The 72,089-nt window shown below is 44.1% G+C and overlaps 1 protein-coding gene, 1 long non-coding RNA gene and 1 pseudogene across 2 annotated transcripts; 2 read left to right on the top strand and 1 right to left on the bottom strand.

Moving 5' to 3' along the window:
* Positions 1 to 39,127: 39,127 nt before the first annotated feature.
* LOC127339738 (MEIOTIC F-BOX protein MOF-like) lies at positions 39,128 to 40,093 on the bottom strand. Its single transcript, XM_051365555.2, has one exon. The coding sequence runs from the start codon at positions 40,091 to 40,093 to the stop codon at positions 39,128 to 39,130; it is 966 nt and encodes a 321-aa protein (XP_051221515.2).
* Positions 40,094 to 49,793: 9,700 nt separating this feature from the next.
* Positions 49,794 to 52,486, top strand: LOC139838074 (uncharacterized; annotated as a pseudogene).
* A 393-nt stretch (positions 52,487 to 52,879) lies between these two features.
* LOC127338475 (uncharacterized) lies at positions 52,880 to 53,393 on the top strand. The gene is made up of 3 exons (XR_011754175.1): positions 52,880 to 52,933; positions 53,027 to 53,074; positions 53,163 to 53,393. It is a non-coding gene; the product is annotated as an uncharacterized lncRNA (long non-coding RNA).
* Positions 53,394 to 72,089: the final 18,696 nt, after the last annotated feature.

Raw genomic sequence — 72,089 nt, 5'->3', positions numbered from 1 at the left:
CTGTAAGGAGTTTGAGCCGCGCCGGGCCCAGCTGCTTGCCCGTGGTCGTGTTCCGCTCTCTGAGGTCCTTGCTGAGCTTCGTGCTGAGGAGACTCGTCTTCATGGTGCTGGTCTTCTTGATGTTCCCTCTGTTCTTGCTGCTCGTGGCCCTTCTGTGCCGTCTGCTCGTGGACCTCCTATGCCGCCGGCTTCGTTGCGGCCTCCGGCACAGCCGATACTTCCTACTCCTCCATTCCAGGGTCAGCGTCAGCCCCAGCAGCCTCGTGGTTCGACATCACCTCCTTGCACCTACTGCGGCAGGACTGGCCACACTATCTCTACTTGTCGGCAGAGGGATCCCAGCTTATGCCCGCCGCAGCATACTCGTCATCAGGCTGGGTCTTCAGGATCTTCTGCTTTTGCGCTCTCTGATCAGGACATTATCCGTGGTCTTCGTGGTCTGCTCGCTGGTATAGGCTCTTCCTCGACGGGTACTGCTGGTTCCGTGCCTAGCTCTTCTGGCACCGCGCGACCACCACCTTCCACACAGTCAGGTACGTCATCCCCGTGGTATCTGGATTCTGGAGCTTCTTTTCATATGACTTCTGCGTCTTCTATTCTTTTTGCTCTTCGCTCTCTTGTTTCTCCTATTCGTGTTATCACGGCTGATGGTACCTCTCTCCCTGTTTTCAGTCGAGGCACCCTTTCTACTACCTCCCTCTCTGTTCCTGATGTTTTTCATGTTCCTAGTCTTAAGATGAACCTGTTTTCCGCTAGTCAGCTTACTGATTCTGATTGTCGCGTCATTCTTGACGCTGATTCTTGTGCTGTTCAGGACCGCCGTACACAGGCCCTGGTTGGAGCTGGCCCTCACAGCCTTGAGTCCCTGGGGCTTTGGGAGTTAGACTGGCTTCGCGTTCCTTCTACTGCCACTTCATCTTCTAGTTCCTCATGCGGTTGTTGCTTCTGTCACTGGATCTTTTCAGCAGTGCCATCATCGGCTGGGTCACCTCTATGGCTCCCGTTTATCGTCATTAGTTCGTCGTGGTCTTCTGGGGTCTGTCTTAGGAGATGTGTCTTTGCATTCGTGTCAGGGTTGTAGGCTAGGCAAACAGATTCAGCTTCCCTATCCTACTAGTGCGTCTGTATCTCAGCGACCTTTTGATTTAGTTCATTCGGATGTTTGGGGTCCGGCTCCCTTTCCTTCGAAAGGGGGTCATCGATACTATATTTTGTTTATTGATGATTTTTCGAGATACACCTGGTTGTTTGTTATGCACTCTCGTAGTGAGGTGCTTCCTATTTATCAGCGTTTTGCAGCCATGGTTCGTACTCAGTATTCCATGCCTATTCGTGTGTTTCGTGCTGACTCTGCAGGAGAGTATATCTCCCAGCACCTGCGTGGTGTTCTTGCTGAGCAGGGCACCCTTGCCCAGTTCTCGTGTCCCGGCGCCCATGCTCAAAATGGTGTCGCCGAGCATAAGCATCGTCATATTCTTGAGACTACCCGTGCTATGATGATTGCTTCCTCTCTTCCGCCGCATTTCTGGGCTGAGGCTGTTGCTACATCGACTTACCTCATTAACATTCAGCCTTCTTCTTCCCTTCAAGGTGGCATTCCTCTCGAGCGTCTTTCTGGTTGCTCTCCATATTACTCGACACTTCGTTTATTCGGTTGCATTTGCTATGTTCTTCTCCCTCCTCGCGATCGCACCAAGCTGACCGCTCAGTCTGTTGAGTGTGTTTTTCTCGGATACAGTGATGAGCATAAGGGCTATCACTATTGGGACCCTGTTGGTCATCGGATGCGCATCTCTCGTGATGTCACGTTTGATGAGACGCATCCCTTCTATCCTCGTCCCACCTCGGGTACTTACCCGGTGGATGATATCTCTTTCCTTCTTTTTCCGGATGCACCCTGTCAACACCCGGATTTTTAAGTCCGGATGCCTATTATGTCATACGTCGCAATCCCAAGAATATTGTTGTTGCGAGGCATAATAGTTAAGCATCACAGTCATCATTCATTACAAACCATAATGTCTTACATATTGGAATCACATGATCCATATTACACGAATAGTTGATCTATTGATCAACGAACAAACACAAGTTCATAGCGGAAGCGTAAAGATAAATGGACTCTCTAGTCCACAGGCTAACGCTTGACGTTAGAAGCTCCTAGTTGTGGTAGACGTCCTGCTGATCGTCATCCTCGTACTGCTGCTCGGCTTCATAGTCTGGCCATTTGAATAGCCAGGGACAAAGCCGTGAGTACTTTAAGTACTCGCAATCTAATACTAATGTAAGTACTAACATTGCTATTGAGAGTGTTCTAAGCTCTAAGGTTATTTGCATAAAGCCAATTTTAGTTTAGAAACATTTTAGTAAACCACTCCTCATGTGCTAACTAACTCAAGTGGGAACATTAGTGTCATTCCCACAACTCTGTTGTGATTCAATTTCAAAGTCACCAATCAAGTCACATTCATAAGTCACAAAGATATAAATTCTGATGACGGAAACAGTATGGCCTTTCCAACTGTCCATGACCACGGACGCGGCTATTCGAATAGGTTTACACTCTGCAGAGGTTGCACACTTGTGCCACAACTTTTGATTACATCCGTCAGGGATAAACCCCGAATAGTAGTAACTCAGTACGCGGATCATCAACCGTTAACCTTTCACTTACACATCCTAGTATAGGCACCTCTCCCCATGAGCTTGGCCTCCCGGTGAAAACCAACTGTTAACCCGGGAACTGCACAGGGCTTGGCCATACAATTCACCTCAATCCACATCATTTCTCAACAACGGAGGCAGCCTCAAGCATAACCCCTATGATGTGTGTTCAGAGGGAACCCATACTAAGACACATAAATTTCCAGCTAAGCCTTACCCATAATCAGGTATTGTGGGAGTACTCAAAAATTGGTAAGGTATCGTATCCAACTCAATCATCAGTTTTTAGCCATTTCACCAAGTCAAATTCATGTCATATTCACCTTCAAAATCTTTCAATGGAGATGACTCATCATTTCAAGGTTTTCAACATCTTCATTTCACAAACACATGTTCCCATCTAGAGTAGTCAATTTTAATTTAGCACTAGCATCTAGGTATGAGGGGTGCTAAGTACTTTGCTTTGCTTCTAGACTAACTTGCTACCCTTGTACTAATCCAATACTAACCAAGTGAATCATGAATCAAAAGTACTTGATAAAACAAAAGTAAATAAAGCTTGTAAAGTAAAACTGGGAAGTAGGATTATGAACATAAAGTAAAAATGGGGTAATGCCTTGCTCATGGTGAGCTTTGCACTTTGCAAGAGTATTATCTTGCCTTGGTTGGGAAATTGGTCAAAGTGGTCTTCTTCTCCTTGGAAGTAGACCTCCTCCTCCTCTTGATACCCCTCGGTACTAGCGTCTAAAATACGAATACGGGGTACACAATCATCATACCAAACTTATTTACTAAACTAGTCACACTCATGATTCACACAACTTAAACTAGCATCACACATTACTATTAAGTTGGTGGAGGTGTTTTTCTTATTATTTAAGAGAAATAATTTCCTCTCATACTAATTTAGATGTTACTTTTAATTACTTAGAGAAATAATTTCCTCTCAATATCTTAGTAAGATTTAATTTCTCTCATGAATAATATGTGACCTATGTTGATGATACGTCTCCGACGTATCGATAATTTCTTATGTTCCATGCCACATTGTTGATGATATCTACATGTTTTATGCATACTTTATGTCATATTTATGCATTTTCCGGCACTAACCTATTAACGAGATGCCGAAGAGCCAGTTGCTGTTTTCTGCTGTTTTTGGTTTCAGAAATCCTAGTAAGGAAATATTCTCGGAATTGGAGGAAATCAACGCCCAGGGGCCTATTTCCAGAAGACCGGAGGACTAACGAAGTGGGGCCACGAGGCGGCGCCACAGTAGGGCGGCGCGGCCCAAGCCCTGGCCGCGCGGCCCTAGCGTGTGGGCCCCTCGTGACTCTCCCGACTCTGTCCTTCCGCCTACAAATAGTCTTCGTTGCGAAACCCCCAGTACCGAGAGCCACGATACGGAAAACCTTCCAGAGACACCGCCGTCGCCAATCCCATCTCGGGGGATTCAGGAGATCGCCTCCGGCACCCTGCCGGAGAGGGGTTTCATCTCCCGGAGGACTCTACACCGCCATGGTCGCCTCCGGAGTGATGAGTGAGTAGTTCACCCCTGGACTATGGGTCCATAGCAGTAGCTAGATGGTTGTCTTCTCCTCATTATGCTTCATTGTCGGATCTTGTGAGCTGCCTAACATGATCAAGCTCATCTATCTGTAATACTATATGTTGTGTTTGTTGGGATCCGATGGATAGAGAATACTATGTTATGTTGATTATCAATCTATGTGTTGTTTATGATCTTGCATGCTCTCCGTTACTAGTAGATGCTTTGGCCAAGTTGATGCTTGTAACTCCAAGAGGGAGTATTTATGCTCGATAGTGGGTTCATGTCTCCGTGAATCTGGGGGAGTGACAGAAGCCCCTAAGGTTATGGATGTGCTGTTGCCACTAGGGATAAAACATTGATGCTATGTCCGAGGATGTAGTTATTGATTACATTACGCACCATACTTAATACAATTGTCTGTTGTTTGCAACTTAATACTGGAAGGGGTTCGGATGATAACCTGAAGGTGGACTTTTTAGGCATAGATGCATGCTGGATAGCGGTCTATGTACTTTGTCGTAATGCCCAATTAAATCTCACAATACTCATCATATCATGTATGTGCATTGTCATGCCCTCTCTATTTGTCAATTGCCCAACTGTAATTTGTTCACCCAACATGCTATTTATCTTATGGGAGAGACACCTCTAGTGAACTGTGGACCCCGGTCCATTCCTTTACATCGAATACAATCTACTGCAATACTTGTTCTACTGTTCTCTGCAAACAATCATCATCCACACTATACATCTAATTCTTTGTTACAGCAAGCCGGTGAGATTGACAACCTCACTGTTTCGTTGGGGCAAAGTACTTTGGTTGTGTTGTGCAGGTTCCACGTTGGCGCCGGAATCCCTGGTGTTGCGCCGCACTACATCTCGCCGCCATCAACCTTCAACGTGCTTCTTGGCTCCTACTGGTTCGATAAATCTTGGTTTCTTACTGAGGGAAAACTTGCCGCTGTACGCATCACACCTTCCTCTTGGGGTTCCCAACGGTCGCGTGCTGTACGCGTATCAGTTGACCATAGTCAACCTCTTCACACTTATCATTTAAGAAAATGATTTAAATGAGGTGAGCACCTCATACCATTTAATCCTAACATGATAAAGATTTAATATCACCAACAATTCATATGAGACCTAAATGACCAGAGTCTCTACCTCATTTTGTATTGGTTGTGAGAAGATTTAAATGAGAGAAACACTCCCATATGATTTCTTAATAGTTTTGGACAATATGTTTGACTAGAAATAGCCATAAAATGCTTTAATTAAACTAGGCCATGATCATTCAAAGTAAGCATGGCATATTTTTGCGAAAACAATTAGTACAAGTGTAATGTGATTTATAGGAGTTGGAATTAACTTAAAAGCATTTATGATTGATTTTTAATAATTATTCTAAGGTAGAAAAGTCCCTGCCTTGTTTATTTTCCTAATTTAATTCTGTATTATATCTAGGGTTCAATCCAGTGGCATTGTGTAGATAAAATCCTAAGCTTTCCATAGATATAAATTTGTAAAATTTGGCCGAGTATATTTGTCCCTATTGAATTTTAAACTTGGCATCAGATTGCAAAATAACTGAATTCTGGAAATTCGAATTTCAAACGAGTGGGCTTGGCGGGAGACGCTAATGGGCTAAGCAGAGAGAGAAGGGATTGGGCCGGCCCAGCTTCGCAGCAGGCCAGCTGACAGCGTGGGGGCCACGCGTCAGTGGGAGTTTGCCAGCGAAACGGTACGTTGAAAGAGGGCCGTGCGATTAGAAGGAGATCGCACGGTCGGGATGCGTCGTCATCGACGATGAGAGAGGGACTCACTGGCGGCGGCGGTAGGGGGTCGGCGAGCTCGTCGGAGCTCCGACGGTCGTCGGAGGTGTGCGCAGGGACGTTGTCGTCGATGAGGAAGCCAACGGTAGCAGTTGCGTCGTCTGGGGCGGCGTCAATCGGCGGCAAGCTTCTCAGCACCTCCGCGGCTCAGACGTTGCAATTGGACGGTGTCAGCGGCTAATCGAGCAAGGGGAGTGAGCGAGGCGAGTGAGAAGAGGGAGAGGAGGCTGGCGGTGTAAAGAATTCGAAGCGGGAGGGTCTCCTTTTATAGCAGCTGGAGGTGGCCGTGGGGCAGCGATGAGCTCATCATCGATGACGAAGCTACAGGGGAGCTCGGCCACTGGCGATGATGCAGCGGGGTCGGCGAGTCTCTGGCGGTGACGCAGCTCTTGACGGCGTTGAAAACGAGGGAGAAACGAGGACGAGAGAGTGACGAGGGCGGCCAGTACCCGCGGCGGACGTCGGCGAGATGGGCTTCGTCTACGGCGTTCCCGCGGGCTAATGGCGATGTCCTGGCGGTGCGCGGTGACATTGCGAAGCGTGTGGCGCAGAGAGCAAGGGCGGAGGTGACGCGAGCGGGTGGCGCGGCGACGTGGCCAGGCGGGTCTGCGACGCTCGCCATGCGCGCTCTGGCGCGCGTGTGCAAGGGCTGGGCGTGTCTGGGCGTCATGTTTCTGGCGTGTCCAGTGCACCGTTCGGTCGAGGCTCATTTCCAGTGTGATCAGGAGGGTGTGGAGAGTGTGAATGACATGGTGGTGCACGCTGAGGAGGTCCAGGGAGAGAGTTGGCAGGGTGAGGTCATGCCATGCCACAGCATGGCATTTGTTTTGGTCAAATGGTGATGATGGCTTGTACCACAGCTTGTCCATTCTGCTTGGCAAGGTCCAGAGAGGTCAAAGAGGTACCAAGGATGACCTAGGTTTGAAGAGGAATGCCAAAATCTGCTGGACAAAGCAATGTCACTTGTTGGCAGATTGTTGCTCACAAGGTGTTTGTTGAAATGGCCGCAAGAACAAAACTTTCAAATTTTGAAATGATTTTTGGTGGATTGCAATCATATATTATTTGCAGTAGAATGGTGATGGTTTGGGTCAATTTGGAATTGGTTTGCAAAATCTCAAATTGGCATATGATCTAACATATGTCTCATTGTCTCAACTTTGCTAGCTTGCCAATTGAAATAGAGAAAGAATTTGGGGTGATGGTTTCGGGCAAAGTTGTTCACCTTGATGTTTTCTTGGATGAGGTGCAAAGAGTTGGCCAAGTGTAGAAAGGAAAACTCAAAATATCAGGGCTCAAAGAGGGCATCAGGCTAAAATTGTCACAAGTGACCATATTGCATGTAACTTGGAATTTGTATTTGATTTCAATTTGATTTGAGTTTCTTTGATTTCAAAAGTCCTAATAAGTGTTTATTAACCATTTACAACCAATGGTGCATGCCAAAGTGGTCTAGGTTAAGAATTTTCAAAAATGGCATAAGCCATATGTGTGTGTGGAGTTGAATTTTCTAATTTCTTTTCTTATTTCTTTTCCTTTGGATTTGGAGGATCAAGTGATCATGGTTAGGGTTTTTGAGTAAGTGTAAACACATAAGCAAGCATCATGGCAAAAGCACAATCAAATAATTAATATGGTGAGCTATATGCATAGTCCTAGATGATGAGAAAAAGTTTTTGTTGGCTCAAATTTTTGAATTATTGGAAACTCTCTCTTGTTTCTTTTATTGAAATCTTGGGATGTTACAAACCCTTCCCCCTTACAAAAGATCTCGTCCCGAGATCTAGAGAAAATTGGGTACTGAAGAGATTTGGGTATTCCTTCTTCATATCTTCCTCGCGTTCCCAAGTGGCTTCTTCTTCGGTGTGATTGCTCCATTGAATCTTCAGTAACTTGATACTCCTGGTGCGGGTGGTCCTGAAAGCTTCTTCAAGGATGCGAATAGGCACTTCGCGGTATGTTAGATCCTTGTTGATATCAATGGCTCTGTGGTCTATATTCTTGAACACTTCGGTCTTCTCCGGCACTTCTAGGCACTTCCGAAGTAGTGAGATGTGAAACACATTGTGCACAGCGGACATTTCTTCCGGTAGTTCAAGCTGATATGAAACTTCTCCTCTGCGACTCAGAACTTTGAATGGTCCGACATATCTGGGGGCGAGCTTTCCTCTGAGTTGGAATCTCTGCATTCCTTTGAGGGGTGAGACTTTGAGATACACAAAATCTCCGATCTCGAATGTCATCTCTCGGCGTCTCTTGTCGGCGTAGCTCTTCTGTCTTGACTGAGCGGTCTTGAGGTATTCGCGGATCTTGTGCACCTTCTCTTCGGCTTCTCGGAGAATATCGGGGCCGAAGACTTGACTATCTCCGAATTCCGACCAGTTCAGAGGGGTACGGCACTTCCTTCCGTACAGGGCTTCAAAGGGGGCCATCTGTAAGCTGGCTTGATAACTATTGTTGTAGGAGAATTCTGCATAAGGTAGGCAGTCTTCCCATTTGGATCCATACTCTAGCACACAGGCTCTCAACATATCTTCCAGTATCTGGTTGACTCTCTCGGTCTGTCCGTCAGTCTGCGGGTGATAAGCTGTGCTAAAATTCAGACGGGTTCCTAGTCCTTCATGCACTTTCTGCCAGAATCTTGAGGTGAATTGAGATCCTCTATCTGACACAATTGACTTCGGGGTTCCGTGCAGGATGACTATTCTGGAGATGTATAACTCAGCTAGCTTTGGGCCTTGGTAGGTGGTCTTGACAGGGATGAAATGTGCAACCTTGGTCAATCTATCAATAACTACCAAAATGGAGTCATTTCCTCTGCTAGATTTGGGCAATCCTGTGATAAAGTCCATACCGACAGAATCCCATTTCCACTCAGGAATCTGTAAGGGTTGCAACAGTCCTGCGGGGCGTTGATGTTCTGCCTTGACTCGTTGACAGATATCACACTTGGCAATGTAGCTTCCTATCTCTCGCTTCATTCCGTGCCACCAGAATTGTTCTTTCAGGTCTTGGTACATCTTGGTTCCTCCGGGGTGAATGGAATACAGGGTGTCGTGAGCTTCCTTCAGAATGACTTGCTTCAATTCTGAATCTGACGGTACACACAGGCGTCCGTTGTACCAAAGAACTCCTTCTTCATCTATGGTGAATCCCGGTGCCTTTCCTGCAGCTATCTGACTCTTGATTCCGTCAATGCTGGCATTTCCCTTCTGGGCTTCTTTTATCTGGCTCATCAAGGTGGGTTGGAGCTCAATGCTGGCTAAGAATCCTTCGCTCACTAGCTCTAGTCTGAACTGTTCAAACTCTTGATACAGGCTGGGTTGCTCTATTGCGATCATGGAGTTCAACTGACACGGCAGTCTGCTCAAAGCATCCGCTACCACATTGGCCTTGCCGGGGTGGTAGTGAATTTCCATGTCGTAATCTTTGATTAATTCTATCCATCTGCGCTGTCTCATGTTCAGCTCCTTCTGGGTGAAAATGTACTCCAGGCTCTTGTGATCTGAATATATCTCGCATCGATTACCCATGAGGTAATGACGCCAAACCTTTAGGGCTAAAACTACGGCTGCTAACTCCAAGTCATGGGTTGGATAGTTCTGTTCATGTTGCTTCAGTTGCCTTGATAGGTATGATATCACCTTGCCTTCTTGCATCAACACACATCCAAGGCCAATCTTGGATGCATCACAATAGACATCGAATGGCTTGGTGACATCGGGCATGATCAGTATTGGGGCTGTGGTTAATCTGAGCTTGAGTTGTTGAAAGCCTTCTTCACATTTGTCATTCCAGTCAAACTTCTTGTCCTTCTTCAGCAGTTGATTCATTGGTCTTGCGATGCTGGAAAATCCTTCCACGAATCTGCGGTAATATCCCGCTAATCCCAGAAATGCCCGGACTTCCGTCTGGGTGGTTGGGGCTTTCCATTCCTCAACGGTTTTGATTTTAGCGGGATCTATGGCGATTCCTCCTGCAGACAAGATGTGTCCGAGGAATCCAACTTTCTTCAACCAAAACTCGCATTTGCTAAACTTGGCGTACAACTGGTGCTGCCTGAGGGTTTCTAGGACTACTTCTAAATGTTGCTCATGTTCTTCTTCTGATTTGGAGTAGATAAGAATGTCGTCGATGAAGACAATGACAAACTTATCCAGGAATTCCATAAAGATCTTATTCATAAGATTCATGAAGTAAGCGGGGGCATTGGTCAGACTTTTCTGGCGCCGTTGCTGGGGAGGAAAGGTAAAAGGCACTCATACTCCGGTCCCAGGTAACTAAGTACTTTTCTGGCGCCATTGTGTGAGTGTTCGAAGCTATTTTCTTTAGATCCTACAATTGCATCTTTTTGTTTCTTGTTTACACTAGTTTGGCATAATGGAAAACAACAAAAATATGAGAGATCTTTATGAACTTTATCTTGAATTAGGACATGATGTGTTTGAAGAGAGAATTAAAAAACCCATGGAACTTTATATGCATGCTAATGGGAATGTTATTAATATGAGTGCTTTGAACACTATTGTTGCTAATGCTATGGAAAATTCTAAGCTTGGGGAAGCTGGTTTTGATGAGCATGATCTTTTTAGTCCCCCAAGTATTGAGGAGTAAATTTACTTTGATGATACTTTGCCTCCTATTTATGATGATTATAATGATAGTAGTCTTTTGGTGCCACCTGTTATGGAGGACAAATTTGATTATGATTACAATATGCCTCCTATATTTGATGATAGCTACTTTGAATTTGCTCCCACTACAACTAATAAAATTGATTATGCTTATGTGGAGAGTAATAATTTTATGCATGAGACTCATGATAAGAATGTTTCATTTGATAGTTATATTGTTGAGTTTGCTCATGATGCTACTGAAAGTTATTATGAGAGAGGAAAATATGGTGGTAGAAATTTTCATGTTACTAAAACACCTCTCTATGTGCTAAATTTTTTGAAGCTACACTTGTTCTATCTTCCTATGCTTGTTACTTTGCTCTTCATGAACTTGTTTATTTACAAGATTCCTTTTCATAGGAAGCATGTTAGGCTTAAATTTGTTTTGAATTTGCCACTTGATGCTCTCTTTTGCTTCAAATACTATTTCTTGTGAGTGCATCATTTAATTTGCTGAGCCCATCTTAATGGCTATAAAGAAAGCACTTCTTGGGAGATAACCCATGTGTTTATTTTGCTACAATACCTTTGTTTTATATTTGAGTCTTGGAAGTTGTTACTACTGTAGCAACCCCTCCTTATATTTATTTTATTGCATTGTTGTGCCAAGTAAAGTCGTTGATAGTAAGGTTCATACTAGATTTGGATTACTGCGCAGAAACAGATTTCTTGTTGTCACGAATCTGGGTCTAATTCTCTGTAGGTAACTCAGAAAATTATGCCAATTTACGTGAGTGATCCTCAGATATGTATGCAACTTTCATTCAATTTGAGAATTTTCATTTGAGCAAGTCTGGTGCCTCAATAAAATTCGTCTTTACGAACTGTTCTGTTTTGACAGATTCTGCCTTTTATTTCGCATTGCCTGTTTTGCTATGCTTGATGGATTTTTCGATTCCATTGACTTTCAGTAGCTTTGTGCAATATCCAGAAGTGTTAAGAATGATTGTGTCACCTCTGAACATGTAAATTTTAATTGTGCACTAACCCTCTAATGAGTTGTTTTGAGTTTGGTGTGGAGGAAGTTTTCAAGGATCAAGAGAGGGAGATGATACAATATGATCAAGGAGAGTGAAAGCTCTAAGCTTGGGGATACCCCGGTGATTCACCCCTGCATATTTCATCGACAACATTATCAGGTTCCTCTAGTGAAACTATATTTTTATTCCATCACATCTTATGCACTTTGCTTGGAGCGTCGGTTTGTTTTTGTTTTTATTTTGTTTGAATAAAATGGATCCTAGCATTCATTGTGTGGGAGAGAGACACGCTCCGCTGTTGCATATGGACAAGTATGTCCTTAGGCTTTACTCATAATATTCATGGCGAAGGTTGAATCTTCTTCGTTAAATTGTTATATGGTTGGAAACGGAAAATGATACATGTAGTAATTGGTAAAATGTCTTGGATAATGTGATACTTGGCAATTGTTGTGCTCATGATTAAGCTCTTGCATCATATACTTTGCACCTATTAATGAAGAAATACATAGAGCTTGCTAAAATTTGGTTTGCATAATTGGTCTCTCTAAGGTCTAGATAATTTCTAGTATAGAGTTTGAACAACAAGGAAGACGGTGTAGAGTCTTATAATGTTTACAATATGTCTTTTATGTAAGTTTTGCTGCACCGGTTCATCCTTGTGTTTGTTTCAAATAAACCTTGCTAGCCTAAACCTTGTATCGAGAGGGAATACTTCTCATGCATCCAAAATCCTTGAGCCAAACACTATGCCACTTGTGTCCACCATACCTACCTACTACATGGTATTTCTCCGCCATTCCAAAGTAAATTGCTTGAGTGCTACCTTTAAAAAATTCAAAATTTATTACCTCTGATTTGTGTCAATGTTTTATAGCTCATGAGGAAGTATGTGGTGTTTATCTTTCAATCTTGTTGGGCAACTTTCACCAATGGACTAGTGGCTTCATCCGCTTATCCAATAATTTTGCAAAAAGAGCTGGCAATGGGATTCCCAGTCCCAAATTAATTAACCTTCATAATATTACAAAAATAGACACTCCTCCATGGTATGTGATTGTTGGACGGCACCCGAAGATTCGGTTAGCCATGGCTTGAGAAAGCAAAGGTGGGGAGGAGTGTCATCATAATAAAACTAAAATAAAAAGGCACTCCTTCATGGTATGAGATTGTTGGCAGGCACCCGAGGATTCGGTTAGCCATGGTTTGTGAAAGAAAGGTTGGAAGGAGTGCCACCCAAAAATAAAATAAAATGGGAGCCGCTCTTTGAAGGTTTGTCTGGCAAGGGGGTTAGAGTGCCCACTACCATTCGTTGACAACAACAAACACCTCTCAAAATTTACTTTTATGCTCTCTTTATGTTTTCAAAACAAAAGCTCTAGCACAAATATAGCAATCAATGCTTCCCTCTGCGAAGGGCCTTTCTTTTACTTTTATGTTGAGTCAGTTCACCTATTTCTCTCCATCTCAAGAAGCAAACACTTGTGTGAACTGTGCATTGATTCCTACATACTTGCATATTTCACTTGTTATATTGCTTTGCATTGATAACTATCCATGAGATATACATGTTACAAGTTGAAAGCAACCGCTGAAACTTAATCTTCCTTTGTGTTGCTTCAATACCTTTACTTTGAAATTATTGCTTTATGAGTTAACTCTTATGCAAGACTTATTGATGCTTGTCTTGAAGTACTATTCATGAAAAGTCTTTGCTATATGATTCATTTGTTTACCCATGTCATTTACCATTGCTTTGATCGCTGCATTCATTACACGTGCTTACAATAGTATGATCAAGGTTATGATGGCATGTCACTCCAGAAATTATCTTTGTTATCGTTTACCTGCTCGGGACAAGCATAAACTAAGCTTGGGGATGCTGATACGTCTCCGACGTATCGATAATTTCTTATGTTCCATGCCACATTATTGATGATATCTACATGTTTTATGCATACTTTATGTCATATTTATGCGTTTCCGGAACTAACCTATTGACGAGATGCCGAAGGGCCAGTTCCTGTTTTCTGCTATTTTTGGTTTCAGAAATCCCAGTAAGGAAATATTCTCGGAATCGGACGAAATCAACGCCCAGCATCTTAGGATTGCATGAAGCTTCCAGAACACCCGAGAGCCGCCAGAGAGGGGCCACAGGGGGGCCACACATGGGGCTGGCGCGGCCAGGCTGGGGCCCGCGCCCCCCTGTTGTGTCGTCGCCTCGTTGACCTTCTGACGCCGCCTCTTCGCCTATATAAAGGTCCCTGACCTAAATCTTCGATACGGAAAAGCCACGGTACGAGAAACCTTCCAGAGCCGTCGCCATCGTGAAGCCAAGATCTGGGGGACAGGAGTCTCTGTTCCGGCACGCCGCCGGGACGGGGAAGTGCCCCCGGAAGGCTTCTCCATCGACACCGCTGCCATCTCCACCGCCATCTTCATCAACGCTGCTGTCTCCCATGAGGAGGGAGTAGTTCTCCATCGAGGCTAAGGGCTGTACCGATAGCTATGTGGTTCATCTCTCTCCTATGTAATTCAATACAATAATCTCATGAGCTGCCTTACATGATTGAGATTCATATGAGGATGCTTGAAATCTAGATGTCGTTATGCTAGTCAAGTGAATTTTACTTATGTGATCTCCGGAGACTCCTTGTCCCACGTGTGTAAAGGTGACAGTGTGTGCACCGTGTGGGTCTCTTAGGCTATATTTCACAGAATACTTATTCACTGTTATGAATGGCATAGTGAAGTGCTTATTGATGGCGTGTATTTCACACGTTCGTTGGGCAACCCCAAGAGGAAGGTATGATGCGCACAGCAGCAAGTTTTCCCTCAGAAAGAAACCAAGGTTTATCGAACCAGGAGGAGCCAAGAAGCACGTTGAAGGTTGATGGCGGCGGGATGTAGTGCGGCGCAACACCAGGGATTCCGGCGCCAACGTGGAACCTGCACAACACAACCAAAGTACTTTGCCCCAACGAAACAGTGAGGTTGTCAATCTCACCGGCTTGCTGTAACAAAGGATTAACCGTATTGTGTGGAAGATGATTGTTTGCAGAAAACAGTAGAACAAGTATTGCAGTAGATTGTATTTCAGTAAAGAGAATTGGACCGGGGTCCACAGTTCACTAGAGGTGTCTCTCCCATAAGACGAACAGCATGTTGGGTGAACAAATTACAGTTGGGCAATTGACAAATAAAGAGAGCATGACCATGCACATACATATCATGATGAGTATAGTGAGATTTAATTGGGCATTACGACAAAGTACATAGACCGTCATCCAACTGCATCTATGCCTAAAAAGTCCACCTTCAGGTTATCATCCGAACTCCCTCCAGTATTAAGTTGCTAACAACAGACAATTGCATTAAGTATGGTGCGTAATGTAACTAGTGACTACATCCTTGAACATAGCACTAATGTTTTATCCCTAGTGGCAACAGCACAACACAACCTTAGAACTTTCTCACATCGTCCTGTGTCAATGCAGGCATGAACCCACTATCGAGCATAAGTACTCCCTCTTGGAGTTACAAGCATCTACTTGGCCAGAGCATCTACTAGTAATGGAGAGCATGCAAGATCATAAACAACACATAGATATAACTTTGATAATCAACATAACAAGTATTCTCTATTCATCGGATCCCAACAAACGCAACATATAGAATTACAGATAGATGATCTTGATCATGTTAGGCAGCTCACAAGATCCGACAATGATAGCACAATGGGGAGAAGACAACCATCTAGTTACTGCTATGGACCCATAGTCCAGGGGTAGACTACTCACACATCACACCGGAGGCGACCATGTCGGCGTAGAGTCCTCCAGAGATGATTCCCCTCCGGCAGGGTGCCGGAGGCGATCTCCTGGATCCCCCGAGATGGGATCGGCGGCGGCGGCGTCTCTGGAAGGTTTTCCGTATCGTGGTTCTCGGTACTGGGGGTTTCGTCACGGAGGCTATTTGTAGGCGGAAGGGCAGGTCAAGAGGCGGCACGGGGGCCCCACACCACAGGGCCGCGCGGCCAAGGGGGGGCCGCGCCGCCCTATGGTGTGGCCCCTCCGTGGCCCCTCTTCGTCTCTCCTTCGGACTTCTGGAAGCTTCGTGGAAAAATAGGCCCCTGGGCTTTGATTTCGTCCAATTCCGAGAATATTTTCCTTACTAGGATTTCTGAAACCAAAAACAGCAGAAAACAGCAACTGGCACTTCGGCATCTTGTTAATAGGTTAGTTCCAGAAAATGCACGAATATGACATAAAGTGTGCATAAAACATGTAGATAACATCAATAATGTGGCATGGAACATAAGAAATTATCGATACGTCGGGGACGTATCAGCATCCCCAAGCTTAGTTCTGCTCGTCCCGAGCAGGTAAAACGATAACACAAATAATTTCTGGAGTGACATGCCATCATAATCTTGATCATACTATTTGTAAAGCATATGTAGTGAATGCAGCGATCAAAACAATGTATATGACATGAGTAAACAAGTGAATCATATAGCAAAGACTTTTCATGAATAGTACTTCAAGACAAGCATCAATAAGTCTTGCATAAGAGTTAACTCATAAAGCAATAAATCAAAGTAAAGGTATTGAAGCAACACAAAAGAAGATTAAATTTCAGCGGTTGCTTTCAACTTGTAACATGTATATCTCATGGATATTGTCAACATAGAGTAATATAATAAGTGCAATAAGCAAATATGTAGGAATCAATGCACAGTTCACACAAGTGTTTGCTTCTTGAGGTGGAGAGAAATAGGTGAACTGACTCAACATTGAAAGTAAAAGAATGGTCCTCATAGAGGAAAAGCATCGATTGCTATATTTGTGCTAGAGCTTTGATTTTGAAAACATGAAACAATTTTGTCAACGGTAGTAATAAAGCATATGCATCATGTAAATTATATCTTATAAGTTGCAAGCCTCATGCATAGTGTACTAATAGTGCCCGCACCTTGTCCTAATTAGCTTGGACTACCGGATCATCACAATGCATTGTTTTTACCAAGTGTCACAAAGGGGTACCTCTATGCCGCCTGTACAAAGGTCTAAGGAGAAAGCTCGCATTGGATTTCTCGCTATTGATTATTCTTCAACTTAGACATCCATACCGGGACAACATAGACAACAGATAATGGACTCCTCTTTTATGCATAAGCATATAACAACAATTAATAATTTTCTCATTTGAGATTTGAGGATTGTTGTCCAAAACTGAAACTTCCACCATGGAGCATGGCTTTAGTTAGCGGCCCAATGTTCTTCTCTAACATATGCATGCTTAACCATATGGTGGTAGATCTCTCTTACTTCAGACAAGACGGACATGCATAGCAACTCACATGAAATTCAACAATGAATAGTTGATGGCGTCCCCAGTGAACATGGTTATCGCACAACAAGCAACTTAATAAGAGATAAAGTGCATAATTACATATTCAATACCACAATAGTTTTTAAGCTATTTGTCCCATGAGCTATATATTGCAAAGGTGAATGATGGAATTTTAAAGGTAGCACTCAAGCAATTTACTTTGGAATGGCGGGAAAATACCATGTAGTATAGGTAGGTATGGTGGACACAAATGGCATAGTGGTTGGCTCAAGTATTTTGGATGCATGAGAAGTATTCCCTCTCGATACAAGGTTTAGGCTAGCATGGCTTTTTTGAAACAAACACAAGGATGAACCGGTGCAGCAAAACTCACATAAAAGACATATTGAAAACATTATAAGACTCTACACCGTCTTCCTTGTTGTTCAAACTCAATACTAGAAATTATCTAGACCTTAGAGAAACCAAATATGCAAACCAAATTTTAGCATGCTCTATGTATTTCTTCATTAATGGGTGCAAAGCATATGATGCAAGAGCTTAATCATGAGCACAACAATTGCCAAGTATCACATTACCCAAGACATTAATAGCAATACTACATGTATCATTTTCCAATTCCAACCATATAACAATTTAACGAAATAGAAACTTCGCCATGAATACTATGAGTAGAAACCAAGGACATACTTGTCCATATGCTACAGCGGAGCATGTCTCTCTCCCATAAAGTGAATGCTAGGATCCATTTTATTCAAACAAAACAAAAACAAAAACAAACCGACGCTCCAAGAAAAAGCACATAAGATGTGATGGAATAAAAATATAGTTTCAGGGGAGGAACCTGATAATGTTGTCGATGAAGAAGGGGATGCCTTGGGCATCCCCAAGCTTAGACGCTTGAGTCTTCTTGATATATGCAGGGGTGAACCACCGGGGCATCCCCAAGCTTAGAGCTTTCACTCTCCTTGATCATGTTGCATCATACTCCTCTCTTGATCCTTGAAAACTTCCTCCACACCAAACTCGAAACAACTCATTAGAGGGTTAGTGCACAATATAAATTGACATATTCAGAGGTGACATAATCATTCTTAACACTTCTGGACATTGCATAATGCTACTGGACATTAGTGGATCAAAGAAATTCATCCAACATAGCAAAAGAGGCAATGCGAAATAAAAGGCAGAATCTGTCAAAACAGAACAGTTCGTATTGACGAATTTTAAAATGGCACCAGACTTACTCAAATGAAAATGCTCAAATTGAATGAAAGTTGCGTACATATCTGAGGATTACTCACGTAAATTGGCATAATTTTCTGAGCTACCTACAGGGAGGTGGACCCAGATTCGTGACAGCAAAGAAATCTGGAACTGTGCAGTAATCCAAATCTAGTACTTACTTTTCTATCAACGGCTTAACTTGGCACAACAAAACACAAAACTAAGATAAGGAGAGGTTGCTACAGTAGTAAACAACTTCCAAGACACAAAATAAAAACAAAGTACTGTAGGTAAAACATGGGTTGTCTCCCATAAGCGATTTTCTTTAACGCCTTTCAGCTAGGCGCAGAAAGTGTGTATCAAGTGTTATCGATGGGTGGTACTTCTACAGCGGGGTGTGGGCTTTTCTCAACCAGGCATAGTATATTAGATACATAAGTTTTAGCATCTCCCTTTTCATTAGTCTTAGGCGTGCTACTCTCATCAAACAAATTTTCAGGAACAAGCCAAGCATAGTTATTTTCTAGTGCATCATTCATAGCTAGGAGCTTACATGGTATTGGTGCTTTGATCTCCCCTCCATCATCAATATTATTAGTGTATCTTATTCTATCCATATCCATCTTTTCAAGGAGACTAACAAAATTAGTAGGAGAACCAAGCATATTAAATTTAGCAAACACCTTTCTAGCTTCTCTTGCTAGACCACCAAATTCTCTAAGAAGGGTTTCTAACACAAAATCTTTCTTTTCCCCTTCTTCCATATCGCCAAGTGTGAAAAACATGTGTTGGATTATAGGATTAAGATTAACAAATTTAGTTTCCAACAGGCGAACTAAATACGCAGCAGCAATTTCATAAGTAGTCGCAAGGTCTACCAAGTGTCTATCTTCAAAATTTTCAATAGTACTAACATGATTGAAAAATTCTTCTATATTATTTCTCCCAACTATAGACCCACGTCCTACCGGTATGTCTTTTGTGGTAAAATTAAAAGGAAACATGATGAAATAAGTAAAGTAAATGCAAGTAACTAATTTTTTTGTATTTTTGATATAGCAAACAAGATAGCAAGTAAAGTAAAACTAGCAACTAATTTTTTTGTATTTTGATTTAGTGCAGCAAACAAAGTAGTAAATAAAACTAAGCAAGACAAAAACAAAGTAAAGAGATTGAGAAGTGGAGACTCCCCTTGCAGCGTGTCTTGATCTCCCCGGCAACGGCGCCAGAAAATGTGCTTGATGGCGTGTATTTCACACGTTCGTTGGGCAACCCCAAGAGGAAGGTATGATGCGCACAGCAGCAAGTTTTCCCTCAGAAAGAAACCAAGGTTTATCGAACCAGGAGGAGCCAAGAAGCACGTTGAAGGTTGATGGCGGCGGGATGTAGTGCGGCGCAACACCAGGGATTCCGGCGCCAACGTGGAACCTGCACAACACAACCAAAGTACTTTGCCCCAACGAAACAGTGAGGTTGTCAATCTCACCGGCTTGTCAGAACAAAGGATTAACCGTATTGTGTGGAAGATGATTGTTTGCAGAAAACAGTAGAACAAGTATTGCAGTAGATTGTATTTCAGTAAAGAGAATTGGACCGGGGTCCACAGTTCACTAGAGGTGTCTCTCCCATAAGACGAACAGCATGTTGGGTGAACAAATTACAGTTGGGCAATTGACAAATAAAGAGAGCATGACCATGCACATACATATCATGATGAGTATAGTGAGATTTAATTGGGCATTACGACAAAGTACATAGACCGTCATCCAACTACATCTAAGCCTAAAAAGTCCACCTTCAGGTTATCATCCGAACTCCCTCCAGTATTAAGTTGCTAACAACAGACAATTGCATTAAGTATGGTGCGTAATGTAACTAGTGACTACATCCTTGAACATAGCACTAATGTTTTATCCCTAGTGGCAACAGCACAACACAACCTTAGAACTTTCTCACATCGTCCGGTGTCAATGCAGCATGAACCCACTATCGAGCATAAGTACTCCCTCTTGGAGTTACAAGCATCTACTTGGCCAGAGCATCTACTAGTAACGGAGAGCATGCAAGATCATAAACAACACATAGATATAACTTTGATAATCAACATAACAAGTATTCTCTATTCATCGGATCCCAACAAACGCAACATATAGAATTACAGATAGATGATCTTGATCATGTTAGGCAGCTCACAAGATCCGACAATGATAGCACAATGGGGAGAAGACAACCATCTAGTTACTGCTATGGACCCATAGTCCAGGGGTAGACTACTCACACATCACACCGGAGGCGACCATGTCGGCGTAGAGTCCTCCGGGAGATGATTCCCCTCTCCGGCAGGGTGCCGGAGGTGATCTCCTGGATCCCCCGAGATGGGATCGGCGGCGGCGGCGTCTCTGGAAGGTTTTCCGTATCGTGGTTCTCGGTACTGGGGGTTTCGTCACGGAGGCTATTTGTAGGCGGAAGGGCAGGTCAAGAGGCGGCACGGGGGCCCCACACCACAGGGCCGCGCGGCCAAGGGGGGGCCGCGCCGCCCTATGGTGTGGCCCCTCCGTGGCCCCTCTTCGTCTCTCCTTCGGACTTCTGGAAGCTTCGTGGAAAAATAGGCCCCTGGGCTTTGATTTCGTCCAATTCCGAGAATATTTTCCTTACTAGGATTTCTGAAACCAAAAACAGCAGAAAACAGCAACTGACACTTCGGCATCTTGTTAATAGGTTAGTTCCAGAAAATGCACGAATATGACATAAAGTGTGCATAAAACATGTAGATAACATCAATAATGTGGCATGGAACATAAGAAATTATCGATACGTCGGGGACGTATCACTTATTTATATCTCTTTATGATTGCAATGTGTTTTGTATCACAATTTTATCTGTGTGCTACTCTAGTGATGTTATTAAAGTAGTTTATTCCTCCTGCACGGTGTAATGGTGACAGTGTGTGCATCGTGTAGTACTTGGCGTAGGCTATGATTGTGATCTCTTGTAGATTATGAAGTTAACTATTGCTATGATGGTATTGATGTGATCTATGCCTCCTTTCGTATCGTGAAGGTGACAGTGTGCATGCTATGTTAGTACTTGGTTTGGTTATGTTGATCTGTCATGCACTCTAAGGTTATTTAAATATGAATATCGAATATTGTGGAGCTTGTTAACTCCGGCATTGAGGGTTTGTGTAATCCTACACAGTTAGTGGTGTTCATCATCCAACAAGAGGGTGTAGAGTCTAGCATCTATCTATTTATTCTGTTATGTGATCAATGTTGAGAGTGTCCACTAGTGAAAGTATGATCCCTAGGCCTTGTTCCTAAATACTGCTATCGCTGCTTGTTTACCGTTCTACTGCATCTGTACTGTCTGCAATATTACCACCATCAACCACACGCCAGTCCTGGACAGCAAAGCACTTTTCTGGCGCCGTTACTACTGCTCATACTTATTCATACCACCTGTATTTCACTATCTCTTCGCCGAACTAGTGCACCTATTAGGTGTGTTGGGGACACAAGAGACTTCTTGCTTTATGGTTGCAGGGTTGAATGAGAGGGATATCTTTGACCTCTTCCTCCCTGAGTTCGATAAACCTTGGGTGATCCACTTAAGGGAAACTTGCTGCTGTTCTACAAACCTCTGCTCCACCCGTAGACATCAGTCAGTCCAAATGACATGACGTTGTATTCATACAAACCATATATGGTGGTAAAGGCAGTCTTAGGAATGTCTGTTGCACGGATCTTCAGTTGATGGTAACCTGTCCTCAGATCAATCTTCGAGAAAACTTGGGCACCGGTCAGCTGGTCGAATAGGTCTTCTATCTTTGGCAAGGGGTATCTGTTCTTGATGGTGACATCGTTAAGCTTACGATAGTCGGTAACCAAACGAGTGGCACCGTCCTTCTTATCCACAAACAAAACTGGTGATCTCCAAGGCGACGCACTTGGTCGAATCAGACCTTTGTACAGCATATCATCCAGTTGCTTCTTCAGTTCCACTAGCTCTGCGGGGTTCATGCTATAGGCTCTCTGGGCTATAGGTCCTGTTCCAGGGATTAACTCGATGATGAACTCGATATCCCGATCTGGGGGCATACCGGGTAGATCATCCGGAAACACATCAGGGTATCGACAGACGACCCTGATTTGATCCAGAGTTGGCTTGGCTACACTTTGGTTGCAGGTGAATTTTCTGGGTAGTCTCTCAGACACATGTTCTATTATTATTCCGGTGCTACTAGTCATGGTGATGGCCTTCTTGGCGCAGTCTATCAATCCATGATGTTTCGCCATCCAATCCATACCCAGTACTACTTCCAATCCTTTTGTTCCCAGAACAATCAAGTTTGCATAAAAATCTATTTCATGAATTCTGATGGGTACATCTTTGCAAAATTTTCTAGCTTTAGTGGTTGCTCCAGGTATTTGAACTATCATGACATGTTTCAAGCTGATTGGTTGAATCTTACTAGTGCAAACAAAGTCTTCTGTAACAAATGAATGCGATGCTTCGGAATCAAACAACACTCTTGCTGGTATGGAGTTAACAGAGAACATAGCCAGCACCACGTCAGGTGCTTCCTGGGCTTCCTCGGCATTCATGTGGAAGAGGCGACCTCCACGGTTGTTCGGGTTGTTGGGGGCGAACTTCTTGCCGGTGGAGACACGGCGTTGCTGCTAAGCTGGTGCTGCGGGGTTGCCTGCGAGCTTGGCGAGCCTCTTGAGACACTCATTGGAGTAATGCCCCACTACACCACACTCATAGCAAGTGATGGTGGCCTTGTCCTTGGTCGCAACGGGGATGGCGTTGCTCCCAGTCCTTGGTGCGGTGTTGGTGTTGTTGTTGCTGTTGTTGTTGTTGTTGGGGGCTCTCGGCGGAGCGCGGTTGAAGTTGTTTTTGTTGTTGTAGTTGCTATTGTTGTTGTAGTGGCCTCCTGGCCTGGGGTTTCCTCCACTCCGGTTCTGATAACTCGGACGTGACATCTGTGCATTGGGCTTGTTGTTCCTGGAGGCGAAGCCTCCGCCTGAGTTTGGGCGATACCTAGGGGCATTTCTAGGCCCACTCTGGTTCATCATGCGGCGCTTGCGGTTCTCACTGGCTTGGTGCAGTTTGCCCTCCATTTGGATGGCGGAGTCAACAAGGGCTTCGAGGTCGGCGAAGGGGATGTTGATCAACACAGTCTGCATCTCATCATGCAGTCCGTTCAGGAACCTTTCCTTCCTCTTCTCAGTAGTATCAGTCTCATCTGGGGCGTACCTTGACAGAGTTAGAAACTTGTCGCGGTATTCCACCACGGACATCCGGCCTTGCTTCAGTTCACGGAATTCATCTCTCATCTTCTTTATCAAACCCGGGGGCACATGGTACTTGCTGAACTTGAGCTTGAAATCAGTCCAAGTCATAAACTGTCCCGCGTTCATGGCACGGGTGTTTGTCCACCAAGCTCTTGCTGGTCCTGCTAGGTAGTGCGTGGCAAACAACACTTTCTCATTTTCCTCAACTCCAGCTACTTCTAGATTGTTCTCCATAGTTTGGAGCCAATCATCTGCATCAAGGGGTTCATCAGTCTTGCTGAAAACTGGCGGGTTTGTATTCTGGAAGTTCTTGAGCTTTGATCCTGGGTGATCATGATGGCCTTGATTGTTGTTGGCAAGCTATTGAAGTGCGGCAATGTTGGCTTGTCTTTCAGCTCTTTCTGCTTCTCTATCTTCCAGCATAACTTGCAACATCTGCATCATCGCGTCTTGAGTCGCGTTGCGAGTTGGAGGGGCCATCTGAGCATGGAGATAGATCATGAGATAAGAGGGAAATTCTCTATGGCTTGTTTTGTGTTTTTAAGTTCAAAAGTTTAAATCTTGAAGTCTTTTCATGATAACACAAACATACATACATTCATTCATAACAAACAACACACATTACAAGCTAACCCACTAAGGGTTTTAAGAACCCTTCTTCTCCAAGCTACGATACATGGGGCGGGATACAACTCACACCTATGATAGTGCACAAGTGAACTACTCCTCATCCTCATCTACATCTATGGCGGTGTGGTCATCCTCTCTGGCGTCCAGGAACTCGTAGTCTTCCTCCTCGGTGTCTCCATCCTCCTCGAAGTCGTCGTCGTCACTCAGGAAGGCGCTTCCTCCCTGAATGTCTTCTCCATCTTCCTCCATCTTCTTCATCTGTTCCTCCTGGTTCTTGACGGTGGCCTCAAGTGCTGCTATCTTCGCGCGGAGGCGGGTGATGGTGGCATCCTTCTTCGCCCGCTGCTGGCGGAGGGCCTTGCGGTCGTTGTTGAGCAGCTTGATGGCTTCGCCTTGTTCGATGATGTGGGCATGAGTCTGGTTGGCGTACTCACGAGCGCGGTCGAGGTCCAGCTGGGTGTGGTACAGGATGAAGTCGAGATGCTCCACATGGTGCTTCAGCGCCGGGTGGGGCTGCATGTCCATGGGCTCTCCAGCGGAGTTACGCCTCGCGAGGTGAGAGAAGCGAGGGTGCTTGAGGGCCTCCCCACTCATCCCGCACAAGCGTGCGAGTCCTTCCTGCAGAGCGCAGGCAAGTCCGTCCATCCAGTTGCTTTCCCTGAAGGAGAAGAGGATCCTCTCAGAAGTGGGAGGCTCCATCTTGCCCCTCAAGTCAGCGGTGATGATCCACTGCAGCTCGCCTCCTGGCTGGTCATTGACCTGAACTCCGTGGAACTCCGGGTGCGGGCGATCAAGGTGATCGGAAAGGGCGTTGAGGTCGTGCTCGAAGACCAAGCTTCCCCCATTCCCGAGCTGGTAAAACTTCGTGTTCATGGGCTCCATCTGAAAGTGAAGTGAAGGATTTAGTTAGAGAAGTGAACAAGTGTGGCAAAATTTTAGTTATATTTCTAAGGAAGAGCATGACTTCTTATTTTTCCAAAGAACTCAAAGAGAAGACAAGACTTAATTTTTCCAAAGTACTCACTTCATTTGTTTTTGAAACTAAATTTTCAGAACGTCCATTTCTAACTAGGGTCTCCTAAGGTCAAACAATGGCTCTGATACCAACTTGTCAACACTCGGATTTTTAAGTCCGGATGCCTATTATGTCATACATCGCAATCCCAGGAATATTGTTGTTGCGAGGCATAATAGTTAAGTATCACAGTCATCATTCATTACAAACCATAATGTCTTACATATTGGAATCACATGATCCATATTACACGAATACTTGATCTATGGATCAACGAACAAACACAAGTTCATAGCGGAAGCGTAAAGATAAATGGACTCTCTAGTCCACAGGCCAACGCTTGACGTTAGAAGCTCCTAGTTGTGGTAGACGTCCTGCTGATCGTCATCCTCGTACTGCTTCTCGGCTTCATAGTCTGGCCATTTGAATAGCCAGGGACAAAGCCGTGAGTACTTTAAGTACTCGCAATCTAATACTAATGTAAGTACTAACATTGCTATTGAGAGTGTTCTAAGCTCTAAGGTTATTTGCATAAAGCCAATTTTAGTTTAGAAACATTTTAGTAAACCACTCCTCATGTGCTAACTAACTCAAGTGGGAACATTAGTGTCATTCCCACAACTCTGTTGTGATTCAATTTCAAAGTCACCAATCAAGTCACATTCATAAGTCACAAAGATATAAATTCTGATGACGGAAACAGTATGGCCTTTTCCAACTGTCCATGACCGCGGACGCGGCTATTCGAATAGGTTTACACTCTGCAGAGGTTGCACACTTGTGCCACAACTTTTGATTACATCCGTCAGGGATAAACCCCGAATAGTCGTAACTCAGTACGCGGATCATCAACCGTTAACCTTTCACTTACACATCCTAGTATAAGCACCTCTCCCCATGAGCTTGGCCTCCCAGTGAAAACCAACTGTTAACCCGGGAACTGCACAGGGCTTGGCCGTACAATTCACCTCAATCCACATCATTTCTCAACAACAGAGGCAGCCTCAAGCATAACCCCTATGATGTGTGTTCAGAGGGAACCCATACTAAGACACATAAATTTCCAGCTAAGCCTTACCCATAATCAGGTATTGTGGGGGTACTAAAAAATTGGTAAGGTATCACATCCAACTCAATCATCAGTTTTTAGCCATTTCACCAAGTCAAATTCATGTCATATTCACCTTCAAAATCTTTCAATGGAGATGACTCATCATTCCAAGGTTTTCAACATCTTCATTTCACAAACACATGTTCCCATCTAGAGTAGTCAATTTTAATTTAGCACTAGCATCTAGGTATGAGGGGTGCTAAGTACTTTGCTTTGCTTCTAGACTAACTTGCTACCCTTGTACTAATCCAATACTAACCAAGTGAATCATGAATCAGAAGTACTTGATAAAACAAAAGTAAATAAAGCTTGTAAAGTAAAACTGGGAAGTAGGATTATGAACATAAAGTAAAAATGGGGTAATGCCTTGCTCATGGTGAGCTTTGCACTTTGCAAGAGTATTATCTTGCCTTGGTTGGGAAATTGGTCAAAGTGGTCTTCTTCTCCTTGGAAGTAGACCTCCTCCTCCTCTTGATACTCCTCGGTACTAGCGTCTAAAATACGAATACGGGGTACACAATCATCATACCAAACTTATTTACTAAACTAGTCACACTCATGATTCACACAACTTAAACTAGCATCACACATTACTATTAAGTTGGTGGAGGTGTTTTTCTTATTATTTAAGAGAAATAATTTCCTCTCATACTAATTTAAATGTTACTTTTAATTACTTAGAGAAATAATTTCCTCTCATTATCTTAGTAAGATTTAATTTCTCTCATGAATAATATGTGACCTAGGTTGACCAAAGTCAACCTCTTCACACTGATCATTTAAGAAAATGATTTAAATGAGGTGAGCACCTCATACCATTTAATCCTAACATGATAAAGATTTAATATCACCAACAATTCATATGAGACCTAAATGACTAGAGTCTCTACCTCATTTTGAATTGGTTGTGACAAGATTTAAATGAGAGAAACACTCCCATATGATTTCTTAATAGTTTTGGACAATATCTTTGACTAGAAATAGCCATAAAGTCCTTTAATTAAACTAGGCCATGATCACTCAAAGTAAACATGGAATATTTTTGCAGAAACAATTAGTACAAGTGTAATGTGATTTATAGGAGTTGGAATTAACTTAAAAGCATTTATGGTTGATTTTTAATAATTATTCTAAGGTAGAAAAGTCCCTGCCTTGTTTATTTTCCTACTTTAATTCTATATTAGATCTATGGTTCAATCCAGTGGCATTGTGTAGATAAAATCCTAAGCTTTCCATAGATATAAAATTTGTAAAATTTGGCCGAGTAGATTTGTCCCTATTGAATTTTAAACTTGGCATCAGATTGCAAAATAACTCAATTCTGGAAATTCAAATTTCAAACGAGTGGGCTTGGCGGGAGACGCTAATGGGCTAAGCAGAGAGAGAAGGGATTAGGCCGGCCCAGCTTCACAGCAGGCTAGCTGACAGCGTGGGGGCCACGCGTCAGTGGGAGTTTGCCAGCGAAACGGTACGTTGAAAGAGGGCCGTGCGATTAGAAGGAGATCGCACGGTCGGGATGCGTCGTCGTCGACGACGATGGGACTCACTGGCGGTGGCGGTAGGGGGTCGGCGAGCTCGTCGGAGCTCCGGCGGTCGTCGGAGGTGTGCGCAGGGACGTTGTCGTCGATGAGGAAGCCAACGGTAGCAGTTGCGTCGTCTGGGGCGGCGTCAATCGGCGGCAAGCTTCTCAGCACCTCCGCGGCTCCGACGTTGCAATTGGACGGCGTCGGCGGCTAATCGAGCAAGGGGAGTGAGCGAGGCGAGTGAGAAGAGGGAGAGGAGGCTGGCGGTGTAAAGAATTCGAAGCGGGAGGGTCTCCTTTTATAGCAGCTGGAGGTGGCCGTGGGGCAGCGATGAGCTCATCGTCGACGACGAAGCTACAGGGGAGCTCAGCCACTGGTGATGATGCAGCGGGGTTGGCGAGTCTCTGGCGGTGACGCAGCGCTTGACGGCGTTGAAAACGAGGGAGAAACAAGGACGAGAGAGTGACGAGGGCGGCCAGTACCCGCGGCGGACGTCGGCGAGAGGGGCTTCGTCTACGGCGTTCCCGCGGGCCAATGGCGATGTTCTGGCGGTGCGCGGTGACGTTGCGAAGCGTGTGGCGCAGAGAGCAAGGGCGGAGGTGACGCGAGCGGGTGGCGCGACGACGTGGCCAGGCGCGTCTGCGACGCTCGCCATGCGCGCTCTGGCGCGCGTGTGCAAGGTCTGGGCGTGTCTGGGCGTCACGTTTCTGGCATGTCCAGTGCACCGTTCGGTCGAGGCTCGTGTCCAGTGTGATCAGGAGGGTGTGGAGAGTGTGAATGACGTGGTGGTGCACGCTGAGGAGGTCCAGGGAGAGAGTTGGCAGGGTAAGGTCATGCCATGCCACGGCATGGCATTTGTTTTGGTCAAATGGTGATGATGGCTTGTACCACAGCTTGTCCATTCTGCTTGGCAAGGTCCAGAGAGGTCAAAGAGGTACCAAGGATGACCTAGGTTTGAAGAGGAATGCCAAAATCTGCTGGACAAAGCAATGTCACTTGTTGGTAGATTGTTGCCCACAAGGTGTTTGTTAAAATGGCCGCAAGAACAAAACTTTCAAATTTTGAAATGATTTTTGGTGGATTGCAATCATATATTATTTGCAGTAGAATGGTGGTGGTTTGGGTCAATTTGGAATTGGTTTGCAAAATCTCAAATTGGCATATGATCTAACATATGTCTCATTGTCTCAACTTTGCTAGCTTGCCAATTGAAATAGAGAAAGAATTTGGGGTGATGGTTTTGGGCAAAGTTGTTCACCTTGATGTTGTCTTGGATGAGGTGCAAAGAGTTTGCCAAGTGTAGAAAGGAAAACTCAAAATATCAGGGCTCAAAGAGGGCATCAGGCTAAAATTGTCACAAGTGACCATATTGCATGTAACTTGGAATTTGTATTTGATTTCAATTTGATTTGAGTTTCTTTGATTTCAAAAGTCCTAATAAGTGTTTATTAACCATTTACAACCAATGGTGCAAGCCAAAGTGGTCTAGGCTAAGAATTTGCAAAAATGGCATAAGCCATATGTGTGTGTGGAGTTGAATTTTCTTATTTCTTTTCCTTTGGATTTGGAGGATCAAGTGATCATGGTTAGGGTTTTTGAGTAAGTGTAAACACATAAGCAAGCATCATGGCAAAAGCACAATCAAATAATTAATAAGGTGAGCTATATGCATAGTCCTAGATGATGAGAAAAAGTTTTTGTTGGCTCAAATATTTGAATTATTGGAAACTCTCTCTTGTTTCTTTTATTGAAATCTTGGGATGTTACACACCCCCTGTTATCCCGTCTCCTCCCCTCCTAGTCCTGATGCGCCCCCTTCGGCGCCATCCTCTCCTCCGTCTAGTCCACCTAGTACTCCTCGTTCTCCGGCTTTGAATCCTTCTGATGTTGTCCCTTCGTCCTCTTCTTCTGATGAGTTGTCCTCCGCTGATGACCTTCCCTCTTCCCGGCCTGTTCGTCAGCGTCGTGCTCCAGCTTGTTACTCTCCTAGTCAGTATGGTCTCTCTGTCATTTCCGAGCCGACTTCTTATCGGGATACCGAGCGTCATCCTGAATGGCAGCTTGCCATGGCTGAGGAGATCGCTGCGCTTGAGCGCACTGGCACTTGGGATCTTGTTTCTCCCCCTTCTGGTGTTCGTCCTATCACGCGTAAGTGGGTCTATAAAATTAAGACTCGCTCTGATGGATCTCTTGAGCGCTATAAAGCGCGTCTTGTGGCTCGTGGCTTTCAGCAGGAGCACGGCCGTGACTATGATGAGACTTTTGCCCCTGTGGCTCATATGACTACTGTGCGTACCCTTCTTGCTGTTGCTTCTGTTCACCGCTGGTCTGTCTCCCAGCTTGATGTTCAGAATGCTTTTCTTAATGGCGAGTTGAGTGAGGAGGTTTACATGCAGCCTCCTCCTGGATATTCTGTTCCCGATGGGATGGTTTGTCGTCTTCGACGTTCTCTCTATGGTCTCAAACAGGCCCCTCTTGCCTGGTTTGAGCGCTTCGCCTCTGTGGTGACTGCTGCTGGTTTCTCTCCTAGTCTTCATGATCCAGCACTTTTCGTTCACACTTCTCCTCGTGGACGTACTCTTTTTTTTCTCTATGTTGATGATATGATCATCACTCGTGATGATCCTTTCCCTATCTATAATCAATATCGATAAAGTTCATCCCCACTAAGATGCATTTAATGTTTGCAAGCTTAAAGCTGATGAAGCCACGTCACCCCAATAACCATGTCCATTGGATTTGAAAGATGTGGTCTTAATTATCTGTCTCAGTCCTAATCTTATACGGTAGTAGGTATCGCTAAAAGGAAAGTGGCTTGGTGCATACTCCTTGTGGCCGGTTAGTTCTGCGTCGGAGCCAAACTGCTCACATTCCCGCGACCGGCCGAGCCCAGATTAAAAGCCATGTCTTCTCTCTAGCTAGCCCACGTCTGGTATTCTTTTCTAACGGTGGCACGAAGAAAACAAAACTATTTTGGTCGGTCGGCGAGACACGCTCCATGCCGTGGCATCAATCGCCGGCCGTTCCTCCCGATCCCCCACCAAAAACTGCCGGACGCCTCCCGCCAGAAACTTCCGGATGCCTCCCGATCTCCCAGGTAGCTCCCTATTTGCCATAATTTCTGCTGGCCTATCATCTCCCATGCTGCAATGCAAAGAGGCGTTCTTTTGTTTTAATGGCTTCCATTGGCCGGCCGCTGCATTACACCCTGTATTTGAGGGGGCCCCTCGGTGACCTCTTCCCATCAAACAATCTGCTTGGAGCTTCCATTGCCTGCGCCTCTCAATGTTGCCGGATGTGAAAAAATTCGAGATATTCACCCAAGCTCTTCACAGGTTCCTCTCATCTGCCCTGTCTCTCTTCTCTTTTATTTTATCATCTACTCTATGTTTACAGTATACATGACTAGAGGTGTGGGCATATCCATCATTTGGATCTGAATCGAATTTTCTTCCTAAGTTCCCAGAGCTTGGAAGGTTCTAAACGTTTATTTTCTGGAATTTAAAGCTCATCTTCAGGTTAGGTTAGACAAGCAGTCTGTCCGATCGAGCTCTTCACATGTCCTCACACATGCCTTCGCCCTCCTGCCTTTGAGTTTATCATCATCTAATTAATTTATGTATTTTCTGCAGCTCTGTGCGTAGTGTTTTATGTGTTTTTCTTCCTTGCAGCCATTCCACGGGAAAAGAAAGTTTCTATATCAGTTAATTTGTTTGGTCAGTGATGAAGCTTATGGTTTGTCTTCAACACCCCCTTTTTATCAGTCGCTCTTAGTTTTGTATTATCTATCATGTATACATAGTGAAATTGGCAGCTCAGATTCATGTTTCAGGTAAAACGTGGTGTGAGGATTCAGTCTTTAATTGACTTCTTATCTTGCTCTGCTCAATAAACTGATAATGTACTTGATTCTGCCACTCAAGCTGACCCAGTACTCATGATTTTTAGGTCTGATGTGGTACCCTGTGCGTGAATATTTTCATATATGCTTCTTCAATCTTATATTAAGTGAAAGAATTGGTTAATTTTGGTCATTTATTTGGATGGATAGATGAAGAATCACACTTCAAATTCGCTCAAGTGCCTTCTTTATTTTGGTTCTTCATATCTCAATTCGAAATAGTTGCTTGTGTTTGTTTTCTTAAGAATGGTGATTTCTTTTTGAAAGATCGTGATGAATTTGTTTCATATAGAGATTTCCCCCACGAGCTACCTGCAAAGATTATTTGTGGTGTATATTTGTTCGGATAGCCTGGTTGTTCATATTGCAGATCCTCGAGCACGTTTAGATGAAAATAAAAGTGAAGGCGGTGGCAATGATCGTTAGCTCTACAGTTTTCACATATTTTTGCAATGCTGTGGAAATTTCTGAATCGAAATTTTGGAAGTATGGAATTCATAATAATTCAGTTTACCATGGCACATTGGATCTATATTTTTCTACAGCGTGATGGTAGTACTTCCTTTAGGTGATTCATATTTTATTATTTGTTGAAACTTTTGTACGCAACCAAAACATAATAATCACTTTGTGGTGATATATTATGATACAATGCTATATATTATTCTGCACTGATTATATAAGACCTTTTTTTTGACCAAAAGATAGCTGATCTGTTCCTGCCAAGCAATTGTTATTATCATCTTACACATAAACAAACAAACAAAAATAAAATCAATTATTCAAGTTTCCTATTCATGCTATTTCCAGCATATATGAAAACCACCTAACGTTTCCGCGGCAACGCGCGGGGTATCAACTAGTTCCCTATAAAAGTATGTCATAACTAACAATTTAATTATATAATGATGATATTTCATCGTATTTGATTTCATCTTAGGAACTAACACAAGTTTGCTTGTTTGGTTGTATTTTTCCGCATAATCTAAGTGGTTTCAAGATTCCGACAAACACCTGCTTTCCGCTCCGTGATCATGTCGTATTTTCTTTGTATCTATTTCTGTATTTGTTTTTGAGATTTTTTTTATCCGTTTCTGCAACAGAAAAAATATGAAAATAAATACGGCAACACTCAGTTTCGGCCGTACCCGTTCCGTTTTCATCTCTATCTCTGAGCACATTACCCCATCACTCAGGCGGTCCCCTACTCGAATGTTGGGCCGGATTCCACTCCGGAAGACAGCGACGGCAATTCCGACAAACAATTTAATTTTTCACAAGAAATTAAATGTGCATGTAGTCTCTGTCCCCTGGCCGGGTCCATAAATATTTCTTATCACACTCGCATAGCACGTGACAAAAAATGTATAGTTGGATGAAAATGTGACTCCATACCAGTTAAGGAATTAAAATGCCATGGCGCACGAAAAACATGTGGCTGTTGCAAAACCATTTTTTGATGTGCATACAAAAATCCCACATCGGTTGGATATGCCACTCTTTGCTGAGTTTACAGGTGAATGTACCAAAATGGCCTGGAGAGACGTCGATCAGTGTACATTTCTCAGCTTTGACATTGCGCCGCCTTGTTACACCGCGCCAAGGAAAGGTGGATCAGTCTTCAGCGCCGGGCTGGGTGAGCCGCCCTGCGGCGTGCCTTGATGGCGCCGTCCCTGTCATGTTTCTTTCGCGCGCGGTTCTTGCACACATAGGACTGGTGCTCCTCGTCAGACAGAGAGTTGTCCGACTCTAGGACGACGGGAGCAGCATCATATCGCTACAGGGCCAAAAGAGCAGCGTGAATTAATATGCTAGGCGGGAGGGAGGTTGGAGCTGGAATTTAGGGGGAAAGAAGGTGAGAGCCATGATCAAACCTCACAGAGGGAGACGATGTGGCTACAGGGGACGACGCGGCGCATCCAGTCCAGCCTGTGAAATTATTTTGGGAAGCGTAACCCTAAACCTGGGTCCGCGGTGCATATATATAGTCGGACATACAAGGCCCACCTCGTGTATATGCGAGGGGGTACAATACACAGGAGATATACATGACTACAGCTAGTCTATACAGATACAGTTTAACACTCCCCCTCAATCATAACTTGTCCAAGTTAAGATTGTGACGAAACGTCACTAGCTGTCGAGTAGCAAGAGGTTTAGTAAAACCATCAGCTACCTGATCTCCTGAAGGAACAAACCGGATGTCCAAAAGCTTCCGAGCAACCCTCTCACGAACAAAGTGATAATCCACTTCTATGTGTTTAGTCCTAGCATGAAACACTGGATTTGCAGAGAGATACGTTGCTCCAATATTATCGCACCATAACACTGCCGCTCGTGGATGAGGAACTCTCAATTCAGCAAGCAATGTTTGCACCCAAATTACTTCAGCCGTTGCATTAGCCAGAGACTTGTACTCAGCCTCTGTACTGGACCGAGAAACTGTAGCCTGTTTCCTGGCACTCCATGAGATCAAGTTTGATCCCAAAAACACAGCAAAGCCTCCAGTGGATCTCCTGTCATCGGGGCACCCAGCCCAATCAGCATCAGAAAAAGCACTGACCAGAGTAGAAGTCGACCTGCTCAATCTCAGCCCAAGGGAAACAGTACCACGCACATATCGCAGTATTCTCTTGACAGCAGTCCAGTGAACAGTGGTCGGGGCATGCAGAAACTGACACACCTTATTAACAGCAAAGGCAATATCTGGTCTAGTCAAAGTAATGTACTGCAAAGCACCAACAATGCTTCTGTAGCGAGTAGAATCATCACCACTCAGAGCCTCACCATCATGCAGTGACAGTTTGTCAGACACAGACAAAGGAGTATCAACAGTTTTGCAAAGTTGCATATTCACACGACTGAGTAATTCATTTGCATACTTCTCTTGGGACAGAATGATACCATCAGACACCCGCTGAACTTCAATACCAAGGAAGTAATGAAGATCTCCCAAGTCCTTCAAGGCAAAGTCCATGCCCAAGTCATGCAGAAGAGCATCAACAACCTTCTCTGAAGAGCTAGCTACAACAATGTCATCAACATAAATCAACATAAAGATGGACACTCCCCCTTTGTTGTAGAAAAACACAGAAGTATCTGCCTTGGAAGGAACAAACCCAAGAGAATGCAACTTAGTACTCAAACGAGAGTACCAGGCTCTAGGTGCTTGCTTCAAACCATAAAGAGCCTTATCCAACTTGCAAATATGTCCCAATTTAGTTTCATACCCAGGAGGTTGGCGCATATAGACCTCTTCTTCCAGAACACCATGTAAGAACGCGTTCTTCACATCTAGTTGTCGAAGTTTCCAGCCACGAGAGACTGCAAGGGCCAACACAAGACGGATAGTAGCCGCTTTCACAACAGGACTAAAAGTGTCCTCATAGTCGATCCCATAGCGCTGCTTAAAACCTTTTGCAACTAAGCGGGCTTTGTACCTATCAACAGTGCCATCAGCCTTCCTTTTTACTTTGTAGACCCACTTACAGTCAATCACGTTCTTCCCGTGAGAGGAAGGAACAAGATGCCAGGTGCGATTAGCCATCAGTGCAGCATACTCCTCATCCATAGCTGCCTTCCACCGAGAATCACTCAGGGCTTCAGTGAGAGTGTTAGGTTCACCAGTACGGCAGAAGTTACCAAACCGAAGACGGTCATACCGAACAGTACCATCGGTGAATTGTTTGGGACGAGAAATCCCACTCTGGGAGCGTGTACGAAGACGCTCAACAGGCACCACAGGAGCAGCTGCAGGTGGCTCCGGCGCAGATGATCCAACGCCTGAAACAGGAGCTGCCGGGCTGGCAGCAGGAGTCGGCACAGATGATCCTGTGGCCGCTGAAGTGGAGGGAGAACCCACCACAAAGGATCCGCCAGTTCCTGTCGGCGAGGCAGACGAGGCGGGGTGGTCACCAGGCACGGATGGAGCAGGCGAATCGCCGCGCGCCACGCTGGGCGGGAGAGCGCCAGACTGTGGCAATCCCGGGGCGGATACGCCAGGCAGCGGCGATCCCGGAGCAGATGCACCTGGCGGCAATGATTGGCCGCTGTCAGCAGAATCAGCATGAAAGTCCGTGTCAGCAGCAGAAAAACCACCTGATTCCTGTAGAACAGACTCAGCAGATGCAGAATTAGCAGGATTAGCGTCAGGCGGTGCCTGTAAATCGTGCCCCTCATGATGATGCAAAGTAATTGGTTGAAGTTCAAGTGGGAGGAGATTAATCTCGGCGCGCAACCGAGCACCCGCATTAGAGTGAAGAGCAGCAAACGGAAAACTGCTTCATCAAAAACAATGTCGCGAGAGATATACACACGACCAGCAGAAATATCGAGACACTTATAGCCTTTATGCAGACTACTGTGACCAAGGAAGGCACACTGTTTGGAGCGAAAGTCGAGTTTGTGTCGATTATAGGGTCTAAGATTCGGCCAACAGGCACACCCAAAAATGCGTAAGACGGAGTAGTCACCCTTGTTGCCAAAGAGACGCTCCATAGGTGTTTGAGATTGGATGACCTTACTAGGAAGCCGATTAATGAGATAAACAGCTGTAAGAAAAGCTTCATCCCAGAATTTTAAAGGCATAGATGCATAGGCAAGGAGGGACAGACCAACTTCAACAATGTGCCTATGTTTGCGCTCAGCAGGACCATTCTGCTGATGAGCATGAGGACGGGAAACAAGGTGAGAGATACCAATCTGCTGAAAAAAAGGATTTAGCTTCTGGTACTCACCACCCCAATCAGTTTGCATGGCCAAGATTTTAGTATCAAACAATCTCTCAACATGATTCTGAAAATCACGAAACTTTTGAAACACATCAGATTTCTTTTTCAACAGATAGACCCATGTGAATTTACTATAATCATCGATAAAACTCGCATAATATTTAAATCGACCAAAAGATTCAGAGGCCGGGCCCCAAACATCAGAAAACACAAGTTCAAGAGGTGCAGTGGACACACTAGTAGACTTTGGATATGGAAGTTGATGGCTCTTGGCCATTTGACAAGCATCACAAACAGACTCTTTATTGGACTCACTAAACGGAATATTATTATCACGAAGGACTTGTTGCACCACAACTGACGACGGATGACCTAGACGCCGATGCCAAAGCGATGAGGAGGACTTGACGACACCATGAGCTTGATGACCAGGAGAAGGTGTGGTGGAAGACGGTAGTGGATAAAGCCCATCAACGCATCTACCGTGGAGCAGAACCTCCCTCGTGTCCTGATCCTTAACAAAAAAAGAGTCAGGCCAATATTCCACAAAAGCATGATTATCACGGGTTAGGCGACTAGTGGACAATAGACTTTTTGTGGCTTTAGGAACATGGAGGATATTCTTAAGATGCAGATCATGATTAGGGGTACGAAAAACAGACGAACCAACATGACGAATATCCATACCTGCACCACTAGCTGTGTGAATTTGATCATGGCCATTGTAGCGATCCCTCACATGAAGTTTTTCAAGCTCTCCAGTGACATGATCCGTCGCTCCAGAATCAGAGTACCAGTTTGTATCAACACCGTATTGTCCAACAGCTGCGCCAACAGACTTTTCAGGACCACGGTAATTTTTGTTGAACCTCTTCCAGCAGGCTAGGGCAATGTGGCCTTCCTTGCCACACACTTGGCATACAGGCCGGGGACCATCACCATAAGGCTGGCGATACCCCTGGTTACCACGTCCACCGTGTCCACCTCGATTGCCGCGGGACTGATACCCGCTCTGCTCATAGCTGCGTTGATCATAGCGTTGTGGCTGCTGCTCATAGCCACGTTCGTATCCGCGATCAGAGTAACCGCGACCACCACGCTGTCCTCCAAGCGAGCCACCACGACCACCACGTGTAGCTGCATTTACAGAGGAGTCACCAGTCGGATTCTGTTCATCCAACCGAGCTTCATATGAGACCAGCTGCGAATAAAGATCGCTCATGCTGACATGCTTGTCCGCTTTGATCAGAGCGGTTATCGCAGCAACAAAGCCGTTGTAGGCCTCTTCATCAAGACCAGCTAGAACATATGATACAACATCATCATTGTCCAGAGGCTTCCCGGCGGCGGCCATCTCATCCGCCAGATTCTTGATCTCATTGAAATAGACAGCAGCAGATTTGTTCTCTTTCTTGCACTTGTTCAACTGTGTACGGAGCTGCACTACCCGCGCCTTAGATTGCGACGCAAACATCTCCAGAACCGTCGTCCAGACGCTCGCAGCACTGGTCAGACCGACCATCTGCGTAAGAACTTCTCGTGACATATTCCTCACGAGATAACTGAGCACAGTTTGATCCGCAGCAATCCACTGAGTATATGCTGGATTAGGGATCTTCACCTCCTTCCCATCCTTGTCCGTCTCCTTCAGTTCCTTCTCAGGCGCCGGCATCGATCCGTCCAGGAGCCCAAACAGTTGAGTGCCACGGATGTCCGGCAGTACCTGCGTCTGCCACAACAGAAAGTTGTCCCTCGTGAGCTTCTCCGAGAGATTCGTATTGAGGCCACCAGAGGCCGGCGTCGCAGAGGAGGAAGACGACGCTTGAAACGCCATGGCCAGGAACAGCGATCTGCAGAAAACACTGCGATGCACAGAGAGACGGTGGCGGCGATGGCGGCGGAGGCTCGACCTAGATGCGATCGTGGAAGCCGAGCTCTGATACCATGTGAAAGTATTTTGGGAAGCGTAACCCTAAACCTGGGTCCGCGGTGCATATATATAGTCGGACATACAAGGCCCACCTCGTGTATATGCGAGGGGGTACAATACGCAGGAGATATACATGACTACAGCTAGTCTATACAGATACAGTTTAACACAGCCACCCAACAGAACTTCTTTTGGTTCGGCATATCACATCCTTTGCGATTTGCGTCAACGCAGCAACGAGCACATGAGGGACATCGATCATCACCTTTATACTTGAAACTGTATATATTTGAGCTTGTCACACCCGTGGAATGCTGTACCACCACTGAAACTGGTAGCTGATTCCCCCCTATAACGCCCTGAGGTCTGTTTGCAGGACACCAGAAACACGTATAAGGTTAAGATGATGGCTCATATTTTTTGCAGGTAAAAAAAGTACTGTATATATTCGCTAGACAATTAACTGAAGACACCGCACCTTGCAATCTTTCAGCACAAGCCTCTTGAGATTTGGGACGTTCTCTAAGATGTACCTCAACACCTGGCATCCATCTCCAATGTCACACTCTATGAGGATCAAGGTCCTGAGGTTATGGAACTGGCGGAATTCTTGGGGTTCATCCTCGAGCAGTCCCTGAATAACATTCAACACCATGACATATACTGTAGTACCCCAACGAATATATACAACCTAGCTAGAGGTTTAATTACAGGATGTGCGGCTTGATTGACGTACCGTTGTGGTAAAACTCCGTAGTTCCAAGACACTGGCTTTGCGCAGGGATTTCAAGAAACGGTTGCTGGCGTCGTAACATGGATATGTGATGGATGCCACGGCAACGGACTGAAACTCATCTTCACTATCCGGCAGGCAGACCATGTGGAGGTTCAAGGAAACAAGGGCAGGCACGGCGATAGGGTCTAATGACCCGAAGCTCCTGTAGCTGTAGCTGTAGCTGTAGCTGTCGCTGTGGTAGCGCCCCTCGATGTGCAACCTCTTGAGGGTGAGGGAGGCGATGGGGTGGTCGTGCTCGCAGTCGACGAGCTTCAAGTCTTCCAGGACTGGGCACTCGGATCTGAGTTCCTCGGCGAATTTTCGCGATAGGGTCAATCCGGAAAGGTGCAGCTTCCTTAGACGGCTGGTGAGGTGCAGCGCACCGCCGCCGGCGGAGATGAAGTCGAAGGAATAATGCCACGGATACTCGTGGTGAGTTACGTAGCCGTAGGCGACGGAAAGCTCCACCGGGCGGCGCGCTAGTCCGCGGCGTATCCACCGGGACGAGGCCTCGCGGAGATCCCGCTCGGAGACGTGCAGTCGATACGCGTCGAGCGGCCACGTGCCGTTGAGGGGTAGCACGGAGTCGGCGAAGTCCTCGAAGCTGCGCCGCCGCTTCATCTCCGTGTCGAGCCTCTCCTTCCGCGCCTTTTTGTAAACATCGGAAGCGCCGCGGCCGGGGAAATCGGGCTCCCGATCGCGATCGACCGATAGCAGGAAGTCCCGCTGGTCGACGTCGAGGCACGGCACGAGGCGCCACAGGTGCCTCCACCTCCGCGACAGCAGGCAAGTCTGCACCGCCTGCCGGGAACGGAGGGACGACAGCACGATGTGCAGCAGGCAGTCCGGAAGATGGCTCAGCCGGTCCCTGCCGGCGGCGGGCACCGTCTCCATGGAGATTTGATCAAAAGTCACGCTTCGATCGGCCGGTATTTATAGGTGCAGTTAGGTTTATATAATCCCCACGACTTTGCAAAACCGCCACGAACCACCTTTAGACCTTGTTTAGCACAAGTCTATGTGGAAGTATATCTCAGAGTATTTTCCCAACCTTCACCCAAAACACTTTGTTACACCCTAATTTCCGTCCTCATCAATACTCTTCGTTGGAGTCTTACAAAGAATGGTAAATTCTCGGTAGGCTCTATGTACAAAGTTTTAATTATACCTAGTTAACCGATTGGTAATAATAAATTCATCTGAAAGATGAAGATATCTTTGAAACAAAGGTCTTTGCATGTTATCTTCGTCGGGTGTGATTCTAACTAAACATAACCTTAGCAAACGCACTGACATGGCTGTACGAAATGTGTTTTCTGTCATGAACAAGAGACAATAAAACATATTTTTTTCAGTTGTCGGGTTGCTAGGTCAATATGGTCAATCATTCAGATAGGTTGTACCTTATATCCACCTCGCAACATTGCAAATATTTTTGGCAATTGGCTAAAAGGGGTCGAGTCTAGGTATAAAACTTTTATCAGGATGGGCGCGATTGCTGTCATTTGGTCCCTTTGGCTAGGTAGAAATTAGAAGTTTTTTAATGACAAAAATTCTTCTCTTTTGCAGGTTGTTTACCACGCTACAGATTTGCTCCGTTCATGGTCGCCACTCCAACGTTTGGAGGATCGCTACCTCTTTACGGAGGTGTTTACACGGTTGGAGAATACGACGAAAGAGTTTATTTCTCAACATGTGTGGCTGCATAGTAAGCGTATTGAGGCCAATGAAGCTGATCGTTTCTTGTTTTTTCTTCTTTGAGTACTTTGTTAAATGCTATTGATACTTTGAACGGGTGTGCATCTTAGTTATGCAGAGGTTGGTGTAATACTTAAAACTTTTGACTAATAAAGCACTCTTTATCGAAAAAAGCATCAGTGCAAAAGGTTGGATTAGAGGCACGTCAGCTTCACTTAGCTTCCATTAGCTTGGGGAGATAAGGAGGTGTGGTGGCGTAGGGATGGATGCGGCGGTGGTGGCGGCGGATAGGAATTCTAGGAAGTCGGCGGATGCTAGGTGCACCGACGAAGCCGTGCAACACATTGAGAAGAGTGAAAAACTTGCGAAACCCAATGTACAGAGTATTTATTATTCGATATCTCCGTGAAATAACAAATTTAGCCGCCCACAACTTCCATCTTTTATGTTCAATTTTATCTCATGTACCAAAGCAAACTTGGGAAATTTAGTAGTTGCAAGAATTTTTTATTACAATTTGTAATTATTGATGATGGATTGAATTGGCATAAGCACATGGATCAAATTAGACCTGTGTCCATAAATATAATTCATGCTCCTATGCAACAATCCAAGAGATTAGAGCGCATCGAGAAATTTTAGCTCACGAGAGGAACAAAGCAAGATTTTTTTTACGTGTGTCATATGTCCTGTGGAGGTGCATGCTGAGTCAACGAACTGCAAGTCATCATCGAGCTGGCGGATGAATAAATGGAGCGCACGACCACTCCATCCATGTTCCATTCAGCAGCCTCCAAGTCCGTCGAATCCGGCTACGGGCTGCAATGCTTAAGCCGTAGAAACGGTTGCGCCACCCAGGATCCAACGCCTCAAAGGTACAGCCTACCGTGCTTGGGCCGATTGAAGCAGCAACGCCACCCAGAAACCAAAGCGTGCGCACACATGTAGACCGACTTAGCTAAGAACTCTTTGGAAGCGGTCCAAATCCACTCAAAAGAGTGATTGGTACCATCCATCAACTGGACAACGGAAACCGCATTCTAAAATTGCAGATATTGGACCATAGCCAGGACCGATGGTTCTACCAAGAGGCCATGGACCCATGCGTGAGAACCCAGCCTCTGAGCCACAATATGAGTGCGTAGAGAGCGCTTATCCAAAAAAAAAAATTACAAGAGAGGAGCAATCATCTCTATATCCTTATTGGTAATCCACCTGTCTTTCCAAAAAAAAAGAGACATGCTTCACACTTCCAAGCACTGGCTTGACCGAAGCTTGAAAGATGACTCTAGCGTTAGCCGAGAAAGGGAGTTGGTCGGACGTACACGAATTATCGTTCAATGTACGGTGCAGCCACAACCACTTCATGCTAGGAGCGCCATTCAAAATATGCAGGTTTTTATAAAAAAGAAGCATATGCAGATTTCGAATACCCAATCGCCATACATTGTAGGTGTACATACCAAAGTACACCTGGGCATTCCATGGGCTGGGCCTAAAAAATCCTGACCTTAAATTCCTAGGCCCGAGCCTGGCCTGACCTTCGGGCTTACAAATCAGGCCCGTGCCCTGCCCGAATGGAGTAAAGCCCGGCCCGACAAGCCTGTCCCGAACTAAGCCTAAATTGTATTTTCTGCAAGCCCAAGCCCGGTCCGGCCCGAACATGGGTTGAGTTTTATATTTACAAATTTACAAAAAACTAAAACCAAAGATAAAAAGGAAAATTACAACGGGATCTTGGTCAATTTTATTTTGATTGCATGCTATTGCTATTATCATGTTCATATGGGTATCTACTTAGCACCAATGACTTTTGCTTCTGGTTATGGTAAATAAATACTATTACACCTTATGCATATGTATGGATTTTTATGACGAGTGGTTATTCTTCTTTAGTTCTCTAAGAAACACTGCTAAGCAAGTGGGAAATGCTTCCCGGTAGAGCGATAGACGACCAGGTGGTGGTGGACCGGTCTCAAGGCACTATAGAAGCAAAGACGACCATGGAGGGCAACAGTCCGGTCAGGGATGGATGGTGGGTCGCAGTGGTTGGTGGACTTCGGCAGCGTTGGTGCTTCTGTCCCCTCCTCTCGGGCCCGAAATGACATAGAAATTCATGTGGAAATTAAAAGGATTTATTTGGGAGAGTGAGTTAGCAATGTCCGACAGAGCGAGTGGAATGTGCAAGAAAGATAATGGCATCGCCTCATTGCGGTTGGGCCGGATGGACACCGAAAAATGCGTCGTTGATTGCGTGCCTTGACCCTCGTGTTCACAAAATATAATGGTATTCTCTTATTGATATGGGGTGGCCCGATCTTCTCAGTAAGCAACAATGGTGATGATGATCACGGGATGAACACAGCGGAGATAACTTGATGAAGAGTGGATGATAACTTGTATGACGCAACGAGATCTCTCGATTGGTCCCTATCGCCAATGCAACAGCTCTCAACCCTGCAAGATATTTGCAACTCCACACACTTGCGCACGTAGCCGCCGACCATGAAGCGGTAAGTTGCAATCATCTAATTCCCAATGGAATAGCAGATCACACAAGACTTTCAGAGTTTACACCAAATCAATGCAATATGGTGTAGGGATTCAATAGAGTTGCAAAGCAATCAACTATGAACTAGGGTTTATCTTAAATGTGGTCTAAACCTAATTTGGGGGCATACTGGGCACTTATATAGGGGTTCAGGACGGCCAGGGTTCGAGAAAATACAAAAATAACCGATCCAGATTGGGATCTGGTCAAGACAGACTCGGACACGACCGGCTCAGGAGCCGGTCGACCGGGCCTGGGACCGGGTCAGGCCGGTTGAAACTGGGCCTGGCGCCGGGTGGTGACCGGGCTACGGTTCCGGGCATACTGAATAGTGCCCGGCTGGCACCAGCTGTGGATCCGGTCGGCGCCGGGCTGGGCCGGTCAGGCGCCCGGTTGAACCGGGCTTGGGACCGGGCGTGGCGACCGGTTAGACCGGGCCTGGCGCCGGCCTGGACTTCGTCTTCTCCCCTCATGCATGCCTCCCTCTCCTCCCTCACGCTTCCATGTGATGTCTTCTTGTCCAGCTTCATGGCTAGCTCCATGTCCAGCTTCACGTCCAGCTGCTCCTCTCCTCCTCGTGCGATGCTTGCTCCCTCCTCATACCTGATCATACATAAGTAATAGGACTTAGGCAGTATAAAGTTCTCATCGATCAAAGTATTACTTAGGAACAAGTTCACCTGTTGTTTCAGTAGCTTCGCACGAGCTCGTGTCATTGGTCCAATCCTGACTTCATTGGACTTGAGCTTCACAGCAGCATCGTCTTCATCTTGCAATGACGGAGGTAGTAGTGTAGTAGGGATGTCCTCATCATCTCCCCCCCCCCCCTTCAAAAGGCGTCGACCTCGACGCTCCAAGATCTTCTCCGTTATATGGTGTCAAATCGGCCACATTGAAAGAATTGTTGACACCAAACTCATCAATTGGAAGATCTATAGAGTATGCATTATCATTGATCTTGGCAAGCACTTTGTAAGGACCAGCACCGCGAGGAAGCAACTTGGACTTCCGTAGCTTCGGGAACCTATCCTTGCGAAAATGTACCCAGACCATATCACCAGGCTTGAACAACATCTCCTTGCGCTTCTTGTTCATCCTTGCAGCATTCCTCTTGCCTTTCTTCTATATCAACTCTTTAGTCTTCACATGAATCTTTCGCACAAAATCTTCCCTCTTGGATGCCTCCATATTGACTCTCTCATGTATGGGTAGAGGCAACAAATCAAGCGGAGTAATGGGTTTGAAACCATACACCACCTCAAAGGGACACATCTCTGTGGTAGAATGTACCGCACTGTTGTAAGCAAACTCCACATGCGGCAAACAATCTTCCCACTCCTTCAGGTTCTTCTTGATCATGGATCTCAACAGTTGTGACAATGTTCTATTCACCACTTCAGTTTCACCATCAGTTTGGGGATGACAAGTAGTACTGAAGAGTAGCTTCGTCCCTAGCTTTCTCCAAAGCGTCTTCCAGAAGTAGCTCATAAACTTCACATCATGATCACAAACAATAGTCTTCGGGACTCCATGTAGACGCACAATCTCCCTGAAAAACAGGTTAGCAATATGCGACGCATCGTCGCTCTTGTGGCAGACAATAAAATGTGACATTTTAGAGAATCTATCCACTACCACAAATATAGAATCATGGCCTCTCTTAGTACGCGGCAAACCCAACACAAAATCCATACTAATATCTTCCCAAGGTGTAGTAGGTGCCGGTAAAGGAGTATACAAACCGTGAGGCTTCAGCTTGGACTTAAACTTTTTGCAAGTAATACACCTCTTCACATATCTGTCCACATCCCGCCTCATATTTGGCCAATAAAAGTGGTCGGCTAGCATGAGTAGCGTCTTCTCACGCCCAAAGTGACCCATCAAACGTTCAACATGAGATTCCTGCAATAAGAGCAAACGCACAGACGATTCTGGAACACATAGTTTGTTAACTCTAAACAAGAACCCATCATATATGTGATATTTTTTCCATGCCTTACCAATAGCACACAAGCGATATGGTTCAGCAAAATCATGATTAGTAGCATATAAATCACATAGTATCTCTAATCCAGAAATTTTAACATCAAGTTGAGTTAATAGCATATTCTTCCTAGAGAGAGCATCAACAATAATATTATATTTTCCCTTATTATGTTTAATAATAGATGGAAAAGACTCAATGAACTCAACCCACTTACCAAGACACTTATGCAAAGTAGATTGGGCTTTCAGACATTTCAAAGCTTCATGACCAGAATGTATGATAAATTCTTTTGGCCACAAGTAATGTTGCCAAACCTCAAGAACTCTAATCAAAGCATACAATTCTTCATCATATATAGGATAGTTCAACTTAGCGCCAGAAAGTTTCTCAGAAAAATATGCAATTGGGCGACCCTCTTGCATCAACACACCACCAATTCCAATACCACTAGCATCACATTCAATCTTAAATTGCTTATTGAAATCAGGAAGTGCAAGCAACGGTACAGAAGTTAACAATCGTTTCAGTTCATCAAAAGCATGATCTTGGGTTGCGCCCCACTCAAAGACAACACCCTTTTTAGTCAAATCACTCAAAGGTGCATCAATAGTACTAAAGTTGGGCACAAATCTTCTATACAACCCAGCTAGACCATGAAAACTTCTTACTTGACTCACATTCATGGGAGTAGGACAATTTTGAATAGCTTCAATTTAGACACATTGATACGTCTCCGACGTATCGATAATTTCTTATGTTCCATGCCACATTATTGATGATATCTACATGTTTTATGCACACTTTATATCATATTTGTGCGTTTTCTGGAACTAACCTATTAACAAGATGCCGAAGTGCCAGTTGCTGTTTTCTGCTGTTTTTGGTTTCAGAAATCGTAGTAAGGAAATATTCTCGGAATTGGACGAAATCAACGCCCAGGGTCCTATTTTGCCACGAAGCTTCCAGAAGACCGGAGAGTCAACGAAATGGGGCCACGAGGTAGCCAGGAGGGTGGCCAGCACGGCCCAAGCCTTGGCCGCGCCGACCTGTCTCCTGGGCCCCTCGCGACGCCCCCTGACCTACCCTTCCGCCTACAAATAGCCTTCGTCGCGAAACCCCCAGTACCGAGAGCCACGATACGGAAAACCTTCCAGAGACGCCGCCGCCGCCAATCCCATCTCGGGGGATTCAGGAGATCGCCTTCGGCACCCTGCCGGAGAGGGGAATCATCTCCCGCAGGACTCTACGCCGCTATGGTCGCCTCCGGAGTGATGTGTGAGTAGTCTACCCCTGGACTATGGGTCCATAGCAGTAGCTAGATGGTTGTCTTCTCCTCATTGTGCTTAATTGTTGGGTCTTGTGAGCTGCCAAACATGATCAAGATCATCTATCTGTAATTCTATATGTTGTGTTTGTTGGGATCCGATGAATAAAGAATACTATGTTATGTTGATTATCAATTTATATCTATGTGTTGTTTATGATCTTGCATGCTCTCCGTTACTAGTAGATGCTCTGGCCAAGTTGATGCTTGTAACTCCAAGAGGGGGTATTTATGCTCGATAGTGGGTTCATGTCTCCGTGAATCTGGGGAAGTGACAGAAATCTCTAAGATTATGGATGTGCTGTTGCCACTAGGGATAAAACATTGATGCTATGTCCGAGGATGTAGTTATTGATTACATTACGCGCAATACTTAATGCAATTGTCTATCGCTAGCAACTTAATACTGGAAGGGGTTCGGATGATAACCTGAAGGTGGACTTTTTAGGCATAGATGCATGCTGGATAGCGGTCTATGTACTTTGTCATAATGCCCAATTAAATCTCACTATACTCATCATAATATGTATGTGCATGGTCATGCCCTCTTTATTTGTCAATTGCCCAACTGTAATTTGTTCACCCAACATGCTGTTTATCTTATGGGAGAGACACCTCTAGTGAACTGTGGACCCCGGTCCAATTCTCTTTACTGAAATACAATCTACTGCAATACTCGTTCTACTATTTTCTGCAAATAATCATCATCCACACTATACATCTAATCCTTTGTTACAGCAAGCCGGTGAGATTGACAACCTCGCTGTTTCGTTGGGGCAAAGTACTTGGTTTGTGTTGTGCAGGTTCCACGTTGGCGCCGGAATCCCTGGTGTTGCGCCGCACTACATCTCGCCGCCATCAACCTTCAACACTACAACAAGCCCCCCCCCCATATAGCAATGCATAGTTTGCAACGCTTTAAAAATGCGCTGCAAAATATCAAGGCAGCAACGGATATTTGCGTTGGTAATCCCATCCGTTGTGGGCTATACGAGTGGCAATGAATACCATGCGTTGCAGTCTATGCGTTGGAACATACCAATACACAACAGGCGTGCGTAACTAGATCACCTTACCAACTGGGTTTTCTAACCGGTGGACCTGAACATAATAAAGCTTAGAAAATATACCATCGTTGGAAAATAAAGTTTGAACATATTTTAGGTTCGAACATTTTTCAAATCTAAACTTTTTTCAGATTTGAACTTTTTAAATTGTTCAGATTTTAAATTGTTCAAATTTAAAATTTGTGTAAAATTGAAATTCGTTCGAAATTAAAATTTGTTTAGATTTTTGAAAAAGTAGTTTTAAAAATGATCATTTCGAAATTTGTTCAAATTTAATTAATGTTCTGATTAAAAAATGCCCACTTATCGCAGCGCCTCGTTGGCGTCATCCCCAGCCTTCCTGCTCGGCGTCGAACTCTGCGTGGGCCGCCCGCTCCTCGTCTGCTTCCTGCTCCGTATCAGCCATAAACTTCGCCAGACACGGGCGGACGCGTCCGTGGAGACGCAAGCCCGGTCACTATGCGTCGGGCCGCTGGCCTGGTCTCACACGCATTTTTCGACCGCGCGGATGTGTCCGTTTGGGTTGCCCCGTTGGAGATGCCTAAGAATACATATTTAATTTCAAGTTGGTTTAATTATTCTTTTACAAAAAAGGATATATGTGCGCAGATTCAGCCAGCATATAATTGTGGAGGTCGAAACCTATTTTCATCTCCCTCCGTATCTTTTTTTTGTATTCTCCCTTTTACCTTTATTTTTCCCTCCATTTTTTTCAGTTTCCCTCCAATTCTTTTATGCCTTTCGCTTATTACCCGCGCGTTTTCTCTCATCTTAAAGCGAGTAAGTTCCGAACGGTGTGGTATTAGTTAAGTGACCCCACCTCTCATAGAAATTAAACCGTGAAACCGGGTTACTTATGGTAACTGCCTCTAAATCTCCGCACCTCCCTTATCTCAATTCTCAAATACAACTCGTGCTTGTCTTCTCCAACAAAAGCTCCATCAAACCTCTGCCGACTGGTGGCGCCGTGGTGGTGGGCGATTCGGCGCCATTTACTTAGATTGAAGGTCAGTTCCTCCTCTCCAGTCCTCTCTCCTTCTAATCCGGCAACTGCGTCCGTGCATCTGGCCCAGAACGCGCTACGCCGATGACTGCATCTCATGTATACCCGCGAGGCCACGATTCCATCAACACTCGACCTCCGAGTCTGGTAGCTCCGACTCAACCACCAATCCACCATCCACACCCTGCTGCGCTTCTTGTCCGAGGGGCAGCCACCGCCGCTGGCGGTCGATGATCTGGGGCAACCTCTTCCTACCCCTTAGCTACGACATCCTCATGTAGTCATGTTTAAGGTCGTCACAGTTGTAATCATGCGATGGCTGTTTTTTTTTTCAGTATCTCTGTATGTGCATGCTAAGGAACCAGCTGTACTAATTTCAGAAAATAAAATTATGCCATTACTGAATCTGTGGTTCTGTTCTTTTGTCAAAATCTGTTGTTTCTGTGATGTATCTTGCTCGTTTGCAGTTCTTTCAGGTCACGGTGGATGTAAGAAGAGGAATCCATTTTTGTACTCAGCTGCATCATGTGTCCTGCTGTTAGATTTTGTATTTTTGTTTTAGATGTTGTACAAATGTTAGAATTAATTACTCACGTTGCCATTAAGCTGCAATTTGTATGTGCTGACATTGAGTATATCTGTGGGTATGGAATAATTTGTTTAGATTTCCATTTTTTCGATAATTGTAGATTCCATATACACTGATGATTAGTGATATAGGCACACAGATGAATGCTGAACAAAAGCATGCTTCTTTTATTTAGTTTACAACTGAGAACAACGGTTTTCACTTCGTGTTTTGGTTTTCCTCCTACAACAGACATGACACGAAGTAAACTGCATGTTGTTCAATCCAGTGATGAATACATGACCGAGGAACATGACAACATTACGCACAATGATGATGAATCATTTGATTTTGAACGTTTATCTTTTAATGGTGAAGAAGGCTTGACAGAAAGTGATGATGAGGAGGATGAGGATGAAGATGACCATGATGACGCTGGTGATAATTGCCAAGGTAATTGTTCATATATTCAATATTGGTGATAAAAATATATGCTCTGGCTACCTATTTCTGGAACATAATTGTTTTGGAAATTTATGCATGATCAGATGAAAATGGAGAAACGGTCAAGCGCGGGAGAACGAAGCTGAAAAAAACTTGGAATCTTCCCAAAGGGCAGAGAATTGTGGTCAACTGCAGTGATCTGAACCAGCCAATTGGAAAAGAAGGTGGACGTCTAGGTTACTTTCTTGGTACAATTGCTAGGAATGGGAAATTGTGTAGCTTGAGCTACACAGACTGGAGAAAATTAATAGGAGAGAGGGATAAGAAAAATGAACAGAGAAATAAAAAGGATATATTGGCGCAAGTAAAGGTAGATCCAGAGTTCACTAAAAATATTTTGCTACAGTTCTTATGATTTACATTGCATGTTATGATAATATTACTTTTGTTGGATATGTAGATGAGGTTTCTTTACCCTCCTCGATTGGAAAAGTATATATTAAAAACAATTGGAGAACGATGGAGGCAACATAAGTCAAATCTGAAATCACTCTATTTTGATGCAACCAAGAGTATGGAAGCGAACAACACCAATGTTCCAAGGGGTGTGATTAAAGACTAGTGGATTTCTCTTGTTACTAATTGGATGAGCCAAAAGGCACAGGTACATACGGACGACTTGTGAGATTACCATTTACATCTTGATTAGTTTCTCTAGGAAATTATGCAAATACATGTGCATTATTTGCAAATTGTATGATAGGATATAAGTGAGAAAAATAGGCAAAACTCTATAATGAAGAAGTCGATACATACGGCTGGAACTAAGAGTTTCGCTCGGAATAGAGAAGAGCTGGTTAGTTTAGCAGGACTCAAATATATGCATCTATATCCCATTTGCACTGTATGTTGTCATCACTAACTATTGATTAATATTTCCATCTAACAAATAGAGGCAAAAGGATCCAGAAAAGAAGAACCCACACAGAGCTGTCCTCTACATTCATACACACCAGCACAAAACTGACAAAAATGACAAGACGATTAATGAACACGTGGTATAATGTCTACTCTCTATTATGAATATTTATATTATTGTTTTGTACATTTTTATTAATTAGACTATCTATGTGTTTAGGTTGAATTGAAAAATACTTTAGCTCAGAGGCCAGATTTAGCAGACACAAGTAAAGGGACGGCTTGGAAAGGAGATGCCTTGAATACAATACTAGGAGCAGACAAGGCTGGACATGTACATGGGTTGGGACTAGTGCCAAATCCTAATCAAGTCTTTGGTGTATCATCTTCACGTCACTTTCAGGATATACACCTTATTTCACTGGAGGATGCACGAAATGAAGATATTTTGCTTGTTAGACTACAGATGGAAAAGATGGAGCAACACATTAAAAACCAAGATGCTAAAATTCTAGAATTAAATGAGAAGTCGCTGAACTCTAGAAGATAGGTAAATTTAAGGAACTTTGCCATTGTTCAATACATGTACTAAAAAATTTATTGGTCATTATAGGGTTCTTTGGGTCAGATATCTACATCCCGAGATGCTCTTGGTATTGCCCAGACAAACTCAAAAAGGAAAGTAAGTATCCATAGAAAGGTCAAAGTCATTTACATAAATATATTCATATTTGTTTCTTGATCCGCAGAGAGTATATGGTGATCTTCATAGTCAACAACTTGGAACTGTTGGAAAGGAGAACAAACGTCCTGCTTCACATAAGGTTTGCACATTTATATATTGTTTGGAACCCAACATGTTTGACCAACCATTTCATTCTTCCTTGTAATTTTTGCAATATCAGTGCTCATTATAGTTTTTGCCAATCTTACAATATATGTACTGTCGTAGAACAAAGAAACTTTGGTCCAAGATGAAAATGTGCAACCTAGACAAGGAAGTGCTAGTGCAGAAAAGGTTAGTGCACTTCTTTACTTTGTGAGTTAACTCTTATGTAGCTGATGTCGCCCTCGTTCATTGTGTAGTTACCTTTTTGTCCATGCTTGTTTATTCCATCTATGGTGTATTTGTAGCACTGAATCTATTTTAACGATGACATGGTTCATGCATTTTTTTTATCTAATTAATTACCCTATACTATAGGACCTGAACATTGACCCCCAGCACAACGACTCACTTGAACATTTTAAGGTTTCCTCTACACACACGGTACCTTCTCATTCATCATGTATACATTTGAATTCAGTTTTCTGCTTGTATTACCTCTGATATTATGCACCTTCTCATTAGCATGGTGGCCAGAACACAAAGATCCCAAAATGGGCTATTAAAACAAAGCATGTCAATGTATGATATGGAATTACTAAATATTTATCTTCTACTTTTCAGTTTGCTTCTAATTTAGGACTATATATTTGCAGCAAGAAATTTATTATTGCTTGCAGTTCTTGCAACATGAGTTATTATTATAGTCCATGCCATCTTATAATGTATATTTTGTCATAGAACAAAGGAACTTTGGTTCATGATGAAAATGTCCAACCAAGGAAGGAAAGTGCTAGTGCTGAGAAGGTTAGTGCACTTCAGTTCTTGAAGTTCTCGCTTCTATAGTTATCACTTTGTCCATTATTATGTATGCATTCCGAAATCATTTCAGTGGCCTTGATTACCTGCAGAGCACAACTTGTTCTTTTTAGCTGGCTAATTACTAAAATCATTAGTTGGATTACTAATAAAGTATCTTTTGCACAGTCCTTTATTCCACCGCAGATCTGAGTCTAAATGAAAAAAATAACAATCACAAGTTGACCATTGCCTATGAAGTGGAGCTCCATGGACGTTAGTACCTTTGTTGCTCCATATGCTCAAGTCAGTTGGATAGTTCTAATGCACATGTCTATGAAACAGAGGAGAAAATCCCCTCTCAATGTGAAAAAAGAACAGTACTATACAATGGTCGTGTGTGGATAGAAAAATGTGTATTCTTTTATCACTTGCAGCTTCTTATGAAGTTTCTTATTTCCGTTATATCTGACTATATTGCACTCCTCATTAGCATGGTGGCCAAAGCATGAAGATATCAAAAGGGACTACCACAACAAAGAAAGCTAATGTATGGCATGGTATTTCTTAACCTTTTCCTTCTCCTTTTCAGTTTTCTTATGATTCACTTTATTGCATACTGATGTTGCACTATCATCTACAGAAACAACAATGCAGTACGCCAAATAGCTTGGATGCCAACTCGATAGATGTATGCACATTACATTTGTTTTATTCATGATTCTTCTTAGGTTTATTGCATTGGAAAAAAATCTCACGCACTTTTGTTTATGTAAAAGGTTGGCACTGTAGTATTTTTGAAGAGTTTGGAAAATCCAAACAAAAATGTTGCTCTTGCTACACTCCAAAGTAGCGACCCAGAATATACAGTGGAAGGTGTTAGACTTGGAAATCAATTCTGGGCAGTGCGCATTGATGCTACATTAGCAAAATCCGATGAGTTGATCCGACCACTCAAAAAGGTCAAGATTATTGGTCATGCAGCGGGATTAATCATCGCATGGCCTTCAACCTTTGTATGTTATCCTGTTCTGCAATTTTACCCCTATTAAAATTTTCACCACTTTATTTACTTGGTGAATTTCTTTACCGATCTCATTTTTTCTTGTAGATATCGAAGATAAATTGATGATGCATGGTTGAGATGTTGATGGCAAGATGAAGACTGCTACTACTACTGGATAGCTTACATTAGTTTTAATAAGTAATTTAATCGTCAATGTTGGGAAGGGAACATTATATTTGTAATAGTGCAAGTACCAGACAGTTTGTGTTCTTTGAATCGTTTTCTTTGTTATTGAACAAAGTCAATATATTATGTGAAATATTTCTATTCCCTATATTGCGTCTCCTGTGCAATATCTGCGTTGATTTAGTGACCCCTATGAGCTATATGTAAAATATTGATCATGGTATGTAGCAGCGTTTTGAAGTGCTGATACCATTAGTGCATGATACCACCAACGCATACATGTGTTGTTAGACTCGCATTATATACGTTGCTATCTTACAACGCTTATGCATGCTGATTACCAACGGATGTTTTTGTGTTGTTGTAGACCCTTGCAACGGCACCAACGGCAACGCATAATAATCCGTTGGTATAGACCTTACCAACGCTTATATGAACATCTGGCAACACATCGATGCGTTGCTAAAGGGGGGGGCCTGTTGTAGTGAACGTGCTTCTTGACTCCTACTGGTTCGATAAACCTTGGTTTCTAACTGAGGGAAACTTACTGCTGTACGCATCACACCTTCCACTTGGGGTTTCCAACGGTCGCGTGCTGTACGCGTGTCAAGCTAAATTTCTGGCGCGGTTGCCGGGGAGATCAAGACACGCTGCAAGGGGAGTCTCCACATCCCAATCTCTTTACTTTGTTTTTATCTTGCTTTATTTTATTTACTACTTTATTTGCTGCACTAAATCAAAATATAAAAAAATTAGTTGCTAGTTTTACTTTACTTGCTATCTTGTTTGCTATATCAAAAACAAACAAAAAATTAGTTACTTGCATTTACCTTATCTAGTTTGCTTTATTTACTGTTGCTAAAATGGGTACTCCTGAAAATACTAAGTTGTGTGACTTCACAACCACAAATAATAATGATTTCTTATGCACACCTATTGCTCCACCTGCTACTACAGCAGAATTCTTTAAAATTAAACCTGCTTTACTAAATCTTGTTATGCGAGAGCAATTTTTTGGTGTTAGTTCTGATGATGCTGCTGCCCATCTCAATAATTTTGTTGAACTTTGTGAAATGCAAAAGTATAAAGATGTAGATGGTGACATTATAAAATTAAAATTGTTCCCTTTCTCATCAAGAGGAAGAGCTAAAGATTGGTTGCTATCTCTGCCTAAGAATAGTATTGATTCATGGACTAAATGCAAGGATGCTTTTATTGGTAGATATTATCCCCCTGCTAAAATTATATCTTTGAGGAGTAGCATAATGAATTTTAAACAATTGGATACTGAGCATGTTGCACAAGCATGGGAAAGAATGAAATCTTTGGTTAAAAATTGATCAACCCATGGACTGACTACTTGGATGATCATCCAAACCTTTTATGCAGGACTGAATTTTTCTTTGCGGAACCTATTGGATTCAGCTGCTGGAGGTACCTTTATGTCCATCACTCTTGGTGAAGCAACAAAGCTTCTTGATAATATGATGATCAATTACTCTGAATGGCACACGGAAAGAGCTCCACAAGGTAAGAAGGTAAATTCTGTCGAAGAAACCTCTTCCTTGAGTGATAAGATTGATGCTATTATGTCTATTCTTGTGAATGATAGGACTAATGTTGATCCTAATAATGTTCCGTTAGCTTCATTGGTTGCTCAAGAAGAACATGTTGATGTAAACTTCATTAAAAATAATAATTTCAACAACAATGCTTACCGGAACAATTCTAGTAACAACTATAGGCCATATCCTTATAATAATGGCAACGGCTATGGTAATTCTTATGGGAATTCTTACAACAATAATAGGAATTCACCCCCTGGACTTGAAGCCATGCTTAAAGAATTTATTAGTACACAAACTGCTTTTAACAAATCTGTTAAAGAAAAGCTTGGGAAAATTGATATACTTGCTTCTAAAGTCGATAGTCTTGTTGCTGATGTTGATCTTTTGAAATCGAAAGTTATGCATAATGAAAATCATCATAATAAAATTGTTACTACAGTAAATGCCATCCAAGTTAGAATTAATGAGAATATAAGATTGATGGCCGAATTGCGTGCTAGGTGGGAAAGAGAAGAAAATAAAAAAGAAGATAATACAGCTAAAGTTTGGATTACCACCACTAGTAATGCTAATGCTACACAAGTTGCTGCACCTCCTACTATTAATGGTAAAATAATTGGTGTTGGCAATGTTTCCACTTCTAATGCAAAGCGCGAGAAACTGCCCGAAATTGCTAAAACTGCTGAAACTGCCTGTGATAAAGCTGCTGAAATTTTTTCCAACATTGGGGATGATGATCCCATTGCTTTAGATTATAATGGTTTGAATTTTGATGATTGCCACATCTCTGAAGTTATAAAGTTCTTACAAAAACTCGCTAAAAGTCCTAATGCTAGTGCTATAAATTTGGCTTTCACGAAACATATTACAAATGCTCTCATAAAAGCTAGAGAAGAGAAATTAGAGCGCGAAGCTTCTATTGCTAGAAAGTTAGAGGATGGTTGGGAGCCCATCATTAAGATGAAGGTCAATGATTTTGATTGTAATGCTTTATGTGATCTTGGTGCAAGTATTTCTGTTATGCCTAAGAAAATCTATAATATGCTTGACTTGCCACCATTGAAAAATTGTTATTTGGATGTTAATCTTGCTGATCATTCTACAAAGAAACCTTTGGGGAAAGTTGATAATGTTCGCATTACCGTTAGCAATAACCTTGTCCCCGTTGATTTTGTCGTCTTGGATATTGAATGCAATGCATCTTGTCCCATTATATTGGGAAGACCTTTTCTTCGAACTATTGGAGCTATCATTGATATGAAGGAAGGTAATATTAAATATCAATTTCCTCTCAAGAAAGGTATGGAATACTTTCCTAGAAAGAGAATGAAGTTACCTTTTGATTCTATTATTAGAACAAATTATGATGTTGACACTTCGTCTCTTGATAATACTTGATACACACTTTCTGCGCCTAGCTGAAAGGCGTTAAAGAAAAGCGCTTATGGGAGACAACCCATGTTTTTAGTACAGTACTTTGTTTTATATTTTGTGTCTTGGAAGTTTTTTACTACTGTAGCAACCTCTCCTTATCTTAGTTTAGTGTTTTATTGTGCCAAGTAAAGTCGTTGATAGTAAGGTTCATACTAGATTTGGATTACTGCGCAGAAACAGATTTCTTTGCTGTCACGAATCTGGGCAAAATTCTCTGTAGCTAACTCAGAAAATTATGCAAATTTACGTGAGTGATTCTCAGATATGTACGCAACTTTCATTCAATTTGAGCATTTTCATTTGAGCAAGTCTGGTGCCTCAATAAAATTCGTCATTACGAACTGTTCTGTTTTGACAGATTCTGTCTTTTATTTCGCATTGCCTGTTTTGTTATGTTCGATGGATATTTCGATTCCATTGACTTTCAGTAGCTTTGTGCAATGTCCAGAAGTGTTAAGAATGATTATGTCACCTCTGAACATGTATATTTTGATTGTGCACTAACCCTCTAATGAGTTGTTTTGAGTTTGGTGTGGAGGAAGTTTTCAAGGATCAAGAGAGGGAGATAATACAACATGATCAAGGAGAGTGAAAGCTCTAAGCTTGGGGATGCCCCGGTGGTTCACCCCTGCATATATCAAGAAGACTCAAGCGTCTAAGCTTGGGGATGCCCAAGGCATCCCCTTCTTCATCGACAACATTATCAGGTTCCTCCCCTGAAACTATATTTTTATTCCATCACATCTTATGTGCTTTGCTTGGAGCGTCGATTTGTTTTTGTTTTTGTTTTGTTTGAATAAAATGGATCCTAGCATTCTTTGTGTGGGAGAGAGACACGCTCCGCTGTAGCATATGGACAAATATGTCCTTAGGCTCTACTCATAATATTCATGGTGAAGTTTCTTCTTCGTTAAATTGTTATATGGTTGGAATTGGAAAATGATACATGTAGTAATATGCTAAAATGTCTTGGATAATGTGATACTTGGCAATTGTTGTGCTCATGTTTAAGCTCTTGCATCATATGCTTTGCACTTATTAATGAAGAAATACATAGAGCATGCTAAAATTGGTTTGCATATTTGGTTTCTCTAAAGTCTAGATAATTTCTAGTATTGAGTTTGAACAACAAGGAAGATGGTGTAGAGTCTTATAATGTTTACAATATGTCTTTTATGTGAGTTTTGCTGCACCGGTTCATCCTTGTGTTTGTTTCAAATAGCCTTGCTAGCCTAAACCTTGTATCGAGAGGGCATACTTCTCATGCATCCAAAATACTTGAGCCAGCCACTATGCCATTTGTGTCCACCATACCTACCTACTACATGGTATTTCTCCGCCATTCCAAAGTAAATTGCTTGAGTGCTACCTTTAAAATTTCTAATCCTCTACCTTTACAATATATAGCTCATGGGACAAATAGCCTAAAAACTATTGTGGTATTGAATATGTACTTATGCACTTTATCTCTTATTAAGTTGCTTGTTGTGCGATAACCATGTTCCTGGGGACGCCATCAACTACTCTTTGTTGAATATCATGTGAGTTGCTATGCATGTTCGTCTTGTCTGAAGTAAGGGAGATTTACCACCTTTATGGTTAGAGCATGCATGTTGTTAGAGAAGAACATTGGGCCGCTAACTAAAGCCATGATCCATGGTGGAAGTTTCAGTTTTGGACATATATCCTCAATCTCATATGAGAAAATTAATTGTTGCTACATGCTTATGCATTAAAGAGGAGTCCATTATATGTTGTCTATGTTGTCCCGGTATGGATGTCTAAGTTGAGAATAATCAATAGCGAGAAATCCGATGCGAGCTTTCTCCTTAGACCTTTGTACAGGCGGCATAGAGGTACCCCTTTGTGACACTTGGTTAAAACATGTGCATTGCGATGATAATCCAGGTAATCCGAGCTAATTAGGACAAGGTGCGGGCACTATTAGTATACTATGCATGAGGCTTGCAACTTGTAAGATATAATTTACATAACACATATGCTTTATTACTACTGTTGACAAAATTGTTTCTTGTTTTCAAAATCAAAGCTCTAGCACAAATATAGCAATCGATGCTTTCCTCTTTGAAGGACCATTCTTTTACTTTTATGCTGAGTCAGTTTACCTATCTCTCTCCACCTCAAGAAGCAAACACTTGTGTGAACTGTGCATTGATTCCTACATACTTGCATATTGCACTTGTTATATTACTCTATATTGACAATATCCATGAGATATACATGTTACAAGGTGAAAGCAACCGCTGAAACTTAATCTTCCTTTGTGTTGCTTCAATACCTCTACTATGAATTATTGCTTTATGAGTTAACTCTTATGCAAGACTTATTGATGCTTGTCTTGAAGTACTATTCATGAAAAGTCTTTGCTTTTTGATTCAGTTGTTTACTCATGTCATTTACATTGTTTTGATCGCTGCATTCACTAAATATGCTTACAATAGTATTGTAACACCCCAAATTTCAATGAAAAGAAAGTTAGAGAATTCCAGAAGGCAAAATTTCAAACCAACAAAAACTTTTCTGTTGCATATAGTACCATGCATAGGACTTGTGCATTTGAGTGATATGCCATGATGATTGCTATTACTTGTATTTGATGTGCTCTAAAACCCTAGAGTGATCATATTAAGCTCACCAACCAAATAAACCAAGGAGGAAGAAATTCCAATATTTGAAAAAAAACCCTAAAAACCCTCACATATGCCCTATGGCATTTTTATAAATTTTGACCCTAGACCTATTTGGTCTTCACCATTAGTTGAATAATGTTATTAAACACTTATTACAACTTTTGGAACCAAGGTTGCACAACTCAAATGAATTTCACACACATTTCCCACTCACATGTGATGATGGCCAAATCTGCCAATTTTAGTCTGATCACCACTTTGAGCCCCTGCAATTCAATTTTCCCAAACCAATGCTTGCTAACTCTTTGCACCTTTTCAAAGTCAACATCAAGGTGAACAACTTTGATGAAGACCACCCTGCCAAATTCATCTTTGATCACTAGCTATGCTCATCCAAAGTCTTAACTTTTTAACAAGTTCAACAATCTTCACTTAGCCATTTTGGCCAAATTTTGAAATCTAATTTTTCCACCACCACCTCAATTCACCTCTGGTCATTTACAACTAATCCCAACACTCACATTTCAAAAAGGTTCACCATTTGAATTATTTCAAATTTGGACATTTTTGGGAATTCCAAAATTGGGCACTATTTGCAACTATTGCAAATAGTGATCTACCTCACCTAATTTAAACCAAAGCTATACTACATTGTTCCCTGGTCCCCTTAAACCCTCAAGGCAACATAGTAGAGCTAAGGAGAGGAGGAGAGAAGCTAAGACATGGCCATGCCGGCCATGTCGCCGAGCTCGACCACCTCCCCTCTCTCCCCTTCACTCCCTGCCCTGGCCCCTGCGCCACAGCACGCCACCACACCGCCTAGCCTCGCCTAGCACCGCCCTGGTCGAAGAGAAGCTCGACAACGCCCGGACGATGCGCGCCCAAACTCGCCCTGGATGCCGCTCGCGTCGCGCGTGTGCACACCGCGGGCACGCACTGGACACGCGCCGCGCCACGACCTCGAGCACCCCCTGGACCCCCTGCGAGCACGTTGAGCATCACCGTGACACCGCAACGCTCCCAGACACGCCCTCGACCACGACCCGCAACCGCCATCGCCGGAGAAGAGAACCCTGGTCCGCCGCGGACGTGACGGACACGGAAGCAATGCGACCAACCTAGCCACCGCCCGACCCCGCTGTCGCCGCCAAACGCATCGCCTGGACGAGGAGAACCCGACAGCACCCTCGCCGAGCCCAACCGCTCGCCGGAATCGCCGCGAGCATGTCGACTTCGCCGCAGCCCCCACGGTCACTCGCTCGCCTATAAAAGGAGAGCTCCGTTCGTCGAATTAAGCACACCAGCACACTCCCCTCTTCTCACTCGACCGCCTGAGCCACTCCACCGTCGACATTCACCGCCGTAGCCACCCAATCGCCACCTCACTGCCGCCGGACGCCGCGAAAGATCGCCGTCGATTGAAGCCGATCCAGGAGACGCCGCCAGTACCAGGAGCTTCGCCGTCGTCCACATCTACATCACGCACACTGCCAGCCACCGCGGGAGCCCTGGTTAGCTCTCCCACCCCCTTGGCTCGCCGCCAGAACCTCTGCTTCTCGCCGGAGAAGACGACGACCGTGCGCCGTTGGATCGCCTTCTAATCCAACGCGCCACGTCGCTCGTACCGTTTCGGGTTTTAAACGCTGCTGACATGCGGGACCCTCTGTCAGGCAGCCCGCGCGGCACTGGACCGTGGCTGGGCTGGCCTTGGGCCTGTTTAAACCATTTCGGCCCACGTTGGTTTCCCGCCGGCCTGTTTAATTCAAACTCGATTTAAACTTTTCCAAACCTTTCCAATACTGCCCAAACTTTGAAATTAAATAGTTTCAATTTGGCTAAACCAAATTTAGTGAATTTGATATTGTTGGAAAGCCACTGAAATTCTCTACGACATGCCACTGGCCTCTTGGTCAAATTCTTTGTAGAATTAATGTGACAAAAATAACAAGCCAGGGACTTTTCCCTATTCAAATAATTCTTAAAAATCAACCAAAATAGATATTAAGTTAATTCCAACTCTAATAGCACACATTTGACTTACACTAATTGTTTATGCAATAAAATGGTGTGGTCACTTTGTATGATCATGCCATGGTTTAGTGAATGTATATTTTGACTAGTTTAACTAGTTGATATTGTCCAAAACTATTAAAGTTAAATTGTGTGAAGTCTGATACTTCATTTAAACTTGTCTCACATGAATTCATGGGATGTTTGGACCCCTGGTTCCAAACTCTCTTATATGAATTTCTTGAGATTTAAATCCAATGTAGTGTTATTTAAATAGTATGAGGTGATCCACCTCATTTAAATCATTCTACCAAATGATGATGATGATGAACATTTGATTTAGGTCAATATGAGTTCATCCATGATTGTTGGAGAAATTAAATCTTAAGAAGATTTCAATGAGAGAAAATTATTTCTCAAAGAACCCTATGGAAACTATCATTTACATATGGAATACAAATTCTATTTTAAATCCCACAACCAATGCACCTTAGTTTATTTATGTGGTGTGCATAGAGTAGTTTGAGTGTTTAATTGTGATGTGTGGAATAGCCATTGAATTAGTGAGTAATTATACTCGTATTCAAATTTAGACGGTAGCACCGGAGAGTACGCCGAAGAAGAAGGTTGCTACCAAGAGGAGGAGGAGGAACAGTTTGAGAACTACCAAGGCAAGCTAAATTACTATGCAAGCTTTTACTCTTGCAAAGTGCAAAGCCCCTTGGGGCAAGTCACCATGTTTCTTATCTTTTCTTATGTGAACCCATCCCAAGTTTTTACTTGTTTTCTAAATGATTTACTTTTATAGTTAACTTTGGTCAAAGTACAAGTTGGATACTAGAGTAGTGAGTTAGTCTCTTCCAAGCAAAGCAAGGTAGCACCCCTCATGACTTAGAGCTAGTGCTAATCAACTAAACTTGACTACTCTAGATGGGAACCATGTGATTTTGAAAGGATTTTGAAACCTTGGAATGAAGATGCATTCCATTGAATGATTTTTGAAGGTGAATATGACCAAGAGAAGATAGTGATTTTTGATAAATCATGATGTTGGTTTGAATGCGATACCTTTCCAATTATCAAGTACCCCCACAATACCTGATTATGGGTAGGGCTTAACTGGAAGTTTATGCGTCTTAGTATGGGTTCCCTCTAAACAAGCGTCATCGGGGTTATGCCGAAAGCTGCCTCTACCACAAAAGAAACAATACGATATGATGCGAAATGAGGTGAATGTCCGGCCCAAGCCCTGTGCAGTTCCCAGGCTGACTGACTGTCTTCACTGGGAGGCCAAGCTCATGAGGAGAGGTGCTCATACTAGGGTTCGTAAGTGAAAGGTTATGGTTGATGATCCGCGTACTGTGTTACGATTATTCGGGGAAATCCCGACGGATGAAATCAAATGTTGTGGCACAAGTGTGCAACCTCTGCAGAGTGTAAACCTATTCGAATAGCCGCGTCCACGGTTACGGACGGTTGGAAAGGCCATACAGTTTCCGATGTCATATCTTTGAAAATGATGTTGAAAGGTGATGGTGAAATGACTTATGGTGGATTGAATTGCAATCACCACTTGAATGGTGGGAATGACACTAATGTTCCCACTTGAGTTAGTTAGCACTTGAGTAAGCTTTTCTCAAAACTTTGTGAACTAAAACTAGCTTTATGCAAATAAACTAGAGCTTAGCAAACCCTACTAGAACGTCTAGCACTTACATTAGTATGAGTTTGCGAGTACTCAACGTACTCACGGCTTTGTCCCTGGCTATTCAAATGGCCAGAGTATGAAGATGAACAAGGAGATGACCAGCAGGACGCCTACGACAACTAAGCGCCTTCCGACGTCAAGCGTTGGCCTGTGGACTAGAGAGTCCTTGTATCTTACGCTTCCGCTATGTTGAACTATGAACTTGTGTTTGTTCGTTGATCAATAGATCAACTATTCGTGTAATATGGATCATGTGATTCCAAATTTGTAAGACTTATGGTTTGTAATGAATGATGACTGTGATACTTAACTATTATGCCTCGCAACAACAATATTCCTGGGATTGCGATGTATGACATAATAGGCATTCGGACTTAAAAATCCGGGTGTTGACAAGTTGGTATCAGAGCCATTGTTTGACCTTAGAAGACCTTAGTTAGAATGGGCGTTTTGAAAAATTTAACTTTGAAATCAAATGAAAGAACTTATTTGTGAAAATTTACTACACTCTTGTCTTTGAGACTTTGCCAAAATTTGATGAATCATGTTCTATCTCATTTGAATCAACTTAAAACTTTGCCACACTTTGCACTCTCTAACTTACTCATCCAATTCTCTTTCAGATGGAGCCGAATGAACCCCTCAACACCAAGTTTTATCAGCTTGGAAACGGAGGAAGCTTGATCTTCGAGCATGACCTCGACTCCCTGTCGGATCACCTTGGCCGCCCACACCCCGAGTTTCACGGGATTCAGGTGGACGACCAGCCGGGAGGGGAACTGCAGTGGATTATCACTGCCGACTTGAGGGGCAAGCTGGAGCCTCCCACCTCGGAGAGGATCCTTTTCTCTTTCAGGGAAAGCAACTGGCTCGACGGGCTTGCACGTGCTCTTCAGGAAGCACTTGCTCGTCTGTGCGGACAGAATGCGGAAGCACTTCGTGAGGAACGCTTTGCGCATCTCGCGAGGCGCAACTCTGACGGAAGACCCATGGATGTACCACTGCACCCCCAGTTGAGGCACCATGTGGATCACTTGGACTTCATGCTCTACCAGACTCAGAGGGACCTAGACGCCTCTCGCGCTTACGCGAACCAGACCCATGCTCACATCATCGAGCAGGGTGAGGCGATCAAGCTACTCAACAACGACCGCAGGAACCTTCGCCAGCAGCGTGCCAAGAAGGACGCTACGATTCGCCGCCTTCGCGACCGGATCGCGTCACTTGAGGCCACTGTCAAGGCCCAGGAGGATCAGATTCTTCAGCTGGAGGATGACGATGGAGGCATCGACATTCAGGGAGGAGACGCCTTTCTGAGCGATGACGATGACTTTGAGGAGGACGAGAACACCGAGGAGGAGGACTACGAGTTCCTGGAAGCGGGACCTGATGACTACGTCCCGATCGATATCGATGATGAGGAGTAGTTGCACTAGTTTCACTTATAGTAGGTGTGAGTTGTATCCCGTCCTTTGTATCGTAGCATGAGAATGGTTCTTAAAACCATTGGAGTATGTGTGTAGTTTGTACTATGTGTTGCATGAATGAATGAATGTTATGTTTGTCATGAAAAGATTACAAGTTTTCAAATGTTTTTCAAACTTAACCAAAATGAACCATAGAATGTTCCCTCTTATCTCATGATCTTCTATATCTTCAGATGGCCCCTCCGAATTGCACCAACGACGCGATGATGCAACTTCTGCAAACCCTGCTTGCAGACCGGGAAACCGAGAGAGCCGAGCGCCAAGCCAACATCATCGCCTTGCAGAACATCGCCAACCAAGGCCATGGAAATCATGACCACCCCGGATCCAAGCTCAAGAACTTCCAGAACACCAACCCTCCGGTGTTTAGCAAGACCGAGGAGCCCCTCGACGCCGACGATTGGCTCCAGACTATGGAGAACAATCTGGAAGTAGCTGGAGTGGAAGCCAACGAGAAGGTGTTGTTCGCCACTCACTATCTCGCTGGACCAGCTCGCGCTTGGTGGACAAGTACCCGTGCCATGAACGGAGGTCAATTCATGACTTGGGAGGATTTCAAACTCAAGTTCAGCAAGTACCATGTACCCCCGGGTCTTATCAAGAAGATGAGGGATGAATTCCGTGAACTGAAACAGGGTCGCATGACGGTGGTTGAGTACCGCGACAAGTTTCTCACCTTGTCAAGGTATGCCCCTGATGAGACTGACACAGTTGAGAAGAGGAAGGAGAGATTCCTGAACGGACTGCATGATGAGATGCAGACTGTCCTCGTCAACATCCCCTTCGCCGACCTCGAAGCCCTTGTTGACTCTGCCATCCAGATGGAGGGCAAGTTAAACCAAGCCAATGAGAACCGCAAGCGCCGCATGGCAAGTCAGAGTGGATCAAGCCACCCCCAAAAGTTTCGCCCTAGCTCAAGCGGAGGTTTCAATCCGAGACACAACAAACCCCCGATGCAGAACTCTCGCCCCGGTTATCAGAACCGGAGTGGAGGAAACTCCAAGCCAGGAGGCTACAACAACAATTACAACAACAACTACTACAACCGCGCTCCACCCCGAGCCCCTAACACCAACAACACCAACACCAACACCAACACCAACACCAACCCCAGAACCGGGAGCAATGCCATTCCCGTTGCGAACAAGCAGGACAAGAGCACTATCACTTGTTATGAGTGTGGTGTAGTGGGGCACTACTCCAACGAGTGTCCTAAGCGTCTTGCCAAGCTCGCCGGCAACACCGCTGCCCCTGCTCAGCAGCAACGCCGTGTCTCCACCGGCAAGAAGTTCGTCCCCAACAACCCCAACAACCGCAACGGCCGCCTCTACCACATGAACGCCGAAGAAGCCCAGGAAGCACCAGATGTTGTGCTGGGTATGTTTTCTGTCAACCACACCCCTGCTAGAGTGTTGTTTGATTCCGGAGCATCGCATTCCTTTGTCACCGAAGATTTTGCATCAACAAGTAAAATTCAACCCCTCAGTTTGAAGCATGTTATGATAGTTCAAATTCCCGGATCAACCACCAAAGCCAGAAAATTTTGCAAAAATGTGCCAATCAAAATCCATGATGTAGATTTCTTTGCAAATCTAATCATACTGGGAACCAAAGGTTTGGAAGTTGTCCTAGGAATGGACTGGATGTCCAAGCACAATGGGTTGATAGACTGCGCCAAGAAAGCCATAACCATGACTAGCAGCACCGGTATCGTAGTTGAGCACGTCTCTGAAAAATTACCCAGAAAATTTACATGCAACCAAAGTGTATCCAAGCCTACTCTGGATCAAATTAGGGTCGTTTGTCGCTACCCTGATGTGTTTCCGGATGATCTACCCGGTATGCCCCCGGACCGGGATATCGAGTTTATCATCGAGTTAATCCCCGGAACTGGACCCATCGCCCAGAGAGCCTACAGCATGAACGCAGCCGAACTTGTGGAGCTGAAGAAGCAAATAGATGACATGTTAGCCAAAGGTTTGATTAGACCAAGTGCATCCCCCTGGAGATCCCCCGTCTTGTTTGTCGACAAGAAAGATGGTGCAAATCGTTTATGCACAGACTATCGTAAGCTTAACGATGTCACCATCAAAAACAAATACCCCCTACCCAAGATCGAAGACTTGTTTGACCAACTCACCGGATCCCGAGTTTTCTCGAAGATTGATCTTAGAACTGGATACCACCAACTAAAGATCCGAGCCACCGACATTCCAAAAACTGCCTTTACCACCAGATATGGGTTGTATGAGTACAACGTCATGTCATTTGGATTGACCAATGCCCCCGCTTATTTCATGAATCTCATGAATAAGATCTTCATGAACTTCTTGGACAAGTTTGTCGTTGTTTTCATCGATGACATTCTGGTCTACTCCAAGTCCGAAGAGGAACATGAACAGCATTTGGAGATTGTCCTAGAAACCCTGAGACAGCACCAGTTGTACGCCAAGTTTAGCAAGTGTGAGTTTTGGCTGGAAGAAGTTGGATTCCTCGGACACATCTTGTCTGCAGGAGGAATTGCCGTAGATCCCGCCAAGATCAAAACGGTTATGGAATGGAAAGCCCCAACCACACAAACTAAGGTCCGTGCTTTTCTTGGATTAGCCGGATATTACCGCAGATTTGTCGAAGGTTTCTCGAGCATCGCTCGACCAATGACCCAACTGCTGAAAAAGGACAGAAAGTTTGAATGGACCGACAAGTGTGAAGAGAGCTTTCAACAGCTCAAGAGTAGACTGACAACCGCCCCAATCCTGATCATGCCTGATATCGCAAAGCCCTTTGACGTATATTGCGACGCCTCCAAGACTGGACTTGGATGCGTGCTTATGCAAGAAGGAAAGGTTGTATCCTACCTTTCTAGGCAACTCAAGCAACATGAGCAGAATTACCCAACCCACGACCTCGAGCTTGCAGCCGTGGTCTTAGCCTTGAAAGTTTGGCGTCATTACCTCATGGGTAATCGATGCGAGATCTACTCCGACCACAAAAGCCCCAAATATATATTCACCCAGAAGGAGTTAAACATGAGACAACGCCGATGGATCGAATTGATCAAGGATTACGACATGGAGATTCACTACCACCCCGGCAAGGCCAATGTGGTAGCGGATGCTTTGAGTCGACTGCCGTGCCAGTTGAACTCTATGCTCGCAACCGAACAGCCCAGTTTGCACCAAGAGTTTGAACAGTTCAGGCTTGAACTTGTAAGTGAAGGATTCCTAGCCAGCATAGAACTGCAACCCACCTTGATTGGTCAGATCAAGGAAGCCCAGAAGGACAACGCTAGCATTGACGGAATCAAGAAACAGATAGCCGCAGGAAAAGCCCCAGGATTCACCGTAGACGAAGCCGGAGTGCTTTGGTACAAAGAACGTCTCTGCGTACCATCGGACTCTGACTTGAAACAGGTCATCCTGCAAGAAGCCCATGACACCCTTTACTCAATCCACCCCGGAGGTACCAAGATGTACCAGGACCTAAAGGAACAATTTTGGTGGCACGGAATGAAGAGAGAGATCGGTAGCTATATCGCTAAATGTGACATCTGTCAGAGAGTTAAGGCCGAACACCAAAGACCTGCTGGACTGTTGCAACCCCTTCAGATTCCAGAATGGAAATGGGACTCCGTAGGAATGGACTTTATCACCGGACTGCCCAAATCTAGCAAAGGCAATGATTCCATATGGGTAGTGGTCGATAGATTGACCAAAGTTGCCCATTTCATCGCCGTCAAAACCACCTATCAAGGCCCCAAGTTGGCTGAACTTTACATCTCCAGAATAGTCACCTTGCACGGAACCCCCAAATCGATAGTGTCTGATAGAGGATCACAGTTCACCTCAAGGTTCTGGCAAAAGGTGCATGAAGGACTAGGCACTCGCCTAAATTTCAGCACCGCCTATCACCCTCAGACCGATGGACAGACTGAGAGAGTAAACCAGATACTGGAAGACATGCTTAGAGCATGCGTACTGGAATACGGATCCAAGTGGGAAGACTGCCTACCTTACGCAGAATTCTCATACAACAATAGTTATCAAGCCAGCCTACAGATGGCCCCCTTTGAAGCCTTGTACGGAAGGAAGTGCCGTACCCCCCTGAACTGGTCAGAAGTCGGAGAGAGTCAAGTTTTCGGCCCAGATGTTCTTCGTGAAGCCGAAGAGAAGGTTCACAAGATCCGCGAGTATCTCAAGACTGCGCAATCCAGAAAGAAGAGCTACGCCGACAAGAGACGTCGGGAGATGACCTTTGAGATCGGAGATTACGTCTATCTCAAAGTATCCCCCTTGAAAGGGATGCAAAGGTTTCAGCTGAAAGGAAAGCTTGCACCTCGCTATGTGGGACCTTTCCAAGTCCTCAGCCGCTGAGGTGAAGTATCTTATCAACTGGAGTTGCCTGAAGAAATGTCGGCTGTGCACGACGTTTTTCACATCTCACTTCTCCGGAAATGTCTTGAAGTCCCTGAGAAGACCGAAGTGTTCAAGAACATCGATCACCGATCGGTGGATATCAACCAGGATCTGACTTACCGCGAAGTGCCAATTCACATCCTAGAAGAAGCGTACAGAACCACCCGCACCCGAAGCATCAAGTTTCTGAAGATCCAATGGAGCAATCATACCGAGGATGAAGCCACCTGGGAACGCGAAGACTTCATGAAGAAGGAGTACCCAGATCTCTTTAGTACCTAACTTTCTTTTTGATCTCGGGACGAGATCTTTTGTAAGGGGGAAGGGTTTGTAACACCCCAAATTTCAATGAAAAGAAAGTTAGAGAATTCCAGAAGGCAAAATTTCAAACCAACAAAAACTTTTCTGTTGCATATAGTACCATGCATAGGACTTGTGCATTTGAGTGATATGCCATGATGATTGCTATTACTTGTATTTGATGTGCTCTAAAACCCTAGAGTGATCATATTAAGCTCACCAACCAAATAAACCAAGGAGGAAGAAATTCCAATATTTGAAAAAAAACCCTAAAAACCCTCACATATGCCCTATGGCATTTTTATAAATTTTGACCCTAGACCTATTTGGTCTTCACCATTAGTTGAATAATGTTATTAAACACTTATTACAACTTTTGGAACCAAGGTTGCACAACTCAAATGAATTTCACACACATTTCCCACTCACATGTGATGATGGCCAAATCTGCCAATTTTAGTCTGATCACCACTTTGAGCCCCTGCAATTCAATTTTCCCAAACCAATGCTTCCTAACTCTTTGCACCTTTTCAAAGTCAACATCAAGGTGAACAACTTTGATGAAGACCACCCTGCCAAATTCATCTTTGATCACTAGCTATGCTCATCCAAAGTCTTAACTTTTTAACAAGTTCAACAATCTTCACTTAGCCATTTTGGCCAAATTTTGAAATCTAATTTTTCCACCACCACCTCAATTCACCTCTGGTCATTTACAACTAATCCCAACACTCACATTTCAAAAAGGTTCACCATTTGAATTATTTCAAATTTGGACATTTTTGGGAATTCCAAAATTGGGCACTATTTGCAACTATTGCAAATAGTGATCTACCTCACCTAATTTAAACCAAAGCTATACTACATTGTTCCCTGGTCCCCTTAAACCCTCAAGGCAACATAGTAGAGCTAAGGAGAGGAGGAGAGAAGCTAAGACATGGCCATGCCGGCCATGTCGCCGAGCTCGACCACCTCCCCTCTCTCCCCTTCACTCCCTGCCCTGGCCCCTGCGCCACAGCACGCCACCACACCGCCTAGCCTCGCCTAGCACCGCCCTGGTCGAAGAGAAGCTCGACAACGCCCGGACGACGCGCGCCCAAACTTGCCCTGGACGCCGCTCGCGTCGCGCGTGTGCACACCGCGGGCACGCACTGGACACGCGCCGCGCCACGACCTCGAGCACCCCCTGGACCCCCTGCGAGCACGTTGAGCATCACCGTGACACCGCAACGCTCCCAGACACGCCCTCGACCATGACCCGCAACCGCCGTCGCCGGAGAAGAGAACCCTGGTCCGCCGCGGACGCGACGGACACGGAAGCAATGCGACCAACCTAGCCACCGCCCGACCCCGCTGTCGCCGCCAAACGCATCGCCTGGACGAGGAGAACCCGACAGCACCCTCGCCGAGCCCAACCGCTCGCCGGAATCGCCGCGAGCATGTCGACTTCGCCGCAGCCCCCACGGTCACTCGCTCGCCTATAAAAGGAGAGCTCCGTTCGTCGAATTAAGCACACCAGCACACTCCCCTCTTCTCACTCGACCGCCTGAGCCACTCCACCGTCGACATTCACCGCCGTAGCCACCCAATCGCCACCTCACTGCCGCCGGACGCCGCGGAAGATCGCCGTCGATTGAAGCCGATCCAGGAGACGCCGCCAGTACCAGGAGCTTCGCCGTCGTCCACATCTACATCACGCACACTGCCAGCCACCGCGGGAGCCCTGGTTAGCTCTCCCACCCCCTTGGCTCGCCGCCAGAACCTCTGCTTCTCACCGGAGAAGACGACGACCGTGCGCCGTTGGATCGCCTTCTAATCCAACGCGCCACGTCGCTCGTACCGTTTCGGGTTTTAAACGCCGCTGACATGCGGGACCCTCTGTCAGGCAGCCCGCGCGGCACTGGACCGTGGCTGGGCTGGCCTTGGGCCTGTTTAAACCATTTCGGCCCACGTTGGTTTCCCGCCGGCCTGTTTAATTCAAACTCGATTTAAACTTTTCCAAACCTTTCCAATACTGCCCAAACTTTGAAATTAAATAGTTTCAATTTGGCTAAACCAAATTTAGTGAATTTGATATTGTTGGAAAGCCACTGAAATTCTCTACGACATGCCACTGGCCTCTTGGTCAAATTCTTTGTAGAATTAATGTGACAAAAATAACAAGCCAGGGACTTTTCCCTATTCAAATAATTCTTAAAAATCAACCAAAATAGATATTAAGTTAATTCCAACTCTAATAGCACACATTTGACTTACACTAATTGTTTATGCAATAAAATGGTGTGGTCACTTTGTATGATCATGCCATGGTTTAGTGAATGGATATTTTGACTAGTTTAACTAGTTGATATTGTCCAAAACTATTAAAGTTAAATTGTGTGAAGTCTGATACTTCATTTAAACTTGTCTCACATGAATTCATGGGATGTTTGGACCCCTGGTTCCAAACTCTCTTATATGAATTTCTTGAGATTTAAATCCAATGTAGTGTTATTTAAATAGTATGAGGTGATCCACCTCATTTAAATCATTCTACCAAATGATGATGATGATGAACATTTGATTTAGGTCAATATGAGTTCATCCATGATTGTTGGAGAAATTAAATCTTAAGAAGATTTCAATGAGAGGAAATTATTTCTCAAAGAACCCTATGGAAACTATCATTTACATATGGAATACAAATTCTATTTTAAATCCCACAACCAATGCACCTTAGTTTATTTATGTGGTGTGCATAGAGTAGTTTGAGTGTTTAATTGTGATGTGTGGAATAGTGATACGTCTCCGACGTATCGATAATTTCTTATGTTCCATGCCACATTATTGATGTTATCTACATGTTTTATGCACACTTTATGTCATATTCGTGCATTTTCTGGAACTAACCTATTAACAAGATGCCGAAGTGCCAGTTGCTGTTTTCTGCTGTTTTTGGTTT

The sequence above is a fragment of the Lolium perenne genome, chromosome 3 (genome assembly GCF_019359855.2).
Source record: "Lolium perenne isolate Kyuss_39 chromosome 3, Kyuss_2.0, whole genome shotgun sequence".
NCBI lineage: Eukaryota > Viridiplantae > Streptophyta > Magnoliopsida > Poales > Poaceae > Lolium > Lolium perenne.
This window is presented reverse-complemented; position numbering and strand designations above follow the sequence as displayed.

Coding starts and splice junctions, on each gene's coding strand:
- LOC127339738 (XM_051365555.2), bottom strand. CDS start 40,093: ATGGAGACGGTGCCCGCCGCCGGCAGGGACCGGCTGAGCCATCTTCCG.